This window comes from Brassica napus, chromosome C8, assembly GCF_020379485.1.
Source record: "Brassica napus cultivar Da-Ae chromosome C8, Da-Ae, whole genome shotgun sequence".
NCBI lineage: Eukaryota > Viridiplantae > Streptophyta > Magnoliopsida > Brassicales > Brassicaceae > Brassica > Brassica napus.
In genome coordinates, this window is record NC_063451.1 from 42,503,439 (window position 1) to 42,564,386 (window position 60,948).

General features: G+C 36.0%; 6 protein-coding genes and 2 pseudogenes across 10 annotated transcripts; 3 read left to right on the forward strand and 5 right to left on the reverse strand.

The window, feature by feature from the left end:
• Positions 1-8,201: 8,201 nt before the first annotated feature.
• LOC106412309 (transcription factor LRL1) lies at positions 8,202-11,209 on the forward strand. The gene is made up of 6 exons (XM_013853225.3): positions 8,202-8,556; positions 8,634-8,810; positions 8,968-9,033; positions 9,740-9,805; positions 10,139-10,192; positions 10,549-11,209. Exons 1-6 carry the CDS (start codon positions 8,254-8,256, stop codon positions 10,903-10,905), a joined length of 1,023 nt encoding a protein of 340 aa, XP_013708679.2. The 5' UTR covers positions 8,202-8,253; the 3' UTR covers positions 10,906-11,209.
• Positions 11,210-24,807: 13,598 nt separating this feature from the next.
• Positions 24,808-27,145, forward strand: LOC106414505 (annotated as a pseudogene).
• An 841-nt stretch (positions 27,146-27,986) lies between these two features.
• Positions 27,987-30,014, reverse strand: LOC106416139 (BTB/POZ domain-containing protein At2g24240). Its single transcript, XM_013856973.3, has one exon. The coding sequence runs from the start codon at positions 29,604-29,606 to the stop codon at positions 28,197-28,199; it is 1,410 nt and encodes a 469-aa protein (XP_013712427.1). The 5' UTR covers positions 29,607-30,014; the 3' UTR covers positions 27,987-28,196.
• An 8,348-nt stretch (positions 30,015-38,362) lies between these two features.
• On the reverse strand, positions 38,363-39,953 carry LOC106414617 (annotated as a pseudogene).
• A 546-nt stretch (positions 39,954-40,499) lies between these two features.
• On the reverse strand, positions 40,500-41,162 carry LOC106414028 (cytochrome P450 705A22-like). The gene has a single exon (XM_022708810.1). The coding sequence runs from the start codon at positions 41,160-41,162 to the stop codon at positions 40,500-40,502; it is 663 nt and encodes a 220-aa protein (XP_022564531.1).
• Positions 41,163-48,015: 6,853 nt separating this feature from the next.
• On the reverse strand, positions 48,016-49,754 carry LOC106415798 (probable purine permease 5). Of its 4 annotated transcripts, none has more exons than XM_013856590.3 (3): positions 49,594-49,710; positions 49,292-49,482; positions 48,016-49,218 (listed from the first exon to the last, which is right to left on the reverse strand). In XM_013856590.3, exon 3 carries the CDS (start codon positions 49,208-49,210, stop codon positions 48,119-48,121), a length of 1,092 nt encoding a protein of 363 aa, XP_013712044.1. In that variant the 5' UTR covers positions 49,211-49,218; positions 49,292-49,482; positions 49,594-49,710; the 3' UTR covers positions 48,016-48,118. The 4 variants fall into 4 exon arrangements, with proteins under 4 accessions (XP_013712044.1, XP_013712045.1, XP_022563981.1 ...); XM_013856591.3 differs by having other exon boundaries at positions 49,413-49,482; positions 49,594-49,700; XM_022708260.2 differs by having other exon boundaries at positions 49,303-49,482; positions 49,594-49,693.
• Positions 49,755-51,634: 1,880 nt separating this feature from the next.
• On the reverse strand, positions 51,635-55,056 carry LOC106415094 (beta-myrcene/(E)-beta-ocimene synthase 2, chloroplastic). 2 transcript variants are annotated; one of them, XM_013855716.3, is made up of 7 exons: positions 54,786-55,056; positions 54,446-54,710; positions 53,978-54,353; positions 53,663-53,881; positions 53,377-53,515; positions 53,045-53,296; positions 51,635-51,997 (listed from the first exon to the last, which is right to left on the reverse strand). In XM_013855716.3, exons 1-7 carry the CDS (start codon positions 55,023-55,025, stop codon positions 51,692-51,694), a joined length of 1,797 nt encoding a protein of 598 aa, XP_013711170.1. In that variant the 5' UTR covers positions 55,026-55,056; the 3' UTR covers positions 51,635-51,691. The 2 variants fall into 2 exon arrangements, with proteins under 2 accessions (XP_013711170.1, XP_013711172.1); XM_013855718.3 differs by having other exon boundaries at positions 54,446-54,707; positions 54,786-55,055.
• A 2,265-nt stretch (positions 55,057-57,321) lies between these two features.
• Positions 57,322-60,027, forward strand: LOC106415096 (leucine aminopeptidase 1-like). Its single transcript, XM_048765024.1, has 10 exons — positions 57,322-57,545; positions 57,617-58,022; positions 58,103-58,297; positions 58,367-58,592; positions 58,668-58,794; positions 58,871-58,966; positions 59,048-59,125; positions 59,212-59,272; positions 59,372-59,559; positions 59,720-60,027. Exons 1-10 carry the CDS (start codon positions 57,495-57,497, stop codon positions 59,849-59,851), a joined length of 1,560 nt encoding a protein of 519 aa, XP_048620981.1. The 5' UTR covers positions 57,322-57,494; the 3' UTR covers positions 59,852-60,027.
• The last annotated feature ends 921 nt before the right edge of the window (positions 60,028-60,948 follow it).

Genomic DNA, 60,948 nt, shown 5'->3' on the forward strand with positions numbered 1-60,948 from the left:
TTTAGACAAGTGAATCCATGGGTATTGGGAATTGACTTCAAGTAACTAAGATCCAATCTAGGTGACAAGCTTTCAATCAAAGTAATCTCTTAAGTCTAAACACAATTTTAGACAGGTCCTATGTCTAGGTAAATGTCCATTTGCTTAGAAATCATTAAACATCAAATGTCTTTGGCTTAATTCAATCAAGCAATCTTTAAGTTCAAGTTTAATAACTATCTAGCAATTTTAACATCAAGTGTCCTTGGCTAATCTCACTAGAGCTTAGTTGAGTTGATTCAAACACTTCATCTAATCATGTCTGATGAGAAGTGTTTAGAAATCAGGTTTAGAGTGATCAAGACTAAACAAGCATTAAAAATACTCAACAAGCAAGTTCATACAAGGATCTAATACAATAACACCATAGATCTTCACTAAGTTATTCTAATCTCCCTAACCCATGAATTTCTAAGGAAACTACTCACTAATCTCCATGAAAACACTTAATCTCATAATAGATTGAAGCATATTCAAGTGGATACAACAGAGAATAAAGATAAACAAGGATTTAAACAAGCAAAACGAAATTAAAACTCAAGAACAGATGATGAACAATTGAAGAACAGCTCAAGAACACTAAGAACAGTGATATTTCAAAGAGAGAGAGTTTTGACAAGTTAAATTATTACAAAGTTGGATAATGATGTTTCTTGCCCACCCTTTTGATAATAAGAAAGCAAATATTATACAGAAAAGTAGGAAAAATCGTGCAAAGGAAAGGTGGGTGGAAGAAACTGGGAAGTTGGTTAATCCCATCAACTTTCAAGTGGTCCCCGGCAAGGATTGATACACCTATAGTAAATCGATCATAACTTATCCAATACAGCTTCAAATGACTTGAAACCACTTCTATTGGAAAGCTAACTCAATTTCCAGTGTCTCCACAAATTTTGAGCTTCAGAAGAGATTTTCAAGGCCTTCATCCGTGTTCATCTTTCACGCTCTGGCTTCAGAGCGGGTACGCCACCTCGCTGCCAAACCCCGCTCCAAATGTTTTGCTTCGTTTCTTCATAACACGCGCGAGCTACAGACCCCGCTCCACCAGGTCGCTCTACATATGGAGCGGGTACGCTACCTCGCTGCGTGAGGTCGCTCTGATAGGGAGATCGCTCAATGATCACTTTTAACACTTCTTTTAGACTCCAATTGCACTCAAAATCCCACCAATGGTCCTCTAACTCATCCATGGTGCTCTCCAACACCTGATATGTACAAATGCAATGATATGCAACCTAAATGTGCCTAAATGATGCTCCAAATGACCAAACCATGCAAGAATAAGAAGTTAAAAACATGTAAATTCACAAGATATCAATTCTCTAAATGTTTAGTCATGTGATGAAATGACACTGCAACTGTTCCACACAAAAGAAAAAAAAAGCTCAGGACATGCAAATTCAATAGCTAATAAACATCATGAGTTACTTGCTAGAAGGAAGAAACACACAAACACAACACTTTTCTTCAGATGAAATTAATCATCACCATCATCAGTAGAATCAAACCACGGCTGGATCAGAAAATGCTTTATTCTTCTTGTAGTTTTTGACAGCAGACTTGATGGCGTCCTCAACAAGCATACTGTAATGCAGCTTGACCGGAGGCAAGCGAAGATGCTTTGCGCTTGCCCTGGAAAATTAGAGCACACTATTATGATTGAGAAATTCAAGAGCATACCATCATCATCCAGTCAGCAGTGGATCTTGTCAAGGTCTAGAAGGGCACTTACGCGTTATTAATAGTCAAAACTTCTGATACCTTGACCCATTCAGAAGCGACGGAAGAAACAGCGATGGAAGTGCTACAGCCAAAGGACTATCGAGAATCAGTGATGTGACCGGACTCATCTACCTCAATCAGGAGGATCATCAAGTCCCCGCAAGCAGGAGCTCCAACTTATAGGTTTGATGTATAGGAAGGAAACAGAAAGGTCGACATTGTTATTGGGTTAAGTGAGAACAACATTTATTGGCGAAATTAAGAAGAATACGTTGAACGTTAGGAAAGGTTAAGAGTTGAGAAAAGGAATCATCGTGTTTGCAGACTTAAGACGGACATTGTAGAGTCAAAGAACCATAACAATGAAACCCTAATCTACTCAAACACAAAACGCAGAGTTTGGTTATATAACCAAACATTCATTCATGAGACTGATACCGAAATAATAAACCGAAGGGATTAATAAATTATTGAACCAAACGCGAAGACTTAATGATCAAACGTGGGTCCCATATAAATAAAGGGGTGATGATGTGGACAAGTGAGTAAAAAGTGATCTATTATAATATAGATTTTTATTTTTCTTTATAAATAATGTAAACCACAATTGTATAAATATTTATTAACTTATGTCGAATATGCGGATTGAGGTGTACAGGAAGAAATGACAAAGACTTGCACCAATTTCACATATCTCTAACTAATTGTTATTTTGTACAGAAGAAGAATATGAAAACTATATTTTATGTCTTCGATTTTCTTTATTAAGAACACATATGTTAAATTTAAGTACTTTATTTTTGTGCACCTTTCTCCATTTGAGAGTTTGTGCAAACGCAGAATATGTGTAGTTTAAAAAAATAATAAAAAAAATTTAAGTACTTCTATCTCTAGTTTTGTTGTGTAGTACATTAATTATTTGACCAACATTTGCAATTAATAAATAGGTATAATTAAAGGCCACCTTTCTCCACTTGAGAGTTTGTGCAAACGCAGATTGTCCCATGTGCTTAACAACGCATACTCCCTCTTTTCTTCAGGGAGATAGATTTTTTATATTTTCTACAAAAACATTGTGATCTTCAAAAAAATAAATTGATTTTATTGAATTACTATTAGTTAAAAATTATTAAAATTTAAAAAATTACAAAACGATATATTTATTATAATGATTTAATGTGTTTTTTTAACATGTGTGAAATCACTAAAAAGTCTATTTTTGTGAAACAGAATGAGTACTTTTTAAACGAATAATACTCAACTAGGTAATAATCCGCGCCGTGTGCAGAGTAAAATAATTGACTAGATTATTTATTTTTTGTTGCAATAAAAAAATTTGTAGTATAGCTTCTTCAAGAGATGAGCATTCAGATATCCATTTGGATTCAGTTAATTTATTTGATTTTGATTTTTAGAGTTAGAAATTTAAATATGATTGAGATATTTACAAATTTCACTTTGAATTTGGATTGGATTTGGTTCGAATAATTCTTCAGGTTTGGTTCGGGTACCTATTTTATTATATAATTTTTTAACAGAAATCCAAATATACTTAATACTCAAAATCCAGAATTAAAAATAATATAAAAATCTACATAAAAAATAGTCCAGTTTAAATATTTAGATGGAAAAAAATATTCAGTGAACATATTTTGTTATTTTAGATATTTTCATATTAATGAATATCTAATAGATATAAAATTTAAAATAACTAATATATTTAAGTATATAATTGTGTTTTAGATATTTTTGCTATCCAAAATATTTCAATTTGGATCGAATTAGGCATTGGCTATTCCAATATTAAACTTTAGACTCATTTAAGTACTTAATCAGTTTTAGTTTTTGTTTAGTGTTACTTTCAAATCAAATTCGGTTCGGTTCTTCAGATCCAAATATTTTACTCAGACTTACTTTCTTCTACAAATATAAAGAAAAATAAATAAATGTAAAACTAATATATTAAAGTTATTTTGCATACATAATTATTGGACCATACTTTAAGAATACCAATAAAAACGGTTGGGCGTCGTGTCAATATTTTTGGGCATGTCAAAAAATTGAAGTAGTCTATAACCAATAATGTGTACTTTCTTATAAAAGTTTTTGGTGAATATGAAAAAATACGATACAATCGAGTGAAAATGATTAGAATTGCATCAAAAATAATGTGCTCTCTTCACTCGGTACATGAATTATGTTTTTCAATTGATTTCACGAATTTTCTTTTCTTTTAAAGCTTTTATGATTTCAGATTTTTTTCTAACAATCTGATTATGTTTCTAATTCTTGGTTTAATATGAAAACTCTAGAAAAAAACAATACTTGGCTAAATTAAATATCTAACTTTGTTAGTGACGTTTTTCACCTCAGTTTCCTTAATTCATAACCAACCACAATTATTTGTTTCTTTCTTATTCATAAGCCTCAACCATGGCCAAGTTCGGCAAGATACGAAACTATCAATTTCTAAAAACATTCTCATTCAGACATTTTAGTTGATGTGAATCTTAATGATTTTGTAATTTATTTATTTTAACAGTGATATTATTTAGTACTTGCCCAGAGAGAATTTCAATTCACTAATACAAATATTAAAAATACGAAAACTAAAAATGAACTGATTAAAAAAATTAGTGTGTTAACACATTAAATTATTTGCGATAAAGTTAAGAAAATTAGTGTGTGAACACATTAATTCCTAAATGACTGTGAAGTTGACACGTAAGCATTCTAAAGTTGAAATGATTGTGAGACTGACATGTGTCAATGTGAGTGTGAACACATTTATTACAAATGCTTTTCTTTTAATATATAAGTGAGATGTTTGTTTTGAATTCCTTACAAAATTAAATAGAGCTTCTTAAATCAAAGTAATAACCTCCTTCCATTTTGTTAAAATATTTTTTTATAAATTTTCACACATATTAGAAGAAGAAACATAGTACTTTCTCTATTTCATATTAAGTGTCACTTTAGATTTGTGTACACAGATTAAGAATTTTTTTTTCTTTTTTTGCATATTTTTGATATAAAAACATCATTACCCACACACCTAACCATATTTCAACCAATAGAAAAATAAACAAGAAAACAAAGTTAATAAATTCCGAATCGAAATGATAAAACGACACTTATTTTACAACAAAATTTTTTTTCTACAACGGAGGGAGTATAACATTTTTACAACCTAGTTTTTTTTAAAAAAGAACCAAAATCAGTTATATAACTGAAATTGTTTTTAATCAGTATTATTCAAACCTAGAAGGCGATAATATGAGTAGTCCAAAGTGAACACGCCAACACAAGACATGCCCCCCATTTGCTTTTTTTGGGGAGGGGGTTCAAGAATGTCCCTAAGATTGTAAAGTACGACTGTATACGTATTTTATGTCTATATATATGCAATTCACACGCGTGCATACCAAGGCATACGTGAACGTAGTTACGTACGTGAGCTGGGGCGGATGTACATACGTGACTATGGGGGCACGTACCCCCTACTGCTTTAAAAAAAATTATATGTATATTAATTAAATATAATTATATAATTGGTCGAGAAACAAAGCTTTATATTTTCAACTTAAAACAATCTATAACACATATTATATGACATAAATCTATTGTAACCCAAAATAAATATAAGTTCAGTTTTAAAAAGCTCAATCAAATGGTAAAGAAAATAATAATGTAAGTTGAAATTTATCTAATTAGGTTATATCCACGTTTTTCATTGTCTTCTCCCTAATCACAAAAATCTAAACGCCGAAGACAAAAAGATTGTGTCTAAGGACATTTCCAATCCTACTTTATTTTTCACTCTAAAATAGAGTTTTGAGTAAAAATATTCTAATAGTACTTTATTTCTCATTCTATAATAGAGTAAAAATAGGTTTACTCCAAATATAGAGTAAATTGTTTATTTTTTGTTAATCACTCTATTTTTTACTCTAAAATAGAATACAATTAGAGCAAACTTCAAATAGAATTACTATATTTTAGAGTAAAAATTAGAATAAACTATTGGGGATAGTCTAACAAGTTCAAAAGAGAAACTAAAAGGTAAAGGTTTTTACCGTAAAACTAAATAAAATTTTGATTTGTGTGATTTAAGTAATAAGAAATTTCGAGAGCGTAGAAACTATAGTAATGTACTAATTGTATTTCATAAAAAAATTTAATGGAAAATATTTCAAACCTAGAAAAAAATTTGTATTTACGTATGAAAACTCCGAAAATGATTTGTCTTCTCCAAAAAAAAAAAGACTCTAAAAATGATTTAAAGAGTTTATCTAGTGATTCAGGAAATAAGAAAAGAATGAATGGATATCCAAAATATGAAATTTCCTAAGATAATTTTGTAAGGAATTTTTTAGTAATAAAACTTTTTTTATATTTTAAATAAGTTGATTAGAATTTTATGCCCCCGATTAATAATAGTTCTACATCCGCCGCTGGGTGAGCGTAGATGTTTGACTAATCTTTAACTTCAGGAATCATGGACTTGGGAAGTTGGGAAGATTTTATTCGATGAGCTTGGTTCAAAGGTGCGAACCAATACATTTAATGTACACAAACATATAGACATGAGCATGAGTGGCATTTCATGACATGATTATATACATGTACACATCTGCTCTTTTAAAAGAGAGAAGTACTGTTTAAAACTAACATTTAGTTAATATGTTATTTACACACAATTAACTGAAATTTTAAAACATTGGTAGATTTTTTATTAAAAATATTTTTGTCGTTGTTTTTATCACCACATATGTAAATATATTTGAATATATTTATTAAAAATTGCATCTATATTATTAAAACTGAAATACTTTTTGGTACTGTTTGGAAACATGGATAGCAGTATAAATAAAAATTTACGTAATTATACTTCGATTTTAATAAGATTGATAACTACAATGCAAAATAATTGCTGCAAAGTTTAGAAAAATATTTTCTGAAGGCAATTGTGATAATTTAATGGATCAAAAAAACTTCACCTTAAACTCTTGGATTTTAGTTTGAATCCCTAAAGCTTGGTATTAGAAACCGTTTTAAAATATCTAATTTATTAAAATATAATTACATAAATATTTATTAATCAGTTTTAAAATATTTAATTTTTTTTCTTTAGATTTTTATAAACATAATAAAGTCATCAATTCTAGTTATTTAATTAATAAAAATTAACTAATTCAAATAGATTTCATATATTTTAATTTTCTTATAAATGTATATATTTTCTTTTAGTTACAACAAATCATATAAAATGTTTTTATTGTTTATTTTCAACCAATTAAATATGTAAAAATTCTTAAAATATATAAATTAATATTTTGTTAAATATTAAATCAAAAAACGAAAATAAGAAAATCTGTATAATATCTTGTAATTAAATAAGTTAATATACTGATTAATATTTTAGATTATGAACAAAATAACATTTATTTATGTTTTCAAATAAACTTATTTAAAAAGTAAATAGTATAATTTTAATTAATATTAATAAATTGAGTTTATGAAATGAAAATTTTAAAAGTTAAAAATTAAAAATTAAATTAATCTAACTTGATCATAAATATTAAAAATATTTTCAAATAATGTTACAATTGTGGATTTTCTGCTTGTGAATTTTTACAGAAAACAAAATAATAGCAATAAATATATCAAAGAAGTGTGTGTTATTAAGCCCTAAAAAGGTGCGATTAAGATATATTCTCTTCGTTTCAAAATATTACATATTTTAGATTTTTCACATATTTTAATAAAATACACTAAACCTGCATAATTTTTTGTTCTTTTCTTTTTCCATAATTTAAGCCAATAAAAATCTAATAGTTGCAATTAAATTTTTTGAAGTTTGCAAATAACTAATACAACATGTATTAGAATGCAAAAAATAAAATTTTTTGAATAAAATTTTTCTTTAGAATATACTCCATTCGTTCGCGAAAGTAAGATTTTTTAGAGTTTATCCTTATTCCACAAAAATAGATTTTCTATATTTTTAAGGTACTTTTGTATATTTTTTAGGAACATTAATTGTGAATATTTTAATTGATTAAATCTTATTGGTGAATAGTTATCGGTAAGTGTATTGAAAAATAAATTGTAAACTAAATTATAAATATTTATTATATTCTTAATAAACATGAAAACTCTATAAAATCTTACTTTCGGGAACGGATGGAGTATAGCTTTATGAAATGGAAGTACTACGAAGTGAACATAAACCAAAGTTTTAAACGGCAACTAAAGGCGAAGATAAATCATCGACTCATCATCATACAATGTGGGATTGCTAACAAAAAGAAAGGTGTTTTAATTTTTCTTTTCAACCATCACCGAAAAAAAGGATAATTATATTAATTTCCTTATTATTTTTTCAAACCCTAAGTGAATTAAAAATATTATATCTACATCAATGTCCCTTTATAATTAAGCCGAACATCAACATTTCCAACTCCCTCCTCCCAAGAAAAAGTGTGGAAGATGATGAACTCTTCTCTTCTAACTCCTTCATCTTCATCCCATGTCCAAACTCCAACGACGACCTTTGACCATGAAGATTTCCTCGACCAAATCTTTGCTTCCTCCCCTTGGCCCTCCGACGAAGCTCATCCTCCTCCTCCTCCGCCTCCGTCCTCAGATGGTTTTGTCGACTCTAGGCATCAACAGATCATGATGATGCCTTTACCGTCTCATCATCAAAACGAGGTCGTTGATGGCTCCTCCGTCCACTCTCTTTACAATGGCTTCTCCGCCGGCGGATCTCTTCCTTTCCACATCCCTCAGGTATAAAACCTAACAATCTCTCCCTAAGTTTTTGATATTGATGGGTGTTTAAAATCTAGTTTTATGATCAACTTCAGGGAACGGTAGGTGGAATGATGAATCAACAAGGACAAGCCCTAACGCAAAAGCAAACTCAACCGCAAGTGAGTGCGTCTATAGCTACTGGTGGTACGGCGGCGGCTCCACCCCAGAGTAGGACTAAAGTCAGAGCTAGGAGAGGCCAAGCAACGGATCCTCACAGTATTGCCGAACGGGTCTGATTTTTTTCTTTCTGAATTATTATTCGAAATGTTTTTCGTTGCATTAACTCGTATCAGTTACCGAGAAAGGTGTGGAAATTATTTTATTTTTTTAGAAGAAAAGCTTTAAACTTTTTGAACTATTTTCTGAAAAAGTGATTTTATGGGGCAGTTACGACGAGAGAGAATTGCGGAGAGAATGAAAGGTCTTCAAGAACTCGTTCCTAACGGCAATAAGGTATTTTATCGAATTCATTTTCAGTTTATTTTCCAAATAAAACGGATCATTAAACTTTATACTTATAAATCAACACTCTGAATATATATGATCCAATATCATTTGTTGACCATAAGATAATATAAAACATATATCTATACAGTCCATAATAATCCATTGTCTATATAAATTCGACCGGAGTGAAAATTAAATGTCAAATATAAAATAAACTATACGAGAGCGAGATTTTCTCATTTTTCACTGTAATTTATATCTGATAGAAATATTTTGGGTTTAAATGTTTAAATATATCTGTAGAACTTGTCCATCTAGATTATTATTTTACAAACTAAATTTGATTTAATATATAAGTTAACTGAAAAAAATAGTTTCTTGTGCGATCCACTTCAGTAGTCTGATCAGGAATTGTGGAGTTGTTCACGTCTTCAATTAGATTGTTTAACATGTCAACTAGATTATTTTCATAGGTTAAGATTTATTGACCAAAACTCAAGAGTTGATAAGTAAAATTTCATACTTTTTGTTTTACTCATATAATGGTGGTTGATTAGTCTCTCTATATAAAACTATCAATCAAATCATTAAACACTGATTAGCTAATTAATTGCGCTACAATAATAAAGTTAACTAATGCAGTAATTAATGGGTTGGGATCTCAGTTCTGACAGATTGTTTTTTGTATATTTATTTATATAATAATTAACAGACAGACAAGGCATCGATGCTCGATGAGATTATAGATTATGTCAAGTTCTTACAACTCCAAGTCAAGGTGAATCTCAGTCTCTCAAACTTATCTTACAGTTATTAAAGCAAGACGCAATTTTTTAGAAACTAAATTATGTTTCATTTTATTATATTGATTGAAGATTCTTCGTTTGCCTTATAATTGACATACCAGACAAAAAGAAAAGCTGATATATTAGTACAATATCGATATACCAATTAATCAAATATGGGCCTCTGCAACTAAATTCCCTATGCTCCCTCTCTATTATTTTTTTCTGGATTGTCATATACTCGCATTTTATAATGCATATTTATTTAAATAATAGTGGACCGGTGTACTTGATAATCCTTTTTTATTTTAATTATTGCGTTTTAGGTACTGAGCATGAGCAGATTGGGTGGTGGTGCTTCCAATTCTCAAATCTCTGAGGTAATCAATTTTATTATTTCTTCTCCTTTGTTTTATAAACTCCAATAATTTATATCAAAGTTAATGGATAAAATAATGAAACCACATCAATTTTACCTAAAATTGCATTTGTTATATTAAGTTATATGCAACCTGCGCGTTACATATTTTTGTTTTTGTCAAATATAGATAAATCTTGCAAGAAGTTCAAGTGAAATAGACATATATAAAGATTCCAAGACAAGTTCTAAGATTTTAAAATTCTAAAGATAGAGAAAAGAGAAAGCACGCGTGCCGACTATTATAACTTAGGGTTTCGTTTTCTTGTCTTTATCTTTTATCTTTTCTTTTTTAGAATATTTTATTTTTATTTTCAGGAGAATACATCCTCAGCCGTCGCCGGGGGTAATCAGGCGACCGGAAACTCCAACGACAGCTTGACGATGACGGAGCATCAAGTGGCGAAGCTGATGGAAGAAGACATGGGCTCGGCGATGCAATACCTTCAAGGGAAAGGTCTTTGTCTCATGCCTATCTCTTTAGCCACAGCAATCTCAACCGCCACGTGTCACTCGCGTAATACTTTGATCCCTGGAGCAGCCGGTGGGGTCGGAGGTCATCCTTCTTCTCCCAATCTTTCCGGCATGACCGTACAGTCAACGAATAAGGTGACGTTAAGTGGTAACGGCGTGACTGAGGGATCGCCGCCTCTCGTCGTTAAAGAGGCTGTTTAGGTTTCGAAGCCGTGATAACGTCTCTTTCTTTACTTTTGGGGTTAGGCAAAGAGATAAACAAAAAGGAAACATAAAAAGTGGGAATGGAGTGGGAGACGAAAGCAAACCAACTTTTGGTCAAAGTCTACGAAGAATAAGGTTGAGTTGTTTGATGTGTTTTCTCTAAACGACCTAGTATTTCTGGTAGAGTACCAAACCACTCGGGCACATTTCTTTTTATTTTCTTAAAAAAGAGTATTTGCACTCTGGACACATAAGTTATACCATAATTGGCGAAGTGCCTAATAAACACTTTTAGCAACTATTCTACATTTTTTATTACTCTGTTGCCCTTATCATTTACTGGAAAATTTTATTGGACGTCCAATTAAATTTTTCAATTGTTTTTTTTTTTTTAACTGGAAAATTTTCCAATTCTGTAGAGAAGAATTTTCCTAAATTTTGTCATGTGCTTATCTTCTTCAATATCTTACATGTCTCTGATATACAAAAACCAAATCTTTTCATCATATCTTCCTCGTTCAATTTTTTAAAAAACTCAGATTTTATAACTAATGTCTAATTCATAATCTCAAATCTACAATATTTCTCTATAAAATTATAACTTTCTTAAAATAGCGACTTTAAAAAAAAAATAAAAAATATCATTTTGATCAAAAATTCTAAAAAAATACCAATCTATCAAAATTTTTTTTTTGTTATCCTAATTTTTAAATCACAATCTCAAATCTTCAATATTTCTCTATAAAAATTATAACTTTTCTAAAATAGTACTTTTTAAAAAATATTATTTAATAAATACATTCATTTGATCAAAATTCTAAAAGAATATCAATCTATCAACAAAAAATCTTGTTATCATAACTTCTAAATCACAGTCTCAAATCTATAATATTTCTGTATGAAAATACAACTTTCCTAATATAGCATTTAAAAAAAATATTTAATAAATACATCATATAATTTAAAATTCTAAAAGAATAAATATCTATCAACAAAAATTATTTTTCCATCATTTTTAAATCACAATCACAATCTAAAATCTACAATATTTCTATTTAAAAATGATAATTTTTCTAATATATCAGTTTTAAAAAAAGTTTATTTAAAAAATTTAATTTATTGATCAAATTTTTTTAAAAAAAATACTCATCATTCAACAAAATTTTTTTTTATCCTAATGTATAATTCACAATCTCATATCTACAACATTTCTCTATAAAAATTATAACTTTCATAAAATAGCATTTAAAAAAAGTTAATTTAAAAATACAATATACCGATTAAAAATTCTAAAAGAATACTTGTCATTCAACAAAAATTTTTGTTCTCCTGATTTCTATATCACAATCCCAAATCTATAATATTTCTCTATAAAAATGATAAATTTTCTAAAATAGCAATTTTAAAAAATTCAATTCACTACAAGAAAACAGCGATATTCTGACGGACATTCCGACGGAAAATGAAATCCTCGGAATATACCGAGGAATTTCCGAGGAAATTCCGAGGAAACACAAAATTGGGTTTCCTCGGAATTTCCTCGGAATATACCGACGGAATTCCGAGGAAACTACAGTCCGTCGGAATATTCCGAGGAAATTCCGAGGAAAACTCTGTTCCTCGGAAAAAACCGATGAATTCCGAGGAAATATTATAGCCGTTGGAGAGCCGTTGGGGGATTTTACAAAATTCCGAGGAAATTCCGACGAACTAGTTTTGTCCGTCGGAATTCCGTCGGAATTTCCTCGGTATGTCGGCAGGATTTAAACTATAAATACAAGCACTCCTCTTCCTCTTCATTCACTTCATATCTTCATCCTCCCTCTTACTCTATTTACACACGAATTTGATTCATAAAAAATATGTCTTCTTCAAATTATTTTCGTTCTTGGATCGATCGACCTCATTTGGATCCGAACACGAGATTGCTTACGGAAGAATACCAACGAGGTATAACTGAATTCATGGGGTTAGTTCACCGACAACCGGAAGCAAAAACAGGTATGTTAAGATGTCCTTGCTCTAATTGTAAAAATAGAAAGGTTATTAAAGAGTGGGATGTTTGGACTCATCTATATTTGAGTGGGTTTACACGAAGTTACAAAATTTGGTATCATCATGGGGAAACTGATTATGAACATGGTAGTACTAGTGAACCTCAGCCAGCGGTTAGATTAGAAGAACCAATTAGAACGGATGTAGATTATGGTGTAGGTACTGAGCAGATGGTAAATGATCATTTTAGAGGGGAAGATTTACCCAATGCAGAAGCTAGGAGATTTTATGATATGTTGGATGCTGGAAAGCAACCATTGTACGAAGGTTGCAGAGATGGTCATTCAGCTTTATCATCTGCTACAAGATTGATGGGCATTAAAACAGATTATAATTTGGCTGAAGACTGTGTGGATGCGATTGCTGATTTTGTAAAAGGTATTCTACCCGAGGATAATGTAGCTCCTGGTTCATACTACGAGGTTCAGAAACTCGTAGCTGGTCTTGGTTTATCGTATCAGGTAATAGATGTATGCAGCGACAACTGCATGATTTATTGGAGGGTGGATGAACAGCGGGTTACATGCAAATTTTGTGGAAAGCCTCGTTATAAAGATACAATTGGAAGAGTTCCAGTGCCATATAAAAGGATGTGGTATTTACCTTTGACGGAAAGGTTGCAGAGGTTGTATCTGTCTGAACGCACAGCGCAACCAATGAGATGGCATGCGGAGCACTCAACAGATGGTGAGATCAGACATCCTTCAGATGCAAAAGCGTGGAAGCATTTCCAATCAAAGTATCCCGACTTTGCGTATGAGAGAAGAAATGTCTACCTTGGATTATGTACTGATGGTTTCAGTCCGTTTGGCAAGAGTGGAAGACAGTATTCTCTATGGCCCGTCATTCTTACACCATACAACCTCCCCCCAAACTTGTGCTTGCGACGAGAGTTTTTGTTTCTCTCGATTCTCGTTCCCGGACCAGAGCATCCTAAGAGATCACTTGATGTGTTTCTTCAGCCACTAATATATGAGTTGCAACAACTATGGGCTCAAGGTGCTGAAACATACGATGTTTCGTGTAAAGAAAACTTTCAAATGCGGGCAGTACTAATGTGGACAATAAGTGATTTTCCAGCATATGGTATGTTGTCTGGATGGACAACGCATGGAAGGCTATCATGTCCATATTGTCAAGATAACACTGATGCTTTCCAACTAAAGCACGGAAGGAAAACGTGTTGGTTTGACTGTCACAGGAGATTCCTACCACCTGATCATCCATATCGTAGGAGTAGGAATTTGTTTACGAAGAACAAGAGGGTGTTTGACAGTCCACCTCCGGAAATTTGTGGGAAAGATTTGAAGATACAACTAAGAGATTTTGGTGCAGAAAGGACGCCAGAAGTCGGTGGACATGAGCGTTTTCCGGTAGATGCTGTTGGAGAACTACATAACTGGCACAAAAAAAGTATTTTCTGGGATCTGCCATACTGGGAGGATCATCTGCTAAGGCATAATTTAGATGTCATGCATATTGAGAAGAACTTTTTTGACAATCTCATGAACACGATCCTTAATGTTCAAGGTAAAACAAAGGATAATTTGAAGTCAAGACTGGATTTAGTCGATATATGTGCTCGTTCAGAACTTCATGTTGATGAGAATGGTAGGGCTCCTTTTCCCATATACCGACTTGATGCAGCGGGAAAAGATGCGTTCTTTGATTGGATTTCAAACGATGTGGAATTTCCAGACGGTTACGCATCAAATTTGCGTAACTGTATCGACAGAAAGGAAGGAAAGTTTACTGGCTTGAAAAGCCACGATTGCCATGTAATGATGCAGCGCCTCCTTCCGTTCGCCTTCAAGGAAATATTACCACGAAATGTTCATGAAGCAATTGCAGGGATAAGTGGTTTCTTCCGCGATTTATGCACGAGATCAGTGACTCTTGAAGGTATTGAAAATTTGAAGACTAACATAGCCGTGATTCAGTGCAACCTTGAGAAGATATTTCCTCCCTCATTTTTTGATGTTATGGAGCATCTTGTTATTCACCTGGCAAGAGAATTGGAACTTGGTGGTCCTGTGCAGTATAGATGGATGTATCTGTATGAGCGGTATATGTTCCATTTGAAGAAGATGGTGAAAAATTTAAGTAGGGTGGAAGGTTCTATAGTCGCACAGATGATCAATGAAGAAACTTCAAACTTTGCCGAGTACTACTTTCCAGCAGAAGTTCAGACCAAAAACAGAAGACCTGCTCGGCATGATGATAGAGGCGAACGGGCAACATATCATGTTACGGTTCCAGACATTTTCACAGACGTTGGACGACTTAGCGGAAAACCAAAGGACCGTCGACTTACTGAGCAGGAGCGCAGTCATTTGCAAACATATTTGCTCACCAACTGCGAAGACGTTCTTCAATATGAGAGGTAAATAAATGAGCTTACAAATTTTTATTTTAACAAGTTGAAATTTAAATCTTAATTAATTACATTATTGTCATCATATACAGGATTTTCATGGCAGAAAAGCGGTTCGAGTATAGATACGCCACAGAGGACGAACTAGAAGAAATGAAGCAGAGAGAATTTACTGGATGGATGTTTACTTATGTGAGTGCTTTAAACAAATTAAAATATATTTTATCACATATTTATACTAATTCACATTTATTGATATAATATATATATATGTGCTATTAATAGGTGTCTGCTGGTTTGGCCAGAGGTGAAACATTTGACGATTGGATACGTGAGATGGTCGTTGGACCAAACTTTGTTGTGAAGTCATATCCGAGATTTTGTACTCGAGGATATGCATTCACAACTCAGAAGAGGAGACGTTCGAGTACGACTTATGATGCTGGCGTTTGTTCTGCATCAGGAGATGATGTATACTACGGACACATACATGAGATTTTGGAAATCAAGTATTTGGGCATGGTTGGATTGCGCTGTACTGTTTTCTATTGTGATTGGCACGACAACACCCCAGATCGAGGTGTGAGAACAGATGCATTTGGTGTTATATCAGTAAATTCGAGGCGAAAGCTGCAATATTATGATCCTTTCATTCTTGCTTCCCAGGCCGATCAGGTAATTAAATGTTAATTATTCAGAATGATTCATCATCATGTGTATTAATTTATAATTTTTCTAAATGTTACAGGTTTGTTATATCAAGTACCCCCGGGTAAGGAACAGAGATGATCCATGGGTTACTGTTACAAGACTCAACCCGAGAGGCCGAGTTCAGGGAAGTTCTGAGCTGGAAGACCCACTACAACCAAGCACATCCGGCAACTGTAGTGCAGCAGAAGATTTAGCTGGAGTTGGCCTTGTAGTCGATTTAACCGACTTTGGAGAGGAAGCCGTCGTTCACGTAGAGGATGAACCAGTAATTGGAGAGTTTCACCAAGATCCAGATTCAGATTCATCTGGTGATGATGACTCGGAAACAGACTACCATTGAACTTATTTTTTTTTTTTTTTAAGAAATACCGAGGAAATTCCGAGGAACACTTGATATAACCTCTTTCCTTGGATAATAGTTATTTGGTTTATCTAGCAAGGCAAAGCTGAATACGAATTAAAAGCTACACAAAACACAACCAAATAAAACAAAGAAACCATGTAAAAGAAATACGAACTCATAATTAAGAAACCTAAAAAAAAACTCAGTTCAAAATTAACAGAAAATAAGACCATAAAACGTTAGAATAGAAAAGAAAATAAAATAGCCGGTGATAGCTCCTACTCCTCGTCTCCTGCTCCAGATGTTCCTGCATCGTTGGGTCTCTTGGACCTCTTTCTTACCATGTGTGTACCACTCGAACCCGAACCAGAGCTGGATGGAGAGTTGTCCCGATGAACTACATCATCCTTTTGGCAACGACACGGCCTGATACGTGAAATGGCAGCCCAGATCTTGTGTAGCATGTCGTTGTTTGTCTTTATGCTCTGATCTCTCCAATGTTGTTGCTGGCGCGAAGTGGCGTTCGGTGGAAGCTCTTGCAGCTTGTACTGGCTGGAGTCTGATGGGAGTAGCTGATGGGGTTGTGAATCATCTGGAATGGCTTGTGCAGCCTCATCTTGTCCTTCTTCATCAACCACGCCCTTGCCTTTGGTCTGATATTTTGGCGTGAAGAAGGATGGCTTGTCTACTAGTGCGGTAGCAGGGGGTAGAAACTCAACTGCAGCCTCTGAAAGTAGAGCAGTCAGGCCGATCTGAGGCAGGTGGCAGTAGAGTGTTTTCTTCGCTCGGTCCTGGAATACGTAGACGTAAGGACCATCCCGATCGATCCTCGAGTGGGGACCAGCTATGAACTCCTTACTTACTAGAGAAATGACATCCAGGTAGTTCCAAGCAATGTTGTTCGATCTGTCCAGTGCTACCTGGTGGTTCTCACAGTCTACACCCACATGTCTAAGGATCCGAGTAATCACTGCACCAAATCCACATGCATTGCTCTTGGATTTGGTTACTTTCCCCTTGTATCCTGCTAAGTTTGCGGCCAGCACCGCTCCCATGTTGAAGGCAGTAGCAGGTGGGAATGTAGAGTTTCCAAATGCCGGTAGCAAATGCCTCACACCTTGGTACAGGAGGCACAACTCCCATTGCGTGACTGATGCGGCTGTGGTTGTCCCGTATAGCAATGAGCCAATGAGGCGTGTCGCATATCTCAGTACTGGGCTCCGGATAAGTGACTCCTTTGCCTGAGAAGATCTATAAACCCCTGTGCCAATCGTTTCCCAGAAGTTCAACAGCTCTGAAGTCCAATAAAGACCATATGTCCTCTCCCCCGCACTCAATCCAAATAGTCCGCAGAGGTCTGTGAAAGATACCTCATAGTATACTTTCTGCACTACGAATGCCAGAAAACCTTCCTGATGGCTATCATCGGGACGGGTGACGTATGCGGATGCTATGAACTGGCGTACCAACTCCGGATAAGTGGGTTCCTTGAGGTTGCATAGTTGGCCTAGACCCATGTTCTGGAACAGTCCTTCAATGTCTGCTTTGATTCCCAATATTGTCATCGTCTCAGGACATGCTAGTTGTGTAGCCGGAACGGCTACCTTCTTCATGTTGTTGTAGTGGGTGGTATCAGACTTATCCCACTTCTTTGGCCTTTGCTTCTCCAGCTGTGACGAACCCGCTTCTTGTGTGTTTTTCTTTGCTGATGTTTTCGTGCGCTTCATTCTCTACAAAATAGAATCATTGCTCTCAACATGGTTATAATCAATTAAGAAGGCAAAGCTGAACATGAAAATGAAAAGCAAAATCGAGTTGTGATAAAAAAAAACGAAATTGAAAAAAATTCTCTATCCCTAAATCATCTCAAATCATGTTCCAAACTCGTTGATCACAGACAATTGTGTTCTATTCCATGTTTAAACATCTGTTTCATGCATATTTGATCAAGGAATCAACACGGAAATAAGAAATTCACAAAACCCAAAAAATTGCTCAAGAACACGATTTCAGAATGTGGAGATTCGCGGAGTATACCTGTCTTAGGGTGAAGACGAGTGTAGGAATCAGGTAGAGCTCGAAAAATCAAGTGGAATAGAGCCCAAAATTGTTCAAATCGGATGATTATAGAGAGAGAAAGGGGGGGGGGCGAATTATAGGGGAAATCGGAGGGGATGAGAGTTCTAAGGTTTAGATCCAAAAAAGGTCGGGTTTTGCCTTATAATTCTGTTTTCCGAACACGCATCGATCGATGCGTTTTGTTTCTATAACGCATCGATCGATCACATTCTTACGGCCCGGGCCATCTTGGTAATCGATCGATGCGTTTTTGTTCTATAACGCATCGATCGATGCGTTTTTAAAAAACATACAAGATTTTCCGAGGAAATTCCGAGGAACAATTCAGATTGTCGATCGATCGATGGGATACTCTCATCGATCGATCACAATCTTACGGCCCGGTCCATCCTAGTAATCGATCGATGCGTTTGTGTTCTATAACGCATCGATCGATGCATTTTTAAAAAAACATACAAGATTTTCCGACGAAATTCCGAGGAACAATTCAGATTGTCGATAGATCGATGGGTTACTCTCATCGATCGATCACAATCTTACGGCCCCGTAAATCCTAGTAATCGATCGATGCGTTTTTGTTCTATAACGCATCGATCGATGCATTTTTAAAAAAACATACAAGATTTTCCGACGAAATTCCGAGGAACAATTCAGATTGTCGATAGATCGATGGGTTACTCTCATCGATCGATCACAATCTTACGGCCCCGTAAATCCTAGTAATCGATCGATGCGTTTTTGTTCTATAACGCATCGATCGATGCATTTTAAAAAAAACATACAAGATTTTCCGATGAAATTCCGAGGAACAATTCAGATTGTCGATAGATCGATGGGTTAATCTCATCGATCGATCACAATCTTACGGCCCGGTCCATCCTAGTAATCGATCGATGCGTTTTTGTTCTATAACGCATCGATCGATGCATTTTTAAAAAAACATACAAGATTTTCCGAGGAAATTCCGAGGAACAATTCAGATTGTCGATAGATCGATGGGATACTCTCATCGATCGATCACAATCTTACGGCCCGGGCCATCTTAGTAATCGATCGATTTGTTTTTGTTCAAAAACGCATCGATCGATGCGTTTTTTTAAAAAAAATTACGTTTTGAAACCCCAAACACTAGTTCGTCGGAATTTCCTCGGAATATTCCGAGGAAATTTCGAGGAAGAAGAGGGTTTCGTCGGAGTTCCCTCGGAATAATCCGAGGAAATTCCGAGGAAATAGGGTTTTTAAACCGAAAACAACGTTTTGCCGTTTGAATAACACCTATATAACCCTTATTAAGTGTCTTACGTTCATTATGAAGTCAAAAATTTGTTCCTTACCGTATAATTAACACTTTTCCGATTGTATGAACGAAATCTCGCAACATAAGAGAAACACTTATACCTTTTAACGAACGGTAAAGGGAATACTTTCAATTAGTTTTGAAATTTGTTATTTCATGGTTTATGCTCATGTATACAAAGAATCCTCAATGGTATGCATTACAATTGTATAAGAAATGAAATACGGCAAAAAAAATTGATGTTTTGAAACCCCAAACACTAGTTCCTCGGTATTTCCTCGGAATATTCCGAGGAAATTCCGACGGATATTTTACTATCTGTCGGAATTTCCTCGGAATATTTTCATTTTACCGGGCAAATATTTCGCGAAAATTGAAATTAGAATTCCGACGGATAATGTCCGTCGGACCCTAGGTTTTATAACCACGAGCCCCTTCTTCTTCCCCATTTCTCTCTTCTTCCTCTGCGCGACTCCTCTCTTTCTCTCCGGCGATTTCCCCCTGAAATCCGACGATATCTCCGGCGATCTCCCTCTTCTCTTACACAAATCATGTAAGGACCCTATCCCACTCTCTTAGGTTCTATTTGTTAGGTTTTTGTGTAGTTTTGATAGATTTTTGTTAGGGTGATTGGTTAGGATTGTGATTTGGTTGTATAATAGGTTTAGAATTGTGATTTGGTTGAATAATTTGTTTTGTTGAATTGATTTAGAATTTTTTTATATTTTTTTTATTTTTTGTATTTATAAAATCATTTTTGTATATAAAATCGATTTTTGTATTTTACAAAACGATTTTTCTATATAAATTCGATTTTTTGGATTTTACAAAAAAAAATTTCTATATAAATTCGATTTTTTGGATTTTACAAAACATTTTAATTATTAAACAATTTTTATTTATTAAAACTATTTTTGTTTATTAGAACTATTTTTATATATTTATTAAAAAAATTTAATATATATAAATCTTTTTCTGTGATTAAATTATTTGGGATTTTTTTTTAATAAAAAAAATTAATTTATATATTTCTGTATTTATTAAATATATTTTTTTAATTTACAGGTCTCATGATGATCAGACCCGGCCTCGACAGCGTCGTGGTCGTGGTGGTACGGGGAGCCAGTCTCGGGATTCCAGCCATTTTCAGGATTCCCCTTCGCCCCACAGCTCCAACCATACATCTCCCTCTGCTGCACCCGCTCATGCTCCTCTCGCTCCCGCTGCTGCATCCGCTCCTGTTCCTCCGGGTCCTCCGGGAGTGATGAGGGTTGCGGAGTTGGTTCAACAGCCCGGTCGTGACCATCTTCCGTATCTCACTCCGTATCCACATGGACGGGGTCAAACATGGTAATTAAACATTTTTTTTTCTTTAAATTTGGATTCATTATTAACCGTTTGTTCTTTTAATAAGGTTCAACCGATCCGGGAACGGGATCAGCGCATGGATCAACCGTATGATGTACTCGGCCCTCGACAGTGGACATCCGACTTTCACTCACTTCCCAACCGACAAGCAGGTTCTGTGGTTTCGTCAGTTTGCGGTAAGTATTCTAATTTTTTACTTATATTTTTAATCTTTAATATAAATTTTCTACTAATTGTGTTTTTTTTTCAGCAAGAGTTCAACTGGAATTCCGATGAGACGCTCTTTATCTATCACCACTTCGTCCATAAAGTAATGGACAACTATGGGAAGCAGATCCACGAGTGGAAGAAGAAGTGGGAAATCAATAAGGTTCGATTTAATTTATTAAACAATTTTTTAATTTATTAAACTATTTTTTAATTTATTAAACTTTTTCTTTTTTTTTTAATTAAAAGGTCCCAAAGTCGATGAACGATACGGTCTGGAAGGAGTTGTGTGCGCATTGGGATAAGGAGGAGACGAAAGAAACTTCTTCCACCAACTCCACCAACCGCAGGAGCGACCGTAAAGGGAAGGGCATCTACAAGCATAACTTGGGTGCTCAATCTATTGCCACTCTCGGAGATCGCATGGTAAGTTCAACCGCTTTTTCTTCAATTATTTGAGTTTCAGAATTTAAATTTATTGTGCATTTCTTCTAATTTCTAATGTTTCTTTAATTTTATGTTTTTTTTCAAGGCGGAAGAAAATGATGGCGAGCCGGTCGATGATCTCGCCCTAATGAGGAGGGCGTATACCAACAAGAAGACCGGCCAGATTGATGACGGTCTTGTGAGGGACGTGGTCGACCTGGTCCAAACTCAGGTGGTAGACGAAGTGTCTCAGCTTCAAACCGAGGATGACGCTTCGACGGCTTCGACCAACTTGTCCCGGTTTCGAATCAACGAAATCGTTGAATCCGTAAGTTCTTTTTTTTTTAAGTTCAATTCATTTATTTCTTGGTTTAAATTTCTAAATTTGGCTTTTTTCTATTCAGTCGGTTCCAAAGAAGAAGGGACGTTTGTTCGGTTTGGGTCGTCGCACCCGGTCGGTTCCTCCTTCTTCTGCACCACCGCCCTTTGTTGATCCAGAAGTACTTACGGCTCAGTTGAAGGACAAAGATGATCGAATATCTTTGTTGGAGACCCAGATGGCGGCTCAACAGGCGGGCTATGAGGCACAGAGGAGGCTGAACCAGCAAATGATGGAGATGATGCAGAGGATGTACCCGAACGAGGTGTTCCCGGACGTGCCAGACCCGTAGTTTTTTTTTCCCCAATCTCGGAATGTTTTATTTTTATTTGTGAAACTTTGAATATTAATTAGTATGATTTCAATTTTACTTTTAATTTCATATTTTCGAATTTAAATTTCAGAAATTTTATTTTTTCAAAAAAATTAATATTTTTTACATTTCGAGGAAATTAATTATATTTTTCACTACATCGATCGATGCGTTTTTGAACAAAAACGCATCGATCGATCCGTTTTTTTTAAAAAATATAGCGAGGGACATTTCCCTCGGAATTTTCCGAGGGACAACTCCCTCGGAAAATTCCGAGGAACGGATCCCTCGGAATATACCGAGGGAACAGTTCCTCGGAATAAACCGAGGAAAAAGTCCGTCGGTATACTCCTATCGATCGATGTATATATGTCCAAACACGCATCGATCGATGAACTTCCGAGGAATTATCCCGATGAAGTTCTACCTCGGTATATTCGGAGGACTTTTCCGACAAACAAGGGATCCTCGGAATTTCCTCGGAAATTTATTTCCTCGGAATTCCGTCGGAAAATTCCGAGGGATTTCAGAGGAAAAAAGAAATTCCGAGGAATTATTTCCGACGACGTATTTCGTCGGAATTGCGTCGGAATAACGATATTCCGACGAAATTCCGACGATTTTTTCCCTCAGAATCCTTGATGTTTTCTTGTAGTGATTTATTGATCAAATATTTTTTAAAAAAATACTCATCATTCAACAATTTTTTTTTATCCTAATGTATAATTCACAATCTCATATCTACAATATTTCTCTATAAAAATTATAACTTTCATAAAATAGAATTTTAAAAAAAGTTAATTTAAAAATACAACATACTGATTAAAAATTCTAAAAGAATACTCGTCATTCACCAAAAAATTCATGTTCTCCTGATTTCTATATCACAATCCTAAATCTACAATATTTCTCTATAAAAATAATAATTTTCCTAAAATATCAATTTTTAAAGTTTATTTTAAAAATACATCTTATTGATCTGAAATCTTACAAGAATACTCAAAATTCAACAAAAAAATATTTTTATCGTAATGTCTAAATCACAATTCCAAATCTACAATATTTCTATATAAAAATTATAACTTTCCTAAAATAGCATTTAAAAAAAAAATACTTAATAAATACATCCTTTTGTTTAAGAAATTCTAAAAGAATACCCATCTATCAACAAAAATTCTTGTTATCCTAATTTCTAAATCATAATCTCAAATCTACAATATTTCTCTATAAAAATGATAACTTTCTTAAAATAGTAGTTTTTAAAAAGTTTATTTAAAATATACGACCTATTGATCAAAATTTTTAAAAGAATACTCATCATTCAACAAAAATTCTTGTTATCCTAATTTCTAAATCACAATCCAAATTCTACAATATTTCTCTATAAAAATGATATCTTTCCTAAAATTGCAATTTTAAAATAGTTTATCTAAAATACAACCTATTGATCAAATTTTTTAAAAGAATACTTATCATTCAACAATTTTTTTTATTTTAATTTCGAAATTACAATTCAAATCTACAATATTTCTCTATAACAATGATAACTTTCCTAAAATAACAGTTTTTAAAAGTTTATTAAAAAAAACATCCTATTGATAAGAAATTTTAAAAGAATACTCAAGATTCAACAAAAAATTCATTTTATCCTAATGTCTAAATCACAATCCCAAATCTACAATACTTCTCTATAAAAATTATAATTTTCTTAAAATACCATTTAAAAAAAAAATTAGTAAATACATCCTTTTGATGAACAATTCTAAAAGAATATTCATCTATCAACAAAAAATATTGTTATTCTAATTTCTAAATCACAATTTCAAATCTACAATATTTCTCTATAAAAATGTTAATTTTCTTAAAATAGTATTTTTTAAAACAATATTTAATAAATACATCCTTTTGATCAACAATTCTAAAGGAATATCCATCTATCAACAAAAATTCTTGTTCTCCTAATTTTTAATCACAATCTCAAATCTACTATATTTCTCTATAAAAATGATAAATTTCCTAAAATAGCAGTTTTTAAAACTTTATTTACAAAATACATCATATTGATCAAAAATTCTAAGAGAATACTCATATATTAACAAAAATATTTTTTATCCTAATTTCTAAATCACAATCTCAAATATATAACTTTTCTAAAATAGTAGTCTTAAAAAAGTTAATTTAAAAAATACAACCTACCGATCAAAAATTCTAAAAGAATACTTATCATTCACTCCTGATTTCTTGAACCTAACTATTTCCAAGAGAATGACATAGTACTGGTGAGGTTGAATCTGTCTGTACTTAGGCTGCTCTTATCTTATGTAGTTCATTTGGCATTGACACGTCGTATGTGATGGATCCATGTTTTACATAATGCATTGTGCTTACTTGGCATATCCGCTCTTGTTTTGAAAAGTGATTGCCCGATTGATCTTGTTGGTAAGGCAGAATTAGGTTTGGTGTTGTAATGCATAAAGGTGGATCCTGCTTCTTTTTCATTAGACGATTAGATGTTTACTTTTTCTTGTGTTCGGCCATATTAGCTTATTTGATGTGCAGACAATAAACAGCTTGGCTCAGATGACGCGGACAAATCCGTTTTTGATTCTCACTTTAGGAATTGGTTTTATGTTTTTAGTTTATTACTCTTATTCATTTAATTCTAGTCTAGAAAAAAAAGTTAACTAGAGATTTATTTCCTTATTACTTAAAAGAATTGATAATAAGTTTTCCTTTTCCTAATAGAGTTGTCAATGGGACGAGGCTTATATAAACAGAGTCGAGACGAGACATAACAACACCTTGTTTTGATTTGATAACAGAAAGTCTTTCTCAAGAATTCTTAGGTCGATCCCTTGATTGAGCAAAGCTTTTACGCATGGAAGTAGATGATGACTACGTGGAGTATGTTCCAGTGGCGAAGCGCAGAGCTATGGAAGAGCGTCGGAAGGGGGAAGGTGTTGGAGTTACAGAACAAGGAGAAGAGATGTTAGCGCTGCCGAGCAAATTATATTACAAGAGAAGGAGATGATGGAGCATTTATCCTCTGACAAGAAGAGGCTTATGTCTGTTCGTGAATTGGCCAACGGTATCACTTACACAAAGCCTCTATTAACAGATTGGAAACCAAACCCTAGGAGCATCATGTCGAGCAAACAGATTGATTTGATTAGGAAGGAATGTCATATTGTAGTTAGCGGTGAAGACGTTTCAAGGATATGGACATTCCGAGAGCTCTTCTCCTTGCACTCAAGGAGAAAGGAACAGTGCAGCCGACTCCGATCCAAGTTCAGGGCCTTCCTGTGATCTTGTCAGGGAGAGATATGATCAGCATTTCCACCACTGGTTCGGGGAAGACGCTGGTCTTCGTGCTCCCCATGATCATGATGGCTTTGAACAAGGAGATGAAGAAGCCTATTGGTCCCGGAGAAGGGCCCATCGGGCTTATTGTCTGCCCGTCTAAAGAGCTTGCTAGGCAGACTTATCAAGTGGGTCCGCTGAGGTCTCTGCTATGCATCGGAGGAGTGGATATGAGACCCCAGTTGGAGGTTGTCGAGAGAAGAGGTGTTCACATCGTCGTTGCAACCCCTGGGAGGTTGAAGGATATGCTCGCCAAGAAAAAGATTAGCTTAGACGCCTGCAGGTACCTGACGCTAGACGAGGCGGATAGGTTGGTTGATTTGGGTTTCGAAGACGACATTAGGGAAGTGTTTGACCATTTTAAGTCTCAGCGTCAGACACTTATGTTTTCCGCCACAATGCCCGCCAAAATTCAAATATTTGCCACAAGCGCTCTGGTGAGACCTGTGACGGTTAGCGTAGGAAGAGTCGGAGCTGCGAATCTTGATGTCGTCCAGGAGGTTGAATACGTGAAACAAGAGGCAAAGTTTGTTTACCTCCTCGAGTGCCTGCAGAAAACCTCCCCGCCGGTTCTAATCTTCTGCGAGAAGAAAGCTGACGTTGATGATATTCACGACTACTTGGTACTAAAAGGAGTGGAAGCAGCGGCCATCCACGGAGGCAAAGACCAAGAGGACAGAGAGTATGCAATCTCTTCTTTCAAATCTGGGAGAAAAGACGTCTTGGTCGCAACCGATGTTGCTTCAAAAGGTTTAGATTTCCCTGAGATAAAACACTTACGACATGCCTGCGGAGATTGAGAACTATGTGCATAGGATAGGACGAACAGGTCGGCGTGGGAATACTGGGGTAGCAACTACGTTTATAAACAAGAACCAAAGCGAAACCACGCTGTTCGATTTGAAACACTTGTTGCAAGAAGCTAAACAGAGGATTCCGCCTGTCCTCGCTGAGCTGAATGATCCAACAATGGAAGAAGAAGCAGAGACCATCGCTAATGCAAGTGGTGTCAAGGGTTGGCGGTCTCGGACATCGTATTCGAGACTGTATAAAACTGGAGCACCACAAGAGTGTGGCAATATCTAATTCTAGAAAAGACTACTTTGGCTCTGGTGGATACTGAGGAGAAATATAATCAGGAGAATCCTTTTTTTTTTGTTGCAACTTCCTCTGGTCTAAGCTGTCACCGAATTAAGATTTCGTTGCTCCATCTTTGGCCTTCTACTTTTGGCTAAGAGGGAAACTCAAGTCTAGTGATACTGGGCACCAATGTACTTTTTCAAATGTATGGATCTCTAGTTTGATGTTTTGTATCCCTTAAATATAAGAAACACATGTTTTATTATCTGTATACTGTGATAAAAACTGTTGACACAAAAAAAATAAAACGGATAGGGAATATAAGAGCACACAAACCCATGTAAAGTTCTTGAAAATTCAAAAATTAATCCCATATTTTTATTTAGTAAAAACAATTATCCAATGAAGCTCTCTGCCTATAAACTTCCTCAAGAAAACAAGGGGCCTAACTAGTCATGCTGATTGAAATTTTCCTTGATGGAGTCTTAGGTTTTCTTGATGGTTAGGCAATATACCATACTGATATAAGCTGACCCATTTTCTTTAATGAGAATATATCTTTTTAAGAATGCAAACAGTCCATCTGATCCGAGAGAGGGTAGAGAGTGATTTTCCAAAGTTATGGAAAGAAGTGAATTATATTCGTTGAAGATCAGAGCTTATCTTCTACTGGTGTTAACCTCAGATTGGCATACCACAAATTTTCCAAGAAAGTGTTGGTCAAAAAGATCAAACAGAGAAAAGAAAATTCCCTTCATACACTAAAGCTATATTCTTGGGGATATCTTTAAGGAAAGTGAAATGAAGATAGCAACTTTAACTGCCCTCAAAAGACAGTAGCAGTTGCAACCACTCACATGTTCTAACTAAGATGGCGAATCCTCAAACAAATAAACCTTAAAGAAAGTGAGTCTGAGATTTTGGAGTCTTGGGGATGCTCTTCACAGCTTTGACAGCGAAAAAGCTATAAATCAAAAGAGGATTACATAAAGCAGACTGAAAATAAAAAAAACAAATGTTAAAAATACAACTCTGAAGACTGAAGTATAGACTGTCCTTCTTTGATCAGTTTAAGAGGCCATAAGATCGATAAAATCAGTATAGTTTGTTCTTCTGAATAGTCACAAGTTCACAAGAAACAATATAATTTGTATATAACAAAACTAAGATTACTCTAAGGCTGTAGTTTTCTTTGTCTATAGCTATTTTTCAGTAGCTTTCTAAGAACTGTAAAATCACAAACCAAAACAAGCAAACATGAATAAAAAAAACAGACCAGAATGTGAAGGAACCAAATCAGATGATCGGAGAAGGTGGAGTCTCCCACACATCAAACACATTCTCTTCGCTATGCAATGCGAAAAGCCGATCCCCACCAATGGAGAAATCACAGATCGAGCCACCATAGCTTCTCCTTAGCCTAGAGGTTAACACCCAATCAGGTCCACAAAACACAGAGATGGAATCATTCATCGAAGAGAAAAGCTGGCCTTCATGCAACGCCAGTTTCGGGTAACAAGGCTCGTCAGGCATCTTGCTTTTCATCAACCTGCTTCTCGAACTCCACCTCACGCTTCCTCCGTACATCCTCAGATCAATAAACCCCAAATCCTCAAACTCATTCACCACACAGATAGAGTTGCTATCTTCCATAGCTATCGCATCCCTCACCCTCTTCTCATCTATCGCCATAGGAGAGCCAGTATCCGACCAAGACCAAACCATGTTCTTGTCTCGAAAATCCAACAGACTAATGTAACAGTTGTCTTTTCTTGGAAACAACGTGGCGACAAGAAGACAGTTCATACCGTTCAGCCACTGAAGCTTGTCCGCATCACCAAGCGACCAGCCAGGACTCTCGTAGAAGAAATCGGTTTGCTTTCCGGTGATCTGATCCCAAACTCCGATTCCGTACTCATTACTCCTACCTTTGCAGCTCGAGAAGATCTTATAGTCCTGATTAAAACTCAAAGCTCCAGCTGTATAACTCTTGACTTGATTCTCGTGACATACCTGAAACTTATACCGGAGATCGCCGGTTGACGAGCTGAACAGACCCATGCCTCCGTCTCCCCTCCCCAGCTTCTCGCAAGCAGACAGCACGATGTTGTCCGAATCAATCCACCCCACGTCGTTAACCCTCTGGTAATCGAGGTTTATCGGACAATGCTCTTCCAGCATCCAGTCAAACACGTGGACCACGCTCCCGTGCGCGACGCAGCAGCCGCCGTCTGGGCCGGCCCTGACGGCGGTTCCGTCTCCTGGAGCGATTCCTTTGACGGAATCGGATAATCGGAGACGGTTGCCGTCGAACGGGCCCCATTTAGCGGTGCGTACGTGGTGGAGGAGGCCGTAGAAGGAGGCTTCTCTGTGGAGGAGGCGCTCCGGGATGTTCGCGGGGACGTTGAGGTCTCCGGTGCGGAGGAGATCGAGGAGGACGGCGAAGCAATCTGGGTTTCTGTCGATGAAAAGATCTTCTTTGGGAGGGGAGAGGTTCCAGTCGTCGTCGAACAAGGCCCCGAAGAAGGAATCGTGACCTGCGTTCGCGAGGGTCGTCGACGTCGTTTCGAAGATTCGACCGCCAACGTTGAATTTGATCCTGTCTTTTGAGTTACCCATCGATGTAAGAAGGATGAATTCAAGATTTTGAACAGAGAAAAGGTGAGAGCTTTTGTTTTTTCTCCGATAAAGTAATCTTTCAATCATTAGCTATCGAGACAAGACAAGAAGACATGAAAAAGATCGTATACTCGGGTAATAATACTTCGGATTCAGATCAAAATTTGAAGAAATTTGAGCTCTTGGGGGCACGGGAGAGAAGATGTTCTGATTGATATGGGTAATCAAATTCAAAATTGACTCTTTTCGTTTGGATTGAGACAGAGCTCGAAACTGAGGCTCTGGGCACGGGAAGAAGAAGTTTTGTGATTAATGGGGGGGGGAATCAGAATTTATTACATGATCTGGAGAAATTTTTGAAATTTTTTTTGTGAGAAGATGTGAAAATTGAATTGTCTCTCTCTCTTTTCTCTTTCTCCGCTTTTTTTTCATTCCGTTTACACACAACCGTTCTCTACATTTATACAGTGCCTGCGAAAAATATCCCGACTGCAACAACCGAACCAAAACTTATTTGAATTAAGTGATACTAAATTCTAATCATGTTGAAAATTCAACATATCTAAAAGTATGTTATTATAATACTTATAATAATTTAATTTTTTTATTTATAAATAAAAAGAATTTAGAAAATATCTTAAATATCCAATACGATAGTTACAATTTCATGTTATTTATTTTAGATCATTTATTTTTTTTAATATTCAAAATGGATAGTTTATAGACAAGATCAAAACTATGTGTTATAGTTATTTTTGAATACAATTATTATATATTAAAATTTTAAATATTCAGGTGAAGGCCAGATTGTAAATTAATTACATTTCGAATTCTAACTAAAGGAAGCCAAACCAGATAAAAAAAATTATATCTACAAAATTAAAAAATGAAATCTAAAAACATTGATCCTATCAATATATTAGTACGTTCTATATCTGTTGGAAAAAAAGCTCACATCAAAAAATTGAAATGAAATTAGATAATATAAATGAGTTGAGCCAATTTATTTGATGTCAATTTGTTCTAAGGGAAATATTTATAACATTTAGAAAAAAGAAGATGTCAAAAAAAAAAAAACATTTAGAGAAAAAAAAAAAGAAAAAAGCAAATAGAGCACTACGCGTGGGTCCAATATTGGTTTTATGTTTCTATACTCATCTATCAACCGTGGGATGTTTTTTTTTTTAAAAAATAAATTATATATATTAATTTATCAACATCTATTTACAAAATAGGACTCAGTTTCTTGTTCGTAAGATTTGGGAAAGGGGGGAGCAGTAGAGAGACGCGCGTGAACTTCACTGCCGCTTAAAGGCTTTTTTCTTGTTCGTAAGATACTGTTTCAGATCCAATGGTTTATATACGGTGTGTTAAATTGCTATATCAGGAGAACATTCCCAGATGATCAACACCTCGTTGGTCGTTTGTCAATATTTATCTAAATGTTACTGTATTTATTTCCTTTATCTTTCTATATAGTATATACACATCAACTTGAATTTGTGGAGTGGCCAAGAAAAACTATAGTTTGTATTTTCCGGGTAGCGCAAAGTGCGACGTCCTTATTCTTATTTTTTAGTTAGTGACTTACAAAATGATAAGAGGAGACTTTCTTGAGTATGTTATCGATTTTTGAACTATTCAAATCAAACGATATAATAATATACAAGCATTTGTGACTCATTGTATGTCATGTTTTAAATATTTATTTCTTGTACTTATCGAGTTGTAAAATAAATTAGGATTCTAATTTTAAAATAGGAAATTTAATATGGGGAAATCAGTATATATTTAGCAGAAAATATAACATCTATTTACAAAATAGGACTCAGTTTCAGAACTTTCTCTCTCTTCTTCGTTTTCTCTCTCGTATCCTTCACGAAGAAGAGAACGAGACGAAGTTCTTTGTGTTCCATCGCCAGTTCTTTTCGGCGACTCCGACTCCGGTATACGTCGGTCAGTTTGAAGAGTACAGCCGGCTCTGACTCTGGTGGCTCGCGGTCTTCACGACGGAGCTGAAGACCGTGAGCTGTCCGGCTTTTGGTTCCGCGTCACGCTCTTCTCGATGGCGACGGCGGTTTCTCACCGGGTTTTTCCCGGTTTTGTTGATCGACGTTTCTCGTTCCTATCTGTTCAATCGCCTCTCTTTCCTTAGCCTCGATTCCTCTCCTCCTTTTCTCCTCGCGAGCCTTTTCATCTTCGGGCTTCTTCTTATCATTAAAGATGACCGAATCTCAAGCAGGAAGATCGATGGTGGTGAGATCGATTGTAGGCGATTTGTGTTTCTGGAAATTGAGATCCGGTGTGTGACTTGATTGCCGTGAAGATTGTTTCTTTGTGTGCGGTTCTTCATCGGCTTAGCTCTGTTGCGGCGGAGTTCCGTCGAGTCTCCTCCTCTATCGCCGGTGGAAGGTGGCTAGTCCTCTCCTTGACACGTGTCTCAGGGGCGTTGTTACACGTGGTGGGATGAGTAAGCGTCTTCCTCAACGGGATCTTCCTTGGACTTTAAGCCCGTGTTGCTTGTAATATTTTAGCCCGTTGGATGGACCTCTTGTTTTTTAGTGTTGAGCTTGATCCAGTTGAACCTTCGTCCATTAATAAAATTTCAGAGGAAAAAAAGAAAGTAGTATGCTTACACAATTTATCTAAATAAAAAATAGAGATTGTTAGTTTATATCAATAAGTTTTTTAAATGCCATCGTCAGAAAGAGTAAATGAAACGATAAGAGAGGACCAAAGGATCACAAGGCTTAGATTTGCCATACATAGGCGAAATTAATATATCCACTCGAGTAAAGACAAGGTATCGGTTAAATCCGGAGCATATTTTAATCATATAAGCTTTTGCATTAAAAAAAAAAGATTAGCTCTCCTTGATAAAAAAAAAGATTAGCTTATTTTATTTTATTTTTTTGGCCGAATAGGTTATTTTATTTAAGAGACTCTTTTTAATATACAAGTTCAACGTAAAGGAGAGTCATGCGGGTCGTGGACGGCACACCAGCATCGCCTTCTTCTTCGTGTTTTGGTCCAAAACATGATTGGAGGATTATATAAACCATACTATAATTCTCGAAAAAATTGTCAACAAAACTTGTCCCCATTATTTCCTATTAAAAGTTATTTTGTACTTCCAAGGCATTCTTGTTAGTAGTATGATATAAAATGGTTGTTAGTTGTTACCCCTCTTTTTGGGAAGGTAGAAGCCTAAATACACAGAATAAGGAGTTGATTATTACTCCCTGATCTATGTTTTAAAATTATCACACTTTTTAATAAAACATATTATTCCATTTGTTCCTGAAAGAAAAATTTTATAGAGTATTCACGCATATTAAAGATGTAATAAATGTTTACAATTAAATTTATTGTTTATTTCACTATACATTTTCCAATAACCATCAACCAATAGTATTTAATCAATTCAAATATTTTCAATTAATTTTTTTTTAAAAGCATACAATTTATCAACATTAACTACTAAAATACCTGAAAATTCTAGAAAATTTATTATTTTGGAACAAAAAATAACTATAGAAAATCCTACTTTTAGGAACAGAATGAGTAAAACTTAGTTATAAATGCATAGTTTTTTGTAATTTTATATTTTCTATATTTTTAAACCAATAAGATTTTAAGAAATGCAATTAATGTTCTTGAACTTCACAATTTCTCATTATTAGTTTACAAAAATTACATTAGAAATATAAAATATATATCTTTTCGAAACAAATTTGTTTTCTAGAATATGGATCTTTTTAAGAACAAATGGAGTATTAATTTTGTAAATTCTGTTAAAATAAGCCAGTTAAACTGAGTAACATTATAGGAGACAACAAATGTATAAGAAGTTTGACACAACATGTAAAAAATAATACAAACGTACCTTAACCCGTGAGTCCTCTTAAATGGTTAATGATAATACATAAGATAACTAAACATACACATACTATTAATATACTATAATGAATTATCATTAAAATGAATCATTATCAAGGAGAAATCATGGAAGGTAGGTGGGAGAAAATTACTAGGGTTGAGTGAGTCAATACACCTCGGGCACGACCTTTGAACGATTTTTTTTTTTTAACATTTTGTACCATATATTTGCAAGAAATAAAGTCAAATTAGTTTTCCTCTTTCGTCCACTGCGTATGTTATCTCGCCTAACCGCTCCTCGTTCTTCTCCGACGTTGGTGGTCCCTTTAACCGGCGTCGAAGGTCGCCGGTGTCTTTCCTGCTTTGCTCCGCCGCTCCCTCTTTCTCTTATCGGACTCGTGCTTCGTCCTGGTTCTGGATCTCTGCTTGAACTCCTGATTCTACTCGCGACAGATCTGGAGTTTGAGGCTTCGATGGTCACAGATCTGGTATGAGGGCGACGATTAGGGCAAGTTTGTGGTGTCGGAGTCGGCTTCGTGGGAGGTCAGAGCTCTAGATCCGTTCTTGAGGCTTCTACGGTGGGTTTGGCGGTACCAGGGCGGTGAGGAGGAGTGCGCATGGGATCTGTGTCGACCCTCTTTCTCGTCTGTTCAGATCGTCGGTGGTAGCTTTCAAATTTTTGCGATCTAGGGTTTCTGGACCTGAACGTGACGGCACGTGGTTCTCCGTTTCTAGGCCTTGGTCGATCCTGCTGCTGGTTTTCATCAGCGGGCGCGTGTGAGGGGTTACTCTCTCTCGGTGTAGTCACCCGAGGCTTGTTGGCTCCTGTGGCAGCGCGTGTTGGGCCACGAGACTGCATCCGCGTCTCATTGTGGTCTTTGTCACCTTGTGCTTGGTTCAGAGTTTGTGGCAGCTCGTCGATCTCGTTCCTCCCCAATAAATGTGCAGCTATTCTCGGCTTGGTGGGCGTGTCCTTGCGTTGGTGGTTTTCCCGGGATAGAGGTTTGAGTGGTCTGTTAGCAATTCTTTTGAGACGAGCACCGGGAATGGCTGAAATCTACCGGGTTCGGGCTCATGATCTTCAACGATGCTATAACCCTCTCAATGGCGGCATTTGGTCTCGTGTGAAGGGCTCTTATTGCTGCCTCTCCTTTCAGTCAAGGAATTATTGCGTACGTGATGTTGTTTCTACAGGTCATAGCTGGTTGTGTTTTTGCATTCTGTATTTTGGTGTAGTTTTTAGTTTTCATTACTGCAATTTTGTTTCTTGGTAGCCTCTGTATTCTGTCACAAATCCGAAAATGGTAAATATACTTAACATTTTTACCAAAAAAAACATTTCTCTTTCTTTTTTTTGTTAAGAAATTACCAATATTTCTCAGAAATCAGTAGTGTATTCCATGGTTTTTGACATTTACATGTTTTTTTTCCTCTAAAAAAAAAAAGACATTTACATGTTTTTAAACAACTGATCTACATATTTTCTTTAGCTGAAAGGTTTTGTTTTGATGTTAAAAGTAAACTAATGTCCACTAATTCAGATGGAAGTATATAATATATACGAATATTTAATATTTTAATTTAATTTTAATTTCTTTTTTGTTATGTAGAAGCTTTGAACCTCGGATCGGAGACCATGGTAAATTAAACTAATTTTTAGTAAGTATTCTTAATACACGTTTTATGTATAGAAAACCCACAATTTTCGGTTTGTTTTGTTTTTGGTTTTAATAACACATCATTTTCTTTAAGCAAAAAAAAATTTAAAAAAATAAAACATCATTTTCTTTAGTCTAATGTTTATCTCGTTGAATATGTTTATGTTCACACAGCTACTTCTCCTAAACTTGAAAGACGTTCAAAATTTCGAAAATCAGTCGGTATCATGGTTTTGTATTCATACGATTTGATGGAGGAATAACTTTTGGTTAATGAGTTGGTTAACTTGTCACGTTCTCTTTTAGTTCTACTTAAGTTATCTCAGAACCACTTAACCACCTCCAGCCACACCTCTTGCTTTTGCCTTTTTCAGGTATTAGGTCAAATAATGCCAACTCAATTCGTTTCTGTTTATTTTCCAAATATTTTATATTTTCTTAAAAATCGAAGGAATTTCGAACGTTCTGCCATAATCTGCCCGCTGCTCGAAGTCAATCTTTAGAGTTCATTTTATGGGTCCAAAATCAAATCAAAATTTGTAATTGGTCAGCTTTATTGTTGTTCTGCCCTGTCTAGCAGACAAATTCAAATTGTAACTACTAGGATTTGGAAAAGAATGTTGGGTTTTAGGCTCTAGCCCAATGACATGTATTATAGGCTGCAGGCATATTTTCTTGTTCCATGGGCCGAATGGAGTATCAGTCCAGACGAAGATTGAAATGTGTTATACAAACATGTTCTCGTCCAGTTTTTTTGGGGTTATCAACAACAAAACGAAAATCAGATTGAGATGAATAATACAAGAGAAAGGAGACACCGAGGAGAAATAAATAGCAGTGAACGCAATCTTGATTTACCCTTCTTGCTCTAATCTATTGTTTTCTATGCTCTATTGTAGTCTCTTGGTCATTGATTATTATGAAAACCTAAAGCCATAACAACATCACATGTTGAATGGTGATTGTATTCTTTTTGTTCTAGTGTAATTAGGGATCATAACTCATAAGTACTTCTACGAGACATACCGCTTCAAGGCTGGGAACTAGTTTACTTGACTGCAGTACCGGAGGGTGTCATGACACCAGTTAAATCTATATTTCCGCAAATTTGTTATATGTCACTGAAGAATAACTAGTATAACTTCTACCTGATACTCCATACCAGAGTTCAACTCCCACTACTACTGTTTTTTTTCTTAAATATACTTCTATGTTGGGCCAAGTCCAATTTCTAACACGCCTAATATCAAAGTCTGAGTCCGCCACTACTTGACTATGTTATTTACTTTCAAGCTAAGCACTTAGTTCAACGGTACTTTTAGTCACAAGCAATCCTTAGGCCATAAATTTTAAGAAGTGATATCAGAGCATCCAAATTCTTGAATTTAAGTTAAAGAAAAGACTCAGGGCAAGGGGGTCTACAAGACGATACATGATGTCTAGTGCACGCATCGAGGTGGATGGATCTTGTGGAGCATGAGACACTGCGTTATGGAAGGTTTGTATGCGGGCACACTTTTGTGTTCTTTAAGAATTTAACAGATAGCGAATTGTTGAAAGATTTACCTGGTGAAAATAAAGAGTTGGAAGCTATTATGGTGGATCCTATAATCCATATAAAGGGATTAGCAGAAATTTTAGATCTGGTCCAAGTATTGATCCATCAAAGAGAAATCAGAAAAAGTAGTGAACCTAATAGTTTTGAATGTGGGGATAGAGTCTTAAGGAAGATTAAACATTGGAAACAGCATCAGCCATGTGGTGTACTATAGGCTATACAAATGGACTTCTTTGCCTAACATAATCTACTTACAACTCAGATTTTATCCTTTTAAGATGGCTGACTCCAAAGTATAGATGAGAACGTTGACGATTTTCTTAAGCTCGTGGAAGTCTTATGTAATTTACAAGTACATGTATCACAAGAAGTTTAAGCTATTTATTGCTTAGTTTAGTTCAGTGCCTCACAAGTATGATCAACTCAAAGAGACACAAAAGTATGAAAGAGACACCCTCAACCTAAATAAAGTCACATGAGCCACAAGGTCTAAAGAGCGAGAATTGACTGAAAGTGGAAAATTCTCGAGATCAGAAGGAGTGTGAATCTACGTGGAAAGAGGCATATCATAACACATATGCAATAAAGGGAGTAAACATCCATGGAAAGGACATGATAGATTTAAGTCACGAACAAAGTTTAACAATAATAACAAGTTGTCTTTTATTTGTGATAAAGAATGACATTGGAAGAGAGAGAGAGTTCCAAAAGAAGGACAAGCAAACCAACCAATTCAGCAAACATGGCGGATGAACCAAAACAACACACAAGATATAATACAATAGTGGATCATGATTCATGGATTATTGGTGTTTTTTTCATATCACACCCAACAAAGCATTTTTGTTTGATTTGAAAGAGTTCAATGGTTCTAAAGTGTTACAACACTCACATCAACATCAAGGGGTAGGAAATATCAGAATAGTTAACACTGATGGTTCAAGTGTCATACTCACATGTGTAAGGTATATGAGTCGAGTCCTAATATCTGATGGGATGTTAGAGAACTCTCGATGTAGATACGAAGCAAGAGAACTCATGGTTCACCGGACAGTGTGTGAGGGAGGGTGCAAGAATTTTATACTCCCTCCGTTTTTTTATATAAGTCGTTTAGAGAAATTTTTATGTTCCAAATTATATAACGTTTTCGGTTTTCTATGTAAAATTTATTAACACTTAATGTTATATGACCAATGATAATATACTTTCTATTTTATTATTAGTTGATTTGTGGTTCAGTAAATAATTAATGATGTTTTTGTTTAGAAAATATAAAAAATTAATGATTTATTAAACTACATGCACAATCGACTTATATTAAAAAACGGAGGGAGTACCTTTTATCCACGACTACTCTACAAATGTTTGAGTATAATTTTGTAAGACAAAGGATTAAGTGTTTTCAAACTTTAAGGAATGCAAAAACGGTTGGTGAAAATCAGACATGCAGGAGGATTAAATGTTTAAGAACAAATAAATGACAGAAAATCTGTAAACAATAATTACGGCGACGCCTATTTAAGCTAGAGCATTGTAAAGTTAGATATCTAAATGGGTTCTAACTTCTAACCTTTAGAGATTTCATTGATTTTTAAATATACGCAAAGTGTGTGTGTGTGTGTGTGTGTCAGAACATATATTTACTTGAAACTGTAAAGTTTTTAAAGTTTTACTTTAATTAAAACTATTCATATGCCAACACTTTCTTTTGTTGCTACTAATATATACATTTCATGAAATATTGTTTTCTTAAAGTAAGGGAAATATATAGTATACTGAATTTCATTACCATGAATAACAACATTAAAAGAACTTCTAGGCTACTTGCTAAACCATCTACTCGATGGAGATTTGTATGTTCTATACCCCGATCTACTCAGAGACTATTGTGAGAAAATTATTCCAACAAAAACCGCTGAAGATATCTCAAAAATCCGTCAAGTAACAGAGATCCCCAGCCATCTGAGTCCACTATCGAAAATTCAATCTTCTCAAGAACTTCTCCTTTGAAACTCGGCTTGACGTCGCCTACTAGCTTGCGGTTACACTTGTCCTCAAGTTTATCGGTGAACCACCCATTCTTTGTGCCCAACGATCTTGTCGTATCCGCTATCGTGAAAAACTTTCCCTTGTACATGACTTGCCATGTCATCCTCACGTCATCTTCATCGGCAGTGATAGTTGCGTTGCTTACGCCGGCTTCGATCTGGAATTTGTCGTTAGGACCAAACTCGAGATCTTTACCCTTTTTGTAAATGGATGCTTTCTTTGTTTTATTTGACACGTGGACCATGAAGATGAGATCAGAGAGGGATATCTTGACAGGTTCCGCGACTTGATCTTTGCGTCGGCGTTTGGCGTCCGTTTCAACGGCGGAGACAAGGTGTTTGCACGAGATGCTTTCAGTGTTTTTCAATACGATCTCATAGGGAGAAGAGCGTTGTGAGGACCTTGCGGTTAAGAGAGCCTTCCATAGATCATCCGAGGAGAAACACTCTAACCACGTGGTTGAGACGCAAGAGGCGACGGCAAGAGTCTCAGGATCCATGTAAGGACCAAGAACGCATAGAGCCTCCCAAGACGGTGGACGCGGTTTGGTATGTTCATGCACGTCATCTTCTTCATACACAGACTACACAGTGATCTCGTCGTCGCGTTTACGTTTCAGGGGGGTTTGTCTCATGGCGGCAGGAGAGGATAAAACGCGTGCAACAACGACTGAGGCAGATGGAGACATGTAGAATGACTTTTATAATTCACGTTTTAGTTTTGAGTTTCTATGCTCATTGATGATCGCTATTTATAGGGCTTTATGTTTGCTTTCATAAATCAAAAAGGAAACTCGTAAAAACAATTGGCAATTTTTTAATAAATAAAATTGGATCTTTCTATTCCTCGATCCTCGTATGTTTTGATATATCTGAAAACTAACTAACTTTTGTTATCTCTCCCTCTTTCCAAATTTAAAAGGAACGGATTAAAATAAGATAATGGAAATTTTATATTCTGAACGGGATTTCTTAAGAGTATTTGGCTAGAAAATAAATGGAACCGTGTGAAGGCGTTGCGTAAAGCAACAAACATAACATGGTTGAGGTATAGTACACATCTAGTTTCATATCAAAAATTGTTGCGCTATTTCTTCCGGCAAATCAAATACATTATTTTATCAGAAGTTTACAAAATACAAAAAATATTTTCGCTAGGTTTATCGTTTATCGTTTACAAGTAAACTAGGTTCGGGTCCGCGCTATGCGGAGAACAAACATTCGGTATACAAATCTTTTTATGTATACTATTATTTATTTTGCATTTTTAATATATTACGAAATAATAAATATATATTGAATAATTGAGAAACAAATAACTGTTACATATATAATTAAATTGGCACGAATACATAAATCAAAGTAATCACTCTTTTTATTTACAATCTTTTTATGATAAATAAATAAAAAATATATTTACGTATTTTTTGTTGAAATGTTAAATTTATTTATCAATAAAAAAAAATGTTTACAATACTGAAATTTTGGTAAGATTACAAAACTAGGAAAATGAACTTGGGATAGTAACGAGACTTCCGAGTCGATCCTATATGCTTCTCTCTAGCCACCTAGTCATTATATATTTTATACCGTATATAGTTAAATTTAAATGATATTAGCATATCTCGATAAGGGTGCTTTAGCTAATGCTTTTATTCCCGCACTGTTATTACCCAGTTGAAAATTCTGATACAGTTGATTGAGGTTCATCGCCTGAACAAATGCTAGGATCAGCAACGTACTATCCAAATTTCAGAACAGTGGGAAAATAAGATTCTAAAACAAAAATAAAAGCAAAAGCTAGGCATATAATAACTGAAATAGTGATCTTCCAAATTCACAAATCTGTAATCTGCGGATTGGTAGGTAAAGGGTTTAGGGTTCGAGAAAGAGGAATGCACTCAAGAGGATGAGCCAAAGCCAAGAAGAATTGTAATCCAGAAGTCTCTTCCATGTTAACCTCATATCCTCTTTTGATTTTCCAGTCAAAGCATTGTACCATCACTCCTATTGCGGTTCCTACAATGATATAAGCTACATTTGATCCAGGACATCTTATTCTTCCACCACCAAAAGGGAGGAGCTTCATTGCCTGCTCTCTTCTCTCCTCCTCTTGCCATGATCCTGAAGAAGCTAGGAACCTCTCTGGCTTGAACTTATGAGGATCTTCCCAATAATCAGGATCTCTCATCACAGCATAAGAATTAAAAACAAGTGTTGTTCCCTTAGCTATGTAGAACCCTCCAATAGTACACTCTTGCTGAAATTCCCTAGGAAAGACGGCCCCCACTGGGTGCATTCTTAGAGTTTCATCGATGACCGCTTGCAAGTAAGGAAGTTTTGGTAGATCAGTTTCTTGAACCAACCTTTTCTTCCCCGCCACAAAGTCGATTTCTTCTCTGAGTCTCCTAAGAATATTAGGGTTGTTGATGATTTCTGCCATTGCCCACTGTGTGGTTGAAGCAGGGGAGTCCCCAGCTCCAATGAAGTGCTCCTGCATTTGTAGATTTTTATTTACTTGTATGAAGTGTGAAATCCAACTATCCAAGCAAAATGTGATCCAAGCACTCGTAATATTGAGTTCGGCTGTTGTTCAAATGCAGTTTTATTTTAAACTAGATTAGTTATCGCGTGACTATGAATGTAATTAATTTTAGATTATGATATTCATTTAGTTTTTCAAAATTTTCGTTTCATTAATCAAAACTAAGAAAATTGATCAAAATCCTAGAAGCCTGAGAATTCCAGTAAGCAAACCTTCTAAAGGGATCAAAAGACTTAGTGTTCAAAAAAAAAAAAGACTTCAAATACATATTTCAAATCAAAGTTTGTTGGGTTTTTTCTCATTAGCCCAACATTAATCACTAATCAACCTACAACCAAGAAGCCCAAGAAGAAGAAATATCTAGAGAAAAATGGAGAACAATGAAGAAGTGTGTAGAGGAAGAAGTGTGTAAAAGATGGAGAAGTGTCTAGAATTAGCTTGTAGTTACTCTTCCACTAGTATAAATAGGAGTGTAGAGCTCACTTGTATCATCATCCAAGAATCAAGAAAAGCAATTGAGAGAAAATATTCAAGAAAGAGTTCTAAAAAAGTTTCTAAAAGAATCTCCAAACACAAGCCTTAGTAGAAAATCTTTTCCCAAATACAAAAGCTATCACAAATATAAACCGTCTACATTTCATCTTAACCTCTCAAAGAAAATATTATCCGCTATCTTTCCCAACAGCTGGTATCAGAGCAAGGTTACCGTTATCTTTGAAGAAGTGAAGATGGAGGCCACCGTTACCTTTGAAGGTGACATGGTCAAGCTCACGACGGACAACTTCTCTTATTAGAAACCGATGATGGAAGATCACCTTTATTGTAAGGATTTGCATGAGCCCATCATCATGAAGGATAAGCCGGAAGGAAAGAATGATAAAGCATGGGAGATTCTTAATAGAAAGGCAATTGCCGTAATACGTAAGTATGTCGACCGATCTCTCTTTGAACATGTCTCTACCTACACAAATGCTTTTGAATTATGGACAAAACTTGAATCCATGATTCAAAAGAAAAGACCTTGAAACAAAGCTCTTCTTGTTCGACGGTTGGTAAAGTTGGAGTACAAGGATGGCCAGAGCATGATGGAACACTTGAACAATTTTAAGGGGATCGTAAATCAGCTTAACAAAGTTGATATGAAGGTTGAAGACGAAATGCAAGCCCTTTTACTCCTTAGTTCACTACCGGAGAGTTGGGACACACTAGTTGTCACTCTAAGCAATTCAGCACCGGAGGGAAAGCTTACCATGGACACCGTCACTGATAGCCTTCTAAACGAAGAAGTTCGCAGGAAGGAGCGAGGTTCGAGTTCTTATTCAGAAGCTAACATTGTTGATAGACGAGGTAGAGAAGAGACTCGTGGCCAAAACAGAAGCAGAGGACGAGACCAATCTCGAGGAAGATCCAAGTCACGTCCGAGAGTTACTTGCTATTACTGTGGCAAACCGGGTCACACGAAGTCGGAATGTCAGTTTCTCAAGAAAGACAAACAAGGCGGTAATATCAAACCAGACCGGTTCAATCCTACAAAGAAGCATGAAGACAAGACTACCACTATTGTGGAAGACCAGAGCGGAGAATTATATCTCGTTGGAGAATGTAATCTTAGCTCTGATGATAGCTCATGGATCGTTGATTCTGGTGCTTCTTTTCACGCCACCCCTCATGGAAGCTTCTTCACAACCTATCAAAGTGGTGACTTTGGTAATGTTCAAATGGGAAATCAAGGAAGAAGCGAGATCATTGGAAAGGGGGATGTTATTCTTACATCAAACACTGGATGTAAGATAGTTCTCAAGGATGTGAGACATGTTCCCGACATGCGACTCAATCTCATATCAACCGGAAAGCTCGATGATGCCGGCTTGGACAATCACTTTGGCAGTGGCAAATGGAAGCTAACCAAGGGGAGTTTGATCATGGCTCGAGGAAGAAAAGAAGGCTCTTTATATGTAACACAAGCCAAGCTTTGCAAGGAAGAAGTAAATGTCGCAAGTGATGACATCGATATATGGCACCGAAGACTCGGGCAAATGAGTGAGAAAGGTTTAAACATACTTTCTCGCAAGAAACTTATTCCTGATATGAAAGGTCTCTCTCTCTTACCATGTCATGATTGCTTAGCCGGAAAACAACATAGAGTCGCTTTCCGAAGATCGTCTGCGCATATGAGAAGAAAACATATTCTTGATCTTGTGCATACTGACGTATGCTCCATGTCCGAGAAATCCAATGGAGGGGCATCATATTTCGTCACCTTTATTGATGACTATTCAAGGAAGGTATGGATATACCTTTTGAAGTCAAAAGATCAAGTTCTTGATGCTTTCAAGGAGTTTGTAGCCCAAGCAGAGCGAAGTACGGGTCAAAAACTCAAGTGTGTACAATCTGACAATGGTGGAGAGTATCGAGGTCCCTTTGAAGCATTTTGCAAAGCTCATGGAATCAGAATGGAGAAGACACCACCAAAGACGCCACAATTGAACGGGCTAGCAGAAAGAATGAATCGAACGATCACAGAAAGAGTTCGGTGCATGTTCTCTCACGCTAAACTACCCAAGCCATTTTGGGGAGAAGCCATAAAGACTGCAGTGGACGTCATAAATCTTACACCATCAGATCCTTTGGAAGGCGATGTCCCAGAGGAAGTTTGGTCGGGTAAGAAGGTCTCTTACAACCATTTGAAGGTGTTTGGTTGCAGAGCGTTTGTCCATATACCTAAGGATGAACGAGCCAAGCTAGACTCCAAGAGTATAGAGTGCATCTATCTTGGGTCACCAAGAGATGATTTCGGCTATCGGCTTTGGGATCCGGTTAACAGAAAAATTATCCGGAGCAGAGAAGTTGTTTTCTTCGAAGATCAAACAATCGAAGACATCAACAAATCAAAGAAACCAAAGCTAAGGGTTGTAAGGAATGAAGATTCTCATAAGCCTCAAGATCATGAACAAGTGATTGGAGATGATGGCGAAGGAGATCTTATCATGGATCTGAATGGTGATGAAGGTGAAGAAGAAGTTCAAGTGGAGCCAGAGGAAGAACATGAGCCAAGAAGATCTGGAAGAGAGACAAGACCATCTGTAAGATATTATCGAGATGAGTATGTTAATCTTACAGATGAGGGGGAGCCTCAAAGCTATGAGGAGGCCATAGGAGACACTCATAATGATGAGTGGGTTGAAGCTATGCAAGATGAAATGCAAGGCATGATAATCACACTTATGAGCTGATGAAGCTACCAAAAGGAAAGAGAGCCTTGAAGAACAAGTGGGTGTACATGTTGAAGTATGAGGAGAGAAGCTCAAATCTAAGATACAAAGCCCGATTGGTTGTGAAAGGATTCAACCAGAAGAAAGGCATAGATTTTGAAGAAATATTCTCTCCAGTGGTGAAGATGTCCTCTATCCGAATGGTTCTTGGTCTAGCAGCGGTTCTAGACTTGGAGATTGAACAACTCAACGTCAAGACGGCTTTTCTACATGGTGAACTCGAGGAGGAGATCTATATGGAGCAACCTGAAGGATTCAAGGTTCCAGGAAAAGAAGACTTGGTGTGCCGATTAAAGAAGAGTCTTTACGGCCTCAAGCAAGCTCCAAGACAATGGTACAAGAAGTTTGACTCCTTCATGGTGGATCACAACTTCAAGAAAACCAAGAATGATCATTGCGTTTTCATAAAGAGGTACGAAAGCGGCGACTTTCTCATATTATTGCTCTATGTTGATGATATGTTAATTGTGGGCCAAGATCACAACAAGATAGCTGCATTGAAGAAAGATTTGGGAAGGAGTTTTGCGATGAAAGATCTGGGGCAAGCGAGATAGATTCTTGGAATGAAGATCACTCGGGATAGACCAAAGAAGCTTTTATGGCTGTCTCAAGAAAGATATGTTGAAAGGGTGTTGGAGAGATTCAAGATGCACAAAGCAAAGCCGGTGAACACTCCACTTGGTGGACATTTCAAGCTAAGTTCGAAGCAAAGTCCAACAAGTGAGAAGGAGAAAGAGGAAATGAAGACTACCCCATATGCATCAGCAGTGGGCAGTCTCATGTATGCTATGGTGTGCACCAGACCCGACATTGCCTATGCTGTAAGAGTTGTGAGTCGCTTTCTATCGAATCCAGGAAAGGAGCACTGGAAAGCAGTTAAGTGGATCCTACTGTATCTACGAGGCACAACGAAGAAGTGTCTATGTTTTGGCAATGGAAAACTTGAGTTGAACGTCTACACCGATGCAGATTGGGCTGGTGATAAAGATTCAAGGAAATCAACATCAGGATTTGTTACTACCTTTGCAGGGGGAGCTGTTTCCTGGCAATCGAAGCTACAAAAGTGTGTTGCCTTATCCACCACAGAAGCGGAGTATATCGCAGCAACGGAAGCATGCAAGGAGATGCTATGGATGAAGAACTTCTTGCTTGAGTTGGGAGTAAAGCAAGAAAAGTACAACATGTTATGGGACAACCAAAGTGCTATTCACTTAGCAAAGAATCCAACGTTTCACTCCCGCTCGAAGCACATCGACATTCGGCATCATTGGATCCGAGAAGTTCTTGAAGATAAGAGCATACATCTCAACAAGGTACACACAGACGAAAACTGGTCAGACTTTATGACCAAGGTATTACCGATCAAGAAGTTTGAAGATTACTGCAAAGGCATGGGCATGACGACTGTCTCGGGCTAAATCGGGAAGGAGGAGATTTGTTGGGTTTTCCCTCATTAGCCCAACATTAATCACTAATCAACCTATAACCAAGAAGCCCAAGAAGACGAAATATCTAGAGAAAAATGGAGACGAATGAAGAAGTGTGTAGAGGAAAAAGTGTGTAGAAGATGGAGAAGTGTCTAGAATTAGCTTGTAGTTACTCTTCCACTAGTATAAATAGGAGTGTAGAGCTCACTTGTATCATCATCCAAGAATCAAGAAAAGCAATTGAGAGAAAATATTCAAGAAAGAGTTCTAAGAAAGTTTCTAAAAGAATCTCCAAACACAAGCCTTAGTAGAAAATATATTTTCCAAATACAAAAGCTATCACAAATATAAACCGTCTATATTTCATCTTAACCTCTCAAAGAAAATATTATCCGCTATCTTTCCCAACAAAGTTGACGGTAATTGCTGCCATTGTTGCTTAAAAGCAAAGAAGAGGGATGAAACAGATGACTGCTTAAATCCATTAATATAAGATGGTGAATCAATGGAGATCTGAAAGTATATAATAGTGTATAGCAGAAGTTGCTTGCTGTATTCGTGATCAGGTTAATGGTTGTGTCTCAAGGTTAATTGACTTAAGATGAGGAATATATGACCAATGAGAGCACCCTATCCACTAATCAATGACTGAAAGGATGGTCACTAAAGTGTTAAGTAAGACATTAAGTTCAAGGAACTTTAAAATAATCTTACTAGTCATACACTCTAGTGACCACCCTATCCATGAATCTTTTAAGATTTGTTTCATCGATCCATGAATTCGGTTAAAACCCTAGAAAATAACTATGAAACAACTCTAACATAGCACCATAAACTATGTAAAGAGATGAAGAAAAACTTATCATCTATAAAAAGAAATCTAAAGGAGTTAATGAATCTTCTTAGAGATGCATTGTAAAGATTTGTCTTCCCAAAATCACAGAATGAAAAGCTACTCTTAGTCTGAATAGAAAATAAAGCATAGTCTAAAATATGACTAAAATAAGTGTAAATAGGTCTAAAAATGGTTATGATCAGATCTAAGGTGATTTGAGTCAAAAAAAAGGATCAGCCGGGCTGGATCAGTCGGTCTCTGAAAGAAATGGGGATTTTCTCAACTATATCGGATTGGATCGACTAGTCCCTTCTGGACCAAACAATTTTATCTCACATTCACATGGATTGACCAGTCTCTGAGAGGGATCTACCAATCTTATCTTCTGGCTCTTGACAATCTCCTTTATCTTCTCGGTTACTCGGATCGACCACTCCACTCTTTAGACTAACCGATCCTTGGGTCTTTTCACTCTTTTTGCTTGTTTTAGTCCACTTTGCTGCAAAAGCTTTAATAGTCATCCAAAACTATTTTTGACATGAAATAAACGGCGTACCTTTTTCATGATGGGTCAACAAGGAAATGAGAAGAGCGGCTTAAGCCATTAGGTGTACATGCTTTCCAAAAGTGGAAGCTTCTAATTCTTTCTATTTGATTGGAAATTGATCAATCTAGCCATGAGCAAGTTAAAAAAGATCTTTAACAGGCCTTGGAGGACCGAACCTACGTATTTGGCAAAATATGGGGATGTGGCAAAATATGGGGATGATTACTTGTGGCTAGGAGTGAACCAAGATCGGATATAGTTGGTTTTCCGTGAAATCTATTTCAGTAGAGCGTATGATGTCACAATAAGGATTAAAAATGACTTGATAGACACTCTTCATGTCGTACAACGTTTTCAGCAAATAAAAAAAAAATAAACTCTCTCTATTTTATTTTTATTTTCGTAATCTCATTTATGGTTTTACAAGTCCTCAAAAATCAAGTATCAAACGGTATTGATCCAACAATCCAAGAGACAGGCTCAGAAGATCTCAAGATTGGATATCTTTGCAGTGCTGACTCTACCTTCTAACCGCTCGAGCATGCAGCAAATAGTTGGTTTCATTGAAAACACATGTGCAATCTAAATGTCTGCAAAATCTTTGTTCCCCTTAAAAAAGTTTTATTTTTTGGTCTGTTTCCATGGCTGCTCCAAGTTATTCATGTGTATTGATTATATATATATGGGGTTCGTTTTCTTTCACATCTCTTCTTGCTACACATAAAACTTGTTCCATCAGCTTACAACTTTAGTAGCCGCAATATAATCATATATATTACATGAATCAGATCACAGTCTTAGGAATAGAAAACAGAGGAATAGGCTGCAAACTAGGAAGAAGAGGAAGCAGCTTGAGTGCTTGGGGTTGGGCTCGAGCTCCCGTAGATGTAAGAGCTAAATCCCCAAAACGTCAAGATCAAAGACAGAATCTTAAACCCACTCATCGGATCATGCATCAATATCACAGCTGCTACGCTAGTGATGGGCACTCTCACGGCGTTAAGCACTCCAGCCATGACCGTGGACGCCAGAAACAAGACAGCAGTCGCCCCAAGAACACCCAACTGAAACGTGACCGCGCTCCAGACAAGAACCTGAACGTACCGAGACTCCCCGCCTTCGAAACTCTTAGCCTCGTGACTCATCCCTTGTAAATCTCTGCTCACAACCATCCCGAGAGTGGTAAACGCAAACGCCACCAAGGAAACCATCACCTGCTGCTCCAAAGCCACGTGGAAGAACCTCCTCCCCAGCAGCTTCACGAACACAAGCTCCGACAAGGCGAAAATGAGCCCGTGGAGCGCGGACCCCATAATGTCCCAAAAGAAACCGGCAAAGTACTGGCGGTTGCTGACGTAATCATACCGGTCAGAGCTAGAATCCAGCGCTATGATAGCCATGGCGCCAGTTATTATCACAATGGAGTTGATGACAGAAGCGTTCATGGGGTTTTTGACAATGAGGTAGCCGAACAAAGCGGAGAAGGCGAGGGAAGAGGACGCCAGAAGAGAGGAGGTCGACGCGGGGAGGTAGGCGTAGGCGTAAGCGTACATAAGGTTATCCGCGGCGCTCAAGAAGCCGAGGAGGGTGTAAGAAAGAAGGAGCTTTGCGTTGAGAGGTGTTGGTTTGATCTTTCGGAAGATGTATAAAGGAAGCAAGATGAGACAAGTGATTGGCCATCCAGCGACGGCGGCCCACGAGATGATCCATTTGCTCTGGCCGCCGTTCGAGAAGTAAAGACGAGAGAGTAGACTAGAAGCTGGGAAGGCCGTGAGCATTGACGTGCAGCTGAGAGTCAGGAGAATCCAATGTGAATGGGGCTTTGATTCATAAGCTTCTTTCGTCGATTTCTTGACGTTGGAAACCCAATTTGAATATGAAAAGGAAGCAGCAGGTGGGCGCTGCTCTGTTGTTTCATCCATTAGAAGTCCTGAAACATGTTAAACACATGAACATCAGAGAAAAGCTTTTGACTTTAGCTGTGAGTTGTGCAAATGAGAAACCCGTGAACAACAGTCGATGAAGGCCTCGTAGATCGGATTTAACAAGACATGAGTCTGCCCTGAATCTCGACAACTAAAAATCAAAACTTTTATGCAATTTCTCGAATGGGTTTAGACGAAAATCGTCTTAGGCTTGTCGCAAACCGAAAAAGATCGAAGCTTTAGCAGATTCTGATGAGTTTGTCGTAGCCCTAAGTACAGAAACAAAGATTGTTCAACAAGTTACTCAAGTTTTCTACGATTGGAATCAAATTTAACAAGAAAAACCCAAAATTGAGAAAGAACAGTTTAAGAGTACTCACTGACTGACTCTGGGTTATCATCGTCTTTGAAAGTTGTCATTTCCTCAAAACCTCTTATTATTTTTTTTATGAGTGTTTTCCTTTCAGACCGCAATTATTTCCGGTGAAGAAAGAAACTGATGCGGTAGGGATCACGTGCTTTATGACCACGGTTCCTTAGCCGTCGGATTCGCTAAGCTAACTATTAACGGTTGAGATCTTGAGATTGTAATTTATGTTTGTTTCTACGATAGTGACCACTGACCCGTATGTTTGCCAATGGTTTATTTGCTATGGTTGTTGATATGATATTTTAAAGGACGGTTTTGTCAAGTGACGTGGAGAATCTGTCACCTTTCTCTCTCTTTCTACTTTGTGATAACTAGGATTACATTTGTCTCATTTCAAAAAAAAAAAAAAACAAGCCGAGGATGTCTCTTATTTCACCTCGTACTATATTCTAAAATAATAAAGTAATGGACATAAAATAAAAATATTATTCCATTTATAAAGTAATTTTTTTTTCATTACTTTTATCTTTTCACTATGTTTTATAGTAAAATAGGGAATGAAAGTTAGAAATACCCTAAGATGGTCAAATTTCAAACGATCAGTCTGTGTAATCTCCTATATATTAATTGAGTATCATTTAAAAAATTGTAACTTTAAGTTTGTACTAATTAAAAAGAGACTATGTTTAGGTGTCACTTAATTAAAATGTCAATTTAGATTATGTGACGGTTTAAAAATCAATTGAAAAAAAATGTTGGTTCAAATCCAATTACTAGGAAACATTATATTAACCCAAAATATAAAAATCGTGTATTTTTCCTTAAATAAAAGCTACAGAATTACCTAATATGGTTAACATATATATGGTAATTAATGACTATGAATAATAAAGATTTGATAACAATTTTTTGCATATTTTTTCATTTTTGTTTAATTTTATATTATTAAAAAATTAAACAATTACATTAACCATATAATAAAAAATTTAGATTTTTTTCTTATATGTTATATTTTGATTTTTTTTTAAATGACTTTAAATTAAAAAAATGAGGAAGTTTTATATGTTATATTTTAAATTTTTTAAAACGACTTTAAATTAAAAAAGAGGAAGTCTTATATGTTATATTTTCTTATGTGTTAGATACTCTTTTTCTTATATGTTATATTTTGAATTTTTTAAAATGACTTTAAATTACAAAAATGTAAGTTTTCTTTAAGCATACGACAAAAAACATTAAAATGATGTGTATCAATTTGATGGTTGATCTGAAACTTTTCAAAACCATATGAAAGATAAATGTCAAAATAATTCAACTGTGAAAAAAAGTACCGTTCACTTTTTTCAAGAATGTGTTCGGTGGAAAAAATAAGGTTTTTGTGTCATAATTTGGTTAATGTCAAATCCGATCAACCCATGATATATTAATTATAGTTTAGTTCCATAATTTTTAATAAAAATTGATCCGGTCCATCGGAAATAAATTATATAATAACAACAAAAATATTGTATATGTATAAATAAAATGATCAAATATAAAAAAAAAATTATCGATAATATATATAAATAAACTCACCCTGCGCAAAGCGCAGATCTTATCCTATTATAAGTTATAAGATAGTCTTAAAAGTCTTAAGCCATAGATTGAAGAAAGTTTTGCAATAACGTATTTGTGAGATTCAATCCATCTTGTTGTGGATAGACAGAACACAAATAATATTATCATCGTTCAAGAGATGTTTTATGCGTTAAGAACAAATCCAGGTGGAAAACACAAGCGAATGAACATAAAAAAAAATGAGCAAAGCATATGTTCGTATGCAATGGGAGTTTATTAAAGTTGTTATGAAGAAGATGGATCTTCATAAACTTGGATTGAGCGGATAATGTGACGCATAACGTCTGTTATGTATCATGTTCTCATGAATGGCAACCCAAGAGAAAATATTGTCCTAGAAAAAGGATTACGTAAGGAGATTTTTTGTCTCTTTTCTTTTTCATTTTATGGACGAAAGCGCTCGTTAATCGTTTTAACCATGTGGAAAGTCAAAGTAAAATAACGGGGATGTGCATTCGCATGCTAAACATAATTTTAATGCAATATGTAAGTTAGTCTAAGGGAATGGGATTAACTAATGTAGACAAGATACGATCAACAGTCTTTGCTTTCTCCGGAGAGCCGTGGCCATCACCGTATTGATACATACATTGCGACATGCGTGCTAGATTTATTGCAACTTCCACAAAACCCCGTGGAAGTAACGATGAGTCATGTGAAATTATCTCGTTATTCATCTCATTCCATGTGTTGCTGATCATGTCTTCCACGTACGCACGTGACTTTTCTTCCGAAGCTCCTGTCTCATTCATGTAACACTGGACCGATTTGAGAACGTCACCTCTTTTCAATTCATCCTACATCAATAGACAAACTCGTATATACCAGATAAGAGCATGATTATAGCTTGATACCCGATACGGGGTACTTAATTTTTTTTTTTTTTGATTTTTTTTTGTCCTTAAAAAAAAATTGAACCAATCGCGGACCGCCACGTGTTAGTGGGGCCCGCAAACATTAAAAAACCCAGTACAAGATCGATCCTTCACTCGCGACTTTCGTGACCGTTTTTTAAAAAACACGTGGGACCCACACATTGAAATCACACATAATCGGGTTTTAGAAACCGTGATAATTATGGTCTAACCCTTTTATTTTTTTTCATATATATAGTTAATATAATTCTTTGATGTTTTCATATTGTCCTGTATATTGCTAAAAGAGAAATTTCCTAGGATAGACCTAAAAAGTTTTTGTCACAAATATAGACCTTAAAATAAAAATGACCAAAATAGACTTAAATGTTTTATCAAAAGAAGTAAATATACACATATATCCCTAGGGTTAATTAATTTAGACATTAGGGTTTAGAGTTAATTGGTGGTGTTTAGGGTTTAGAGTTAAGGGGTGGTGTTTAGGGTTTAGGGTTCAGGGTTTAGGGTTTAGAGTTTAGGGTTTAAGGTGTAGAGTTGAGTAGTGGGGTTTTGGGAATAAGATTACAAATTTTTAAAAATTAAAAAGAATTGAAAAAAATTAAAAACTTTCAAAATTAAAAATGTTATTTTGGTCATTTTAGTTTTTGAAATCTATTTTTGTGATAAAAACTTTAAGAAAATCTATTTGAGAGAATTTTCCTTGCTAAAATGTTGACCTCTCAAACTTTTTTTTTTTTGAAACACGACCTCTCAGTTATTATCATTTAGTTTTTAGGATATAAACTAGAGAAGCAGATAGTTAAGGTTCATATATAGTTTCATAAGTTATTATCATGATTTAACTTGTCTAATAGGTAGGATATGAATCACTCACGTCAATATAAAAAAAAAAAATCGTTAGAAATGTTGTGAAGTTTCACGCTCGTAATTTTTTAAATAATAGTGTACAATAGAGAAACAATTACTTACCGGCGAAGTTCCAAGGTCGTTGGCTAGGCGAAACACGATTGCAGAGCATCGGACGACATGTTGTTGGTGTCGGGACAAAGTCTCCAAGACCTGACTAGAGATTTTGTCGGAAAAGACGCAGTAAAAGTGGGCTAATAAAGTTGGGGCCGATATTGAAATCCAAGCATTTTGCATGTACTCTTCAACACTTGGTTTGTGTTTCTTTTTGTGCCACTTTGCTTCAACTAGATATGCTTTACATAAATCTCCCCACTCATTTTAAGATGATTAAAAGCGTTGTTAATTAGAATTTTATCATAAAACCGATAATTATAAAATCCGTATATACTTACCGACTTTTTTAGGAAAGGGATCACATTAATATTTTTATCTTTGAGAATATCACGGCCAATGCTATTTGTTTCATTGTATAATACAAGATAACACAGCTTCATGTACTCGGGAAGTTCATCAAGCCGATTTACATCCCAACTGTAACACACACAAACACATATACATATAGATAAATCATAAATAACTTCTGACCCACGATATGTGCATTATATATGTTTCAATTAAAATTCTGTGCTTTTAATAATTTTTAAAATAAACCAAGAGAAAAAGAAAATGAGTACTTACTTTTCAACGATGGCAGTGAATTGTTGAAGTTCATCAAGAGTGCCATAGACATCGTAGATGTCATCGATGGTTGTAATAAGTGCATTTATTTTGGTCATTACTCGTCGAACGTATCCAAATTGAGGCTCTTGGATTTGTCCAACAGTCCAAAAATAATTCTCTACTATTCTGTCCCTTGCAAAGTGAAGTTGATTACTCAAGCCTGTCTCCTTCCACCAGCTTCACGCCACATATAAACAGTGCAGAAAAGAAAGAATTTACTGCCTACATTATTTTGTTGTGAATAAATATATTGTCTATTGTAACCAATATTACCTTGAGAGGTATTTGAGTTCTTCTTGATGAACAGCTTGTACGATATTGAAGTCGATCTTGGCGAATTCGATCAAGACATCATGTTTACTGTACGCATCTATGTACCGTCTTGTCTCTAGCCTTTTCATTCTCCAATGGTACGGCATCTCTAGTGCTTCAACGGCCATCTCAAGGACATTTACATCGTAAGTATTATGATCAGGGCTATCTATGATTTTTCTTAGTTGTTGGTTTGCATAAGGCCTAATGACTTTATGCAATTTTGTATCCAATTTTGTTGCAAGATACGATGCTTCGTATACAGAGATGAGCCCTCTTATATCATCATTCTCGAAGGTACCATCTTCTATTTTGTTGATGAACACATCAAATATGCCTGAAAAGAAACGTAGTTAACATGCATGCATAGAATTTTAAATACAAAAATTAGAATTTCCTGATATGAGGAATAGTTATTATTGTACTAACCTTCTGAGACATTGAAACTATGTTCTCTAAGTAGTCGAAATTTGAGTGCCGTGGCATGTAAATCTTCTTTGCCACATTCTCTTACATTATTATGATAAAAATCCGTTAAAATGTTGTCAATCTTACTCTCAAAATGATATGAGACCCCAAGTCTCTGTAATTTGTCAACTAGCTCCAATTGCTCAAGAGGAGTCGTCGTCTCATCAAGCACCTTCCTCACCTTTTCTTTTAGAGAGTCTCTATCTCTCACACAATTTGCTCTCTTCTTGGGTAGTATTGTTATGTTAGCTTAGCAAATTCGATCGTATATATATATTACGATACACAGAAATACACGTACCACATATATATTCTCGAGCGAAAGAAGGAATTCGTGGTCCCAACGAGAAGGCTGATAGTTGGCTGAGCCTCGAAGAGTGTCAACAGTAGCAGCAACCGTTTTGGTCTTCACTGATGTCCATGCCAAACGCCGAGGACTTCGAGAAGTGGTTGAAAGCCTAAGAGCATTATGATAAATATGAGTTGAACCAATACATAAAGTAGACATTGAATTATATTTTAGCGTGGCTGATGGTTTCATGACTGCATTCGAGTCAGGTTTATATATGTAGGGCTACGCAGCCTAGGCTAACTCTCAAGCGTTATGTGGCTCTTATATGTGAAAAGTGTTATGGGATTAGCCTCTAAAGGTATGTGTGATCTTCGTGCTATTGCCTGTCCTATCTTGCTGTCATATGATTGACACCAAAACATGGTCCCCCAGGACCCCCATCAGTCGCATGAGAAACACATTCCTATTTCAAATTTCAAATCAGAATCAAATTCAAGTAAAATATCTTTTAAATACCTTCGATCATTCTTTGTGCTCCACAAACCAACATGTTCAGATCTAATTTTAATTCATTTTTCTGATATTATTATTTTTAATTGTTTTTAATAATTAAATAATTTAAAATATTTTTCGATTAAAAAAACAACTTAATAATTAATATGCTAATAATTAATTTTGAGGTTTAAAATATAAGTAAATGCTATTTAAAGGATATTTTGTGATTTTTTCAATTATATTTGAATATCTACGCTTAGCCTATGTAGCCACCACCAGTTGATTAAAAATCAAATTAATATAAAATATGCTAATAAATAATTTTAAGGTTTAAAATGTAAGTAAATGTCAGATCTTTTGTGATATTTTTTCAATTATAAATTGAATATCTACACTTAGGTATCCATCACCAGTTAAGTAATGAGAGATGAAATCAGTTACAATTTGTAACATGAAAGCAACGATGCATGGTAATAATTAGGTCTCGCCGTTCGGGTTTGGATCGAGTATTTTGGATTTTTGGGTTTATATTTCTAGGTTTTATTTTAATATTTTATTAGTACATGTCGGTTCAAATAATAGCATTTCACATTCGGTTCAAATTTGTATTGCATCGTAAAATAACCATTATCATTTAGATTCAGATTATATCGGTTCAGTTTGGATATACTCCAAAGTAAAAGACAAAATTTAAAATCAAAACATAAGAAAAACCACTTTAAATAGCAAAAAAAATAATCGAACACACATCAAACTGGTAAAATAACAATAAAGTTTTGAATCAAACATGAGAACAAACATCATTTATAAAACATATGTTCGGGATACCTCCAGGTTAATCAAAAAAAAACAATATGCATTATTTTATAGATAGAGTAAACTTGTTATTTCAACAAACAAAATGTGAAGTATTTATTTGTAAGTAATTGAGTATTTAAGGTATTTATTTAAATTCTAATGCTTATTTTTATATGTCATATCAAAATAAATATTTAATTGAGTAATTGAAGTACTTACATATGTTTATATTGACTATTAATTTCAGATTAGTTGGACGGGTTCGATTAATAAAGTTCGAATATTTTTGTACTATCCTATAACGGATCGGATTTTTCGGTTCAGATCTCGGAGTCCGGATTTTATGCCCAGCAATAGTATTGTGTAAATTAACTTTCTTTATGAAGACAAACACTAGAAAATTAGAAATGATCGGTGATTTCAATCCTGCAAGCTGTATGCACTTTCGCGTAGGCTTCACAACTCAATTGGGCCACGTTGTTATGGTTGGGGTTTGTGAGATCGTTGGCGTATCTCATTCGTCGGTATTTTGCCCATCTCCGAAGATGATTCTATTATTAAGCACGACGAAATAATAAGAGAACAAGAGCACATCGATATAGTATGAATTAAAGCTTTCAAAAATCGATATCATTCATTTTTTTCATGTTCTTGTTTTCCCTTTCTGTTATATGAACCTTTTATGTTGGTCTTCTTTGACTATCTAACACTTGTCTCGAGTAATTAACAAAACTGAGAATAGTCTACAAGGAATTAAAAAACCATAACCGAAGCTAGAATAATGTCCATAAGCCATCCGATGATCAGTTTGATTTTTATGTTCTTTAAAAAAATAAAAACTTATGATGTCTGCGGCTGCCGTAAATAAAAAAATCGATACTTCGATTAGACCGTTGTTGACAAAATAAACTGAGAAAATTTATCAGTTATCGACTAGCCTCCATGTTTGACTAGTATACGAATAGTTGAACTGGTTTTTGTAACGCAGCTTCTAAAAAAAGTTTCATGGGATTCGATACTCACACATAAGCAGAAGTATAACTAAACCTAGTCAAAAGTCAAAATAATTCTGATTCGGTTTATATGGTTTTGGTTGGAGTTATGTTTGGTTCAGTAAAAAATTAATCAACTAGACATGATATCCCAATTATAATTAAAAATTTAGTCATTGTTTAGCAAAAATGCTAAACTTCGAAAGTATTCTCATTGAAGATATCTCACATTATTTTTCAAAAATGTGTTAAATAAAATATCATAAAAAAATAATTAAATCAACCCAAGCACATTTCTATCTATATACTATGTGGTATATATATATATATACACGATCGCTCTGATCACTTTCATCGCTTCTCCTTTCTATTTTCTTCTTCCTCCTCAAATCACACACCTCTCCATTAGTTCTCACCAAAGAGCCAAAGCCAAATGGCTCACTCTCTCGGCCTCACTCAACCCAAACCCACCGACCATCCCAAGGTTTCTTTTCTATTCTCTCTAACATTTTGATCTACTCAGTTTCGTTGACTCGATTTTATGCTCTGGAGCAGATCTCGTTCGCCGCCAAGGAGATCGACGTGACGGAGTGGAAAGGAGACTTACTCGTCGTCGGCGCGACGGAGAAGGACTCGACTAAAGACTCAGCCTCAAAGTTCGAGAACCCGATCTTGAACAAGCTCGACGCTCACTTGAGTGGACTCTTGGCTCTGGTCTCGTCTGAAGAGGATTTCTCCGGTAAACCGGGTCAGTCAACGGTTCTTAGACTTCCCGGTTTAGGGTCGAAACGGATCGGTTTGATCGGTTTAGGAAAGTCCGCTTCTTCTCCCGCGGCTTTCCAAAGCCTTGGTGAAGCTGTTGCTACGGTTGCCAAAGCTTCACAGTCTAGCACCGTTGCTGTCGCTCTTGCCTCTCATGATAATGAATCAAAGCTTAGCTCTGCATCAGCTTTAGCTTCAGGTAAACGCAAAGTTCGAGTCTTTGGATCAAGGGGTTGACGCAAGTTTGAGTCTTTTATTGTTTGCTTGTGGTGTGGATAGGCGTAGTGCTTGGGTTGTTTGAGGATGGTAGGTTTAAATCTGAGTCAAAGAAACCGTCTTTGAGCTCTGTTGATATCATTGGATTTGGAACTGGACCTGAGCTGGAGAAGAAGCTCAAGTATGCTCAAGATGTTTCCTACGGTGTTATTTTCGGGAGAGAGCTCATTAACTCTCCTGCCAATGTGCTCACTCCCGGTATGGATCTGTGGATATCAGAGTTGTTGTTTTCATTGTGTCGTTCTAATGGTTCTGTGTTTGTTTCAGCTGTGCTTGCTGATGAAGCAGCTAAAGTGGCTTCTACTTATAGTGATGTGTTCACTGCTAATATCTTGAACGAGGAGCAGTGCAGAGAGTTGAAGATGGGTTCTTATCTAGCTGTTGCTGCTGCTTCGGCTAATCCTCCTTTCTTCATCCACCTTGTGTATAGACCTCCGAGTGGCGATGTTAAGACCAAGCTCGCTCTTGTTGGAAAAGGATTGACCTTTGACAGGTGATCACTTTGAGCATTCCATTTTATGTTTTTTGATGTTTAGTGGTTGTTGATTGAGAGTCTTGGGTTTTACAGTGGTGGCTACAACATTAAGGCTGGACCTGGCTCCTCTATTGAGCTCATGAAATTCGACATGGGCGGTTCAGCTGCTGTTCTTGGTGCTGCGAAAGCCGTTGGTGAGATTAAACCTCCTGGTGTTGAGGTAAGCTTCCCCCATTCACATTCTTTTGAAGCTAGAGTTTGTTAACACAACTAACCAATTGGTGCTCCACAACCAGGTTCATTTCATCGTTGCAGCTTGTGAGAATATGATTAGTGGAACTGGAATGAGACCTGGTGATGTCATCACAGCCTCTAACGGAAAGACCATTGAGGTGTCAAATAACTCTTTCATTCAGGTTTGAGCTTTTGCTGTTTTTCCTAACGATGCTAAGTCTTGGAAATGGTGTTTTCAGGTCAACAACACAGACGCTGAAGGTCGTCTAACACTTGCTGATGCTCTAGTTTATGCTTGTAACCAGGGCGTTGACAAGGTATTGCGATGTTTTTCTTTGCTCTTACTGATAAGAGAAGCTATATAAGCTTGTTTATGTTAAAAAGTGTGAATTTGAACTTGCAGATTGTTGACCTGGCTACATTGACGGGGGCATGTGTTATTGCTCTTGGAACATCAATGGCAGGTATATAGCTAAATAATCCTAAAGAAACCATGCATTGGGATCGTTTTATATGTATGAAGATTGGCTCATGATGGTTGTTCGGTGCTTTTCACTTGGCAGGAATTTACACACCTAATGATGAGCTTGCAACGGAGGTGATTGCTGCATCAGAGAAGAGTGGAGAGAAGCTGTGGAGGATGCCATTGGAGGAGAGCTACTGGGAGATGATGAAGTCTGGATGTGCTGATATGGTCAACACAGGCGGGCGAGCAGGAGGCTCCATCACCGCAGCTCTCTTCTTGAAACAGGTGAAACCAAATACTATTTTTAATGACAATAACATAAAATAATTGTGAAAATGACAAAACAATCTGGACATGTTATTGATCTAAAATAATGTTAAAAAAATGAGAAAACAATGGTGAATAGATGACAAAATAATATGCTAATATTTTTGTGTCGGGTCAGTTTGTGAGCGAGAAGGTGCAGTGGATGCATATAGACATGGCTGGACCGGTGTGGAACGAGAAGAAGAAGTCTGGGACTGGGTTTGGTGTTGCGACGCTTGTCGAATGGGTGCAGACGAATTCTTCTGCGTAGATGTAACCTGGAGGATGAGATAAAAAGAGTGAGAGAGACCCTAATGTTTTTCTGGTGTTGAAGTGATTACTGGTCGTATAATAACGTGTCAAAAGTTGTGTTAAATGTTTTTTACTTTTTTGAACAGTAGATTATCATATGTTGAATAAAGGGGTCCCTTTGCTTTGTCGTTCAAAGACACGTCTGAAATTTCCTTCCTTCTGTCTGAATCCTCGACATTGGTCCTCAAGTAAATCCTTAAATTATTGTGCTGCAGATAAGATAATGAGATTGTTACTGAAAAAAAAACCAGGATAGACTTGAAAAAAAAATTGAAAAAAAAATGGAGTTATCTCTGGAAGTCTCTTCTTCTTATCAACACCGGATCTTTCAGAAGGAGAGCTTCACAGGTTTGGTTTTGTTTTCCATCACCGGGTTCTTTCGATATATGGTGTATGGATCCCGATGGTTTGGGCTTTCGACTCCAGGAAGTGGTGGTTCCTTCAATGCTATCTTCGCTGGCTTTCGTCTCCGGGAAAAGATGATTCTATAACATCGTCTTCGCCGGCTTTTCACCGGAGTTATCCCGGTTCCGTTTGATTGTCGCTTCATGTCTTTCGATCTACCACCGACTCTCGATTTGATCCTCTGTCGCCTTCCTTTTCCAGAGATTAGATCGTTCCATCTTCAAACTAATCTCAATCTTTAAAGAAGGTTGCTTGTTCAAGTAGGAAGATCGGAGTTCTTTTAAACTGATTGAAGACGGTGGTTATCTTTCCTGAAATGGTGATCTGATCGTATTCTGGCCTTTCGTAAAGACTGCTTAGTTGGTATTTCACTGATTTGTCTCCGCCGACGGTGGAGCTCCGGCGTGGCTCTTTTCAGAGGAGGTGATGACTCTCTCTTGACGCGTGTTCTCTGAATCGTTCGTCGATCCTACACGTGGTGGATGGGTGTCGCTTTGCTTCTTCAACGGTTTTTTTTCTTTTTGGGCTTACGACCCAAAAAGTTGTTTAATGTTGGCCCGTTTGTCTTGGCTTTTTGTGTTGTTATGTTTGGGTTTTGCTCCTCGGTTTTGGTCCCTATAATAAATTCCCAGTTGACAAAAACAAAAAAAA

What these genes read in the sequence shown, in the direction of transcription:
- LOC106412309 (XM_013853225.3), top strand. Translation starts at nt 8,254, where the DNA reads ATGATGAACTCTTCTCTTCTAACTCCTTCATCTTCATCCCATGTCCAA. An exon ending in TTCCTTTCCACATCCCTCAG is followed by an intron (nt 8,557 to 8,633) that starts GTATAAAACCTA and finishes GATCAACTTCAG; the next exon opens with GGAACGGTAGGTGGAATGAT. An exon ending in TCTTACAACTCCAAGTCAAG is followed by an intron (nt 9,806 to 10,138) that starts GTGAATCTCAGT and finishes ATTGCGTTTTAG; the next exon opens with GTACTGAGCATGAGCAGATT.
- LOC106416139 (XM_013856973.3), bottom strand. Translation starts at nt 29,606, where the DNA reads ATGATTGAAAGATTACTTTATCGGAGAAAAAACAAAAGCTCTCACCTT.
- LOC106414028 (XM_022708810.1), bottom strand. Translation starts at nt 41,162, where the DNA reads ATGCAGGAGCACTTCATTGGAGCTGGGGACTCCCCTGCTTCAACCACA.
- LOC106415798 (XM_013856589.3), bottom strand. Translation starts at nt 49,633, where the DNA reads ATGACAACTTTCAAAGACGATGATAACCCAGAGTCAGTCA. An exon ending in TGATAACCCAGAGTCAGTCA is followed by an intron (nt 49,219 to 49,593) that starts GTGAGTACTCTT and finishes AACATGTTTCAG; the next exon opens with GACTTCTAATGGATGAAACA.
- LOC106415094 (XM_013855716.3), bottom strand. Translation starts at nt 55,025, where the DNA reads ATGAAACCATCAGCCACGCTAAAATATAATTCAATGTCTACTTTATGT. An exon ending in GAACTCAAATACCTCTCAAG is followed by an intron (nt 53,882 to 53,977) that starts GTAATATTGGTT and finishes TGTGGCGTGAAG; the next exon opens with CTGGTGGAAGGAGACAGGCT. An exon ending in ACGACCTTGGAACTTCGCCG is followed by an intron (nt 51,998 to 53,044) that starts GTAAGTAATTGT and finishes CTATTGATGTAG; the next exon opens with GATGAATTGAAAAGAGGTGA.
- LOC106415096 (XM_048765024.1), top strand. Translation starts at nt 57,495, where the DNA reads ATGGCTCACTCTCTCGGCCTCACTCAACCCAAACCCACCGACCATCCC. An exon ending in TTAAACCTCCTGGTGTTGAG is followed by an intron (nt 58,795 to 58,870) that starts GTAAGCTTCCCC and finishes CTCCACAACCAG; the next exon opens with GTTCATTTCATCGTTGCAGC. An exon ending in TCTTGGAACATCAATGGCAG is followed by an intron (nt 59,273 to 59,371) that starts GTATATAGCTAA and finishes TTCACTTGGCAG; the next exon opens with GAATTTACACACCTAATGAT.